Source organism: Sphaeramia orbicularis, chromosome 7 (genome assembly GCF_902148855.1).
Source record: "Sphaeramia orbicularis chromosome 7, fSphaOr1.1, whole genome shotgun sequence".
In the NCBI taxonomy this organism is placed as follows: Eukaryota; Metazoa; Chordata; class Actinopteri; order Kurtiformes; family Apogonidae; genus Sphaeramia; species Sphaeramia orbicularis.
Genome location: NC_043963.1, coordinates 10,038,473 through 10,110,561, shown reverse-complemented (window position 1 = coordinate 10,110,561; position 72,089 = coordinate 10,038,473).

The following is a 72,089-nucleotide window of genomic DNA, read 5'->3' as shown; positions in this document are numbered from 1 at the left end:
ATATGACTGCATAAAATCCCAAATGTAGGCTCAAAATATGAATAAATAAAATATATGAAGTAAATAAAACCCAAAACTTTACGGATATTTACTAAATGTCAAAAAACAAAAGTGCGTAATGTTGGTTTTTCCATTAAATCACAAATGCGATGATTTGTTTATTTATTATCATGAGATGACACAAGAAGTCATTCCATAAACACGGTGATGAACATAAATATCGTGTTGATTTACAGATATTATCATATATTACCCCTCTATCCCGTATTAAATTAAAAAATAATTCGGTTTCTTCGTCTGTCCGTCAACATCCGTTTTTTTTTTTTTTTTTTTTTTAATTCATGTGACTCTAGCTGCGAAAAAAAGTCTTTCCATTGCAGTTTTGCGTGATATACCAATTTCGCTTCCTGAAAACACCTCTTGCCAGCGCAAAAACATTTCATCGAAAAACAGGTTTTGGCGAAATTGTCATTTTTTCATTAGGCAAATTTTTATGCACAAGGTATTGCACAGTTTGAGGATCAGTGGAAAAGCGACTATTGTTTTGTTTGCAATAAAACAATTCTGGTCATAAACATACATAAATGTTGAGTAAAACTAAGGAAAAACCAAATTGAAACATGTAATAAAATTAGATGATGATGTAAACAACATGAACCATATATAAAAACATATTTGTTGCAATCTAAAGTTATATTATGTCAGTTATTGTCATTGTTTTGTTGGCAATAAAACACCTGAATTCAGTTTGTACCAGTAGTTTTGGCCTTTTAGTGCGTTAACATAAACTGAAGCAAAACTGTGTGAAAGAAAGTAAAAATATCCAAAAATATACTTCTTTTTATCAGTAGAGCTGCAGCAGCATGCATATCAGTGCATAAAATCCCAAATGTAGGCTCAAATATATCGAGTAAATAAATCCTTGCCTCCAGTATTAATATTACTGTAAACTGTGCGATTTCCAACACAAACTGCACATCATATTATAAATCATATCGCATTCAATTGGCTTCTGATTATCACATATGTAAAGTGATTATTTATTGTCAGAGTAAAACTGAGCAGAAAACAAACTGAAACATGTTATAAAAGTAGATGACGATGTCAACAAAATGAACCCTATATAGAACATATTTATCACAATATTGAATTACATTATGTCGATTATTGTCATTGTTTCGTGGGTAATAAAACGCATTAATTCAGTTTGTACCAATATTTTTGGACATATACTGCGTTAACATATAAACTGGAGCAAAACTGTATGCAAAAAAGCAAAAAATATACTGCTTTGTATCAGTAGAGCTGCAGCAACATGCATATTGGTGCATGAAATCCCAAATGTAGGCTCAAAATGTGAATAAGTAAAATATTAAGTAAATGAATCCCTTTCTATAGTATTGATATTTCTGTAAACTATGTGATTTCCAACATAAACTGCGTATCATATTATATATCATATTCTATCAGTTTCTTGTTATCGCAGATGTAAAGTGATCATTTATTGTTGGAATGTGGCAAATATTTCACAAATGTAGAACCTTTAATACAATTCAAGAGTAAAAATGAGCAAAAAGCAAAATGAAGCATGTTATAAAAGTAGACGATGATGTAAACAAAATGCCATAAAATCCCAAATGTAGGCTCAAAATATGAATAAATGAAATATAACAAGTAAATGAATCCCATCCTCTAATATCGTTATTACTGTAAACTATGTGACTTCCAACATAAGCTGCACATCATATTATATATCCTATCATATTCCACCGGCCTCTTGTTACCACATGTGTAAAGGGGTCAGGGGTTGTCAGGACAGTCCAGTCAGTTCCAGTTTTCCACCAGTAGGGGGCTCCAGAGTTCACTGAATGCGCTCCGCTCCCATCCTCCTCCAGTCCATCTTCCCCTGCGTCGCCCTGCCCCTGCTCTGCCAGATACACTCCACATATGGAAATGCTTGATTTGATATAGTGTCATTTTACTTTGCAGAAATGAGTGTATGCATGTTCTCCCCCTTTACGCAGCCCACCGCCACCACCGTTAACCCGCCGAGTGTGAAATGTGATCCAGGGTTTACTACCAGCGCTGTTTAAGAGGAACACACTTCTTATTAAGCAATTATCTACGAACACGAGACCATTATGTACAGGAGCGAAGAGAGGATTCCAGGTATTTTTTAATATCGACAATATGTTCCCATCGAACGTGTCACAATCGCAGCTCATATAAGACGGTCCCCTTTTTTTAAAATTTTTTTTTTTTTTTTTTCCTTTCTTGCTAGTTATTGAACAAGCTTTTAGCATAACTGGGAAAAAGTCCTTTTTATAGAGAATTCCTCACATGTAGCTATGACGTTATGGCCTATTTTAGAACAGCTTTGGCCAATACATTTGTAGTTAATGTTTCTGTAATTATGCCGATATTTCATGTATTGTTTTGAACCTTGTGATGGTCATTAAATGTGATAAATATGACATCACAGACTTCGAATGAATGCATTTTTAATTGATGTTTTAGTGCAGAACATAGTCATATCAAATCTACAGTAAGTAATTATCTGCAGTGTAGGATATTTATGTATCAGAGGTAGGTTTTATTAAAAAACTCCATCCTACAGGGGTTTGACTGAAAGGGCTGATGTGCTTTAGTTTGCTCAGACTTTAAGGCTGTGAGCACAATGTGTGTTTGGTCTGAGTCCAGAGGCCGGCACAGTAAAGCACAACCACCAGCCAAGTTCGCTGAAAACCAGAGGAGAAAGCAAGAAGTTCATTGTTATGATGTAAGCCATCAAACCTTCAAAATAACAGTGCCAGTTGTGATTTCCTGAGATTTCCCAGAATTTTTTTTTTTTCTCCTTTTTTTTTTTTTTTTTTTTCTCTCTCTCTCTCTCTTAAACTACTGGTAGTAAACGGTGCTGCTTCGTCAGGAAAAGTATTTTTCCCTTTTTGGGATGTTAGCTGTTGTCAGTGGAAAAAAGGTTCCTGATCCAAGTGGTCAAATAACAGCTTCTGTGTACAGCCCGCCTGCAGAGATGTAAGCAAGAGCCCAGACAAAACCAAACAAAACAACAGAAAACAGGCCGGAGCTGCTCAGAGGCCCATGTGGACCAATGCACTCCTGCTAAATGTGATTCGCCTGCAAAGGAGGAATATTTGGACCAAATGACTTTTACACTTTTACACCCCCAGAGCAAGAAGGAGCCATCAGACTGTACAGCAGTTCTCAGTAACCCCCCCTTCACACTTCACACCATGTGCATGTGCAACCACTGTGTAAATATGTAAATAATATTTCATTTTAAATCTATACTTCTATCTAAATACCACATTTCTTACTTTTTTCTTGATATTTCATTTTTCACTCTTTTGTGGTTTTTTTGACTTGTGTTTTTCTCTGCACTAGCATGTTGTACGTAGCTGTTGTTAACATTGAAATTTTATTATCTTATTTTATCTTATCCTTATCCTATCCTTATCTTACAAATAGGCTTGTTTTCAGTTAAAACTAGAAAAGCACTCGGAAAGCGCAGACCTCCACCAAGGCAGATCAGTCCCCCCTTCCCCCGATCACCACCAAAATTTAATAATTTCTTCCTTGTGCCAGTATCAACATTTCCTGAAATTTTCATCCAAATCCATCCATAAGTTCTTGAGTTGTCTTGCACACAGGCAGACAAACAGACAAACCAGTGCTGGCAAAAACACAACCTCCTTGGCGAAGGTAATAATGTATGATTTTGTTGCTAAGTCTTCTTTTTATTATTATTATTATCATTGTTTTTTATTATAACCTTTATTTAACCAGGAAAAAAGCTCCTTGAGATGAAAATGTCTCTTTGCAAGATTTTCCTGACCAGAACGGCAGCAGACGTTACACAAAAAAGAAATCACAGCCATATATTCACACAAAAAATACACATAAAACACAATAACAGTCAGTTCTAAACCATACACAAAACACCAAAATAAGAACATACATATAAAACACCATTATTTTAAAAGGTGCTAAAAGTATAACAGTAATGTTCCTTAAAAACATCTCAAAGCACAATCTGATTCAATCAATTAGACAAACATCTGCCTCCATTGTATTAGTTCTACAGATACAATATTTAATACTCAGTGGTATTCATTGTGCTTTATTTCTCTCAGACGCCGTTTCCGCCTGCAGCTTCTGCTTTAATTCTATGTGACCACCGCAGAAAGGATTTTCACTGCTGAGATGTCACGGGGGAAAGCAAACAGAACACCTATCTGTTACCTTTTACAAAGAGAACCAGAGTTCCTCCTAACTGAACAAATGGACCTGTCTCGCGCCAAAAGGGAGGACAAAGGCATTCTCACTTTCAACACCCACGCCACCGCCGCCTCGGCCTCGACCGCTGCCTAAAGACCAGTAAAACTGTTCAAATGTTTCCTCCGCCCCAGAGTCGGGGCTAGTTCCCCTTAATCTCGCACTAGTTGAGACCTCAGGAGTCTGTCACCTTTCCTGTCACGCTCGGCTGCCTGCAGCCCATTGGCCGGCAGCAGATTTATTTCTCCCTGTCAGGGCCAATCGTGTGGCGATGTGGCTCAGCCCACTGTTTAGTTACAGTGACAAACATGCTGATTAGAGAGGCCCCTATGATGGATGGCTCCTTGCCGGAGAGCGGCCCGAGTTTTTAGCGGGTCATAATGGGCCTGACACTGCGCAGCCCCTCGCTCCCTTTCTCCCTTTCTTTCTGTCCTCTTCTGCTAGATAGACCCCCCCCCACCACCACCATCGCCACCACTGCCAAGCACCCCCTCCCCCACAGGTCACACTCTAAAGGTCAGGAGTTAACGGGCCAGCCTTTGCGTATTGCCGCCAAATCAAAATGACCCTGTTTGGAGTCATATTTGTAGACACTTCATCATCATCATGGCTACTGCGACACCTCTATTCCCTTCATCCCTGTGGCCTTTTCTCCTGTGACCACAAGCTCCCACTTGGGTAAATAGGAGGGTACACAACCCTTTTGGCTTATTTAAACCACCGAACATTCTTACTCACTTTTCGCCGCAGACACACACACCCACACACACACACACACACATATAAAATCCCTTCCCCTTCCTCTAACTCCGGCTCTCCCATTCTATTGTATTGAATTTATTTCTGCCAATTGGATCGAGCATGTAACTTGCAGAGTGTGTCGGGGAATGTTTAGTATTGAGTCATGCTTGAGAGGCTGTTCTATGTGGAGATGCGGGGCTCCCACTTAATCTACTCAGGTCCGCGGCGCTCAGACCTCTCCGCCGGCTGAAAACGCGCCGGCACTAAAACCTCCGACGAGATGATTTCACGAACGACTACTCGGGCTGACCTTGACTCCCAGGCCAAGTTTCTTTCACTCTCGGCGTATAGATGTAAATAATAGAATCTGTGCCATTTGAGCATGTGCAGTTAAACGGCCGCTACATAGCAGAGGCTTTGTTCTTCAGACGCACGTTTTGGGTAAAGTGGTCATGCAAGCCAGCGAGTTTGTTTGTAACGGGAGTTTGCTGCACAGCTTTGGATTTCAGGGGCCAGATGTTTAACCTGACCGGTGATTTTAAATATGCGGCCAGTCAAATCCAAAGACATGATTCTGGCTTAGGACCGTGGAGTCCAGGTCCTAGGGGCCACCTTTTCCCTGAAAATCATAACGTTATGCCCAGAGGCTAAAAAAGGAGAGAAAGTGTGTGTGTGTGTGTGTGAGGCTGGGAAAGCTCGGCGTAGGACAGCACCTCATTTGTATTCTTTTGGAAACAGATGCTCGGCTGCATTAATGACTTCTAACTAAAACATTCATAAAGTGTTATTGGATTTTTAGCAATAGGGTTAAGAAGTGTGACCTTGGGGGTCTGAAGGTTGCCGTCTCCTCTCTCCCTCCCCCTCCTCACTCCCCCCTTCCCCTCTCCTCTTTCTCCCTGTTTGGACGCTCCGGTGACATCACAGCAGCTCCGCTTCAAATTGGATGCAGAGAGTGAGAAGTTCAGCAGTAGCCCAGGGCAGTGAATATTTTTCCATTTATTTGGGGTGGGGGGGGTGGAGTGGAGGAAGGGAGAATGTGGGGGAAACAGAACATGCAGACCAAAAAAAAAAAAAAAAAAAAAACGGGGCAGAATACATTACAGGTTAAGTAATAAGTAATCAAAATAGTTCCTTCTGTGTGTGTGCATACTCCACTCAATCTCATGGTTAAGTGAACCATAGCTGGGCTGGTAGAATCCCCTTTGGACACCTGGTGGGTTTGATGAATAAACTAGATTAGAGGCAGAAAGAATGTGAAAGTGGTAAAGAGGCGGCGGTAGTTGGCTCAAGTTGGTATCTGGCTCTTTTTTTCCTGTAAGGTGTAGGAGGTGCAGCTGTCGAACTGATGAGGTTTACTGGAGCTGTTGGTGAAATACTGTTCGACAGTATGACTCACAAGGGTTTTAACTAGATTATTGCTTTTTAATAAAGGGGTCATATTTTGCTAAACCCACTTTTATTAGTCTTTGGTACATTTGTGTATTTTGGGACCCTAATAGTTCTAATAGTTGTTTGTAGGGGTGGGAATCTTTTACTATCTCACGATTCGATTCTGATTTTAGGGGCTACGATTCAATTCGAAATCGATTTTCAGTTCAAACTGATTTGATTCATAATGATTTCTGTATAGGTGTGCAAAGGATCCTCATGGCCTACTCAAGTCTGCTTTCCAAGACAGAGTGACAAATGCAGACATCTTCGTCTTCTTCACATTTATTCAGTTTTAAACATTTATCCATGCTTGGCAGGGAATTTGGTGAGGTACAGCAGTGTGTGTTGGTTTGCTGCTGGTGGCTGACTGTGTCACCGTGTCCTTAAGCTGTGGGTGATGCAGCTGACAAACTGATGCCATGAAATCGCGTTGTATGTGACGCCAGTTTATTGCATTTGGTGTGCCATATGTACGCATTTTCATCCTTTAGCGTGTTATTTAATATCATTTGATGGTGTGTCAATCCGCTAGCCTCTAATCGCTAACTGCTAACCCCATTGCTAACCCTACCTCTTCCATTAGTTTCCTCTTTGTTCCGGTGCTTACTGCGCATGCGTATGTTCCAGAACCGGCTGCGTGATGACATCAGGACGTCCCACGTACAAAATGGAGAGAGACTGCCGGCGGATTTTTAAAAAAAAATTTTTAAATTGATTTTGGGACTCTTTAACCCTTTCATGCTCGAATTATGAGAACCTTAATCAAATTTTTTTCCTGAGTGTTTTTATTCCTCTTTAGGCATGAAAAAAACAATGCGATTGAAAAATTTCTTCTGAAAAATAAATAAAATAAAAATAATTTTAAAAATACATTAAAAAAATTCTTATGAACCTATTTATTTATGAAGTTGCAAAAATGTCCACTGAGCAGGACACCACACGTTTAATTTTTGACGCACAGAAACATGTATTTACTGATAAATTGTGTGAAAACTTTGTTGAGAGCTTGTGATTCTAGGGGTTTATGCTCAGGAGAGATCTACATAATGTTACCAGTTCATGTCAGAAAAGATATGTAGTGTCTTGTAACTTTATAAAGATATGTGTAAAAAAAAAAAAAAAAAAAAAAAAACAACGAAAAGAACAACAAAATCCATGAATATGCAATAGAACAGCTGTAGAATAGCTGTCCACTGTAGTGACCACTGTGCATGAAAGGGTTCAATCGATTCTGAATCGTAGTAAATGAGAATTGCGATTTTTTTTTTATTTTTTTTTTATATGAATACATTTTTTGACACAACCCAAGTTCTTTGATTCTAAAAGTTGTTTCTTAATGGTTCTCATCCTGTCTGGTCACTTTGTGGTACTTAGGGCAAATGCCCCCATGGTGTTTTTCCTCAGAATGACTCGCTACTCCCTCTAGTGGTCACATAAATCCCTAGGCTCATCACTGCAAATGAATGCAGAACTGCAGACCCCTTTATTCTAAACACTATAATGATAAATTTATGTCATTTTTAGTATTTGAAAGTAGAAATACTACATACAGCTCCTTTAAACAGACTATGTGAAACTGTTTCATCATCAGCCGCACAAAGAATGAGTGTTAAATAACTTCTCTCATGCAATAACAACACAGAGACTGTCTAATTGTGTGCAGCACTTTTATAACACGCTATAAAATACAATTGAGGTTGAAAGTTTACACACATCCCGGCTAAATGCATTCATCCTAAGTTCTTCCACAACGTTCGAGGTCTCTCAAGGTCAAAAGTTGTAACTGTGTCTTTAAAAACCTTAATTATGAATATGAGGGAGTAATTGTGGTTTTTCCCCCCTCCCTCAGTCCAGTGTAATTTGTTTTTTACCCTGTGGAAATGTAGGAAAATCATCCCAAACCTGAAAAGAAAAAAAAATATAAAAACGCTCATGTTTGTCCTTCAGGAAACAGTTTAAAGATCGTTGAAGTTACCAAATTCATTAGCACAAACAATTATCATTCAGGAAACGGATGCATACAGTCGGGGAACTGGAACAAAATATCTCCTTCCAGAGTAAAAAAAAAAAAAAAAAAAAACTAAACTTAACTGTATCATTATAACCTGAAATGCTGTTCCCTGAGGGGAAAACCACTGCTGTAAAACTACAATAAGAAAGCAAGTTTACAAGTTGTTTTTCCCACCATTTACTTATAATGGGCAAAATTTCACATGTCTGTAGCAAGAAAACTGTTGGTTGAATTCATACCAAATTGGGTTTATAGATTGCCAGTGATTCAGAATAGACGTGGTTACATTTTGGGAAAAGTAGGTCAGAGTTCAATTTTTTTTTATTATCAATTTTTAAATTATTTTTTTTTCTCCCATTTACTTACAGTGGGCGAAATTTCGAATGCCTGTGAAAACATCAATTTTGTTTCAATTTACTTCAAACTTGGCACATATATAGAGGCATTTGATATGATGACATCAACACGTGCATAGACATGATGACATCAGGTGGATCGATGCCAAAATAAGCTACAGTATGTGCGAGGGGTGGGGTTTGTTGTTACATTTAAAATGGCCAAAAGTATTACATAATTGCCTTATTACATTTAAAATATCCAAATTTATTACATTATTGGCTTTATTACGTTTAAAATGTCCAAAATGAATGCATTATTAGCTTTATTAGATTTAAAATTGACAAAATTATTGCAATATTGGCTTTATTAGATTTAAAATGGTCAAACTTATTGCCTTTATTACTTTTAAAATATTTAAAATGGTCAAAATTATTACATTATTGGCTTTATTACATTTAAAATATTCAAATTTATTGCATTATTGCCTTCATTACGTTTAAAATGGCCAAAATGACTGCATTATTGGTTTTATTATATTTAAAATGGCCAAAATTATTGTATTATTGATTTTACTACATGTAAAATTGCCAAAATTATTGCATTATTGGCTTTATTACATTTAAAATGGCCAAAATTATTGCATTATTGGCTTTATTACATTTAGGATGGCCAAAATTATTGCATTATTGGTTTTATTATATTTAAAATGGCCAAAATTATTGTATTATTAGTTTTATTACAATTAAAATTGCCAAAATCATTACATTATTGGCTTTATTACGTTTAAAATGGCCAAAATTATTGCATTATTAGCTTTATTATGTTTACATGGCCAAAATAATTGCATTATTGGCTTTGTTATGTTTAAAATGGCCAAAATTATTGTTATTGGTTTTATTACATTTAAAATGGCCAAAATTATTGCATTTTTGGCTTTATTACATTTTAAATGGCCAAAATTATTACATTATTGGCTTTATTGTGTTTAAAATGACCAAAATTATTGCATTATTGGTTTTATTATATTTAAAATGGCCAAAATTATTGTGTTATTGGTTTTATTACCTTTAAAATGGCCAAAATCATTACATTATTGGCTTTATTACATTTAAAATAGCAATATTATTGCATTATTTGCTTTATGTCATTTAAAATAGCCGAAATTATTACATTCTTGGCTTTATTATGTTTAAAATGGCCAAAATTATTACATTCTTGGCTTTATTACATTTAAAATGGCCAAAATTATTGCATTATTTGCTTTATTACGTTTTAAATGGCCAAAATTATTACATTATTGGCTTTATTATGTTTAAAATGACCAAAATTATTGCATTATTGGTTTTATTACATTTAAAATGGCCAAAATGATTGTGTTATTGGTTTTATTACATTTAAATTGGCCAAAATTATTGCATTATTGGCTTTATTACGTTTAAAATGGCCAAAATCATTACATTATTGGCTTTATTATGTTTAAAATGGCCAAAATTATTGCCTTATTTGCTTTATGTCATTTAAAATGGCTAAAATTATTACATTATTGGCTTTATTATGTTTAAAATGACCAAAATTATTGCATTATTGGTTTTATTACATTTAAAATGGCCAAAATGATTGTGTTATTGGTTTTATTACATTTAAATTGGCCAAAATTATTGCATTATTGGCTTTATTACGTTTAAAATGGCCAAAATCATTACATTATTGGCTTTATTATGTTTAAAATGGCCAAAATTATTGCCTTATTTGCTTTATGTCATTTAAAATGGCTAAAATTATTGCATTATTGGCTTTATTGCATTTAAAATGGCTAAAATGATTACGGTATTGGCCATTATTGCATTACTGGTTGCTAACCACACAAACTGGATTCTACAAACATCTTAACTTTGGAAAGGGTTTCCTTTCAACATCCACCAGATCTCTGCGATATGTTTGGGTTACCAGCAAAAAGTAGATGTTAAGAGGTTAAAAATGTCTTATTTTGCATTCTAAAACACTGTTTACATGTGAAGAGGCCCAAAGGTACCAAAAACTATCTGTTTTTCAAAGTAACCCCAATACTGTGGAAGAGGTCTACTCTGAATTGGACTCAGAAACACTATATTAACACAATGACAGAAACAGGAACAACTACAGACTCTAAAACTGAAATGATATCATTATAAGTCATCTTCACATCTGCTTGAAACTTTAAAAATTCATAAAGTCAGACTCTGGTAACGTCATGACAGAAGTGAAAGGGTCATCATTGTTTCCTTGGAGCTGAACCTGGAGGTTTTCTACCCCTGTCCTCCGATGCCACAGATGCTCGGTATGGTTTTTAAATCCCCGTGACCTTCAGTGTTGATTTTTGGTCAGTGAGAAGCTGAAATAAGTGCCCATCACATTTCTCCCACTTCATTTAATAGACCGGTATGACTCACCTCATTCGTCGGCCTGTCCCTCCGCTGACTGAATCTCAGTATGGTGAGTGTGTGTGTGTGTGTGTGTGTGTGTGTGTGTATGTGTGTGCGCGGTGGAGAAAGAGGCCCGCAGAGAAATCCAGGAAATCCCAGGCTGTGGTTCCACGTCTTATTCTGAACCAGTTTGTCTTTGTGCATGTCTGGTCTGGACTGGGCATGTGTCGGTGGGTTTTAGACTGAAGGACAGGCCTCGTGGAGAACACTTGGACCGTACAGATGGGTGACAAATGGAAGGAAACACCTCATGTTAGAGAGCTTTGGAGGATGATAATGATTTGGTGATTATGAAGATGATGAATTGCACGTTATGTCCTCCAGTCCCGTCTTAACCCAACTGAAAACCTATGGGAGACATTAGAGGATGTCAACCCAACTCAAGCTGATCCACCATGATAACAGCAAGTAGGTTATTTTTAGAATATTGTAGTACTTTTTGGATGTACACTATATGGACAAAAGTATTGGGACACGTTGAATTCAGGTGTTTTTTTTTTTTTCATACATATAAATGTTTGTATTGAAAAATATAACACATCAAAGACAGAAAGTCAACATTTCAGGAAACAAAAATCTGACAAATAAATGTCATAGTTCTTGTTGTGCATCACACAAAAAGATTATTTTTTTTACTAACAAAGTATAAAAGAAGTAGGCAAACCCACGTAAAAAAACATAAAAACATACATAGAAAATAAATATTTAAGTAAAATTAAATATATAAAAAAGAAGAAGAGAAATATAATAAAAATATTGGCAGATTTTTACCTCCGCCACGGAGGTTATGTTTTTGCCTGTCTTTCTGTCCGTGTGCAAGATAACTCAGAAAGTTATGGACGGTTTTGGATGAAATTTTCAGGAAATGTTGATACTGGCACAAGGAACAAATGATTAAATTTTGGTGGTGATCAGGGGGGCACTGATCTGCCTTGGCGGAGGTCTGCGCTCTCCGAGTGCTTTTCTAGTTTTGCTTAATTCAAGCAAAAAAAAAAAAAAAAATCTGCCAGTGGAACAAGTGAAAATTATCTTGGTAAGATTTCTTGAAATAAGATTTTCCAGATCTATTGTCTAAAAATAAGTTCTTATATCTCACTGAAAAGTTACTCTTTAGGTGATCATGTCTTATTTTAAGTGTGATGAGATATTTGGACTAGAAATGAGAAAAATACACTTGGTAAAATTTAGATTTTTTTTTTTTTTTTTTCCAGTGAGAAACCTTCAGAATCGAGTCATTTCCATGATGAGCCTCCACAGAATGTTTAGCCATAGGGTAATTAAAATTCCTAGACTGAATTGGAATACCTATGTTCAGCCACTCTACCTCTATCTCTAAGCCTCCTTTTAGTTAGACCAACATAAGAACACCTACAGGGGCATTCAAGGCGCTACACTGCATGAGTTGTGATTTTTTTTTTTTTTTTGTCTTTTTAAAAATTACATAACTTTGAGATTTAGATGTAAAGATTGGGATCAATTTTAAGGATAATCAAGGACTTAATTTTGGATGATCACATTTAAGACATTTTCAAGGACCCTCTGAATGATGCCAAAGTTCCGTCCAGTTCAGTCCAGTCCAGTTCAGACTCTTGTTGAGCTCTTCTGGTGGCACAGAACTGTACTATATTGTGGTCTTTGTGAATTTCATCAGTCTGTCTGTGCACTCAGAGCCTCACAAATCAAATCATAGTAGAACCAAACAAACCAAGCTGTAGATGGACTCCGACTGTGGTATCTACCATCAGCTCTTATTTGTTCCCCTTTCACAGAATGCCCACAATAATATCTGGCAAAAATGGATTGGTCATTGGATTGGTAAATCAGTACGAAGCGCTGGACCCTTATAACAAAGCAAGTGTAATCTCGTGCGAGGGAAAGTGCTAAGCCACCATGAAATAGAGGTTAGGGTTTGATGCCAGGCCCAGTTTGTCTTGTCACCCTGCCAAACCAGCTGTACAGACCTGAGGGAACTTCAAAACAGTATTAGCCCTGGTCCTGTCGATCTATAACTGAACTTACCCACCAGCAGGAGCTAAATACGAGCTGACCCCGACGCCTGAGCTCACTGTGGAAGGACGTCCTGATCACAATGATTTCACTGCGTTTATCAGGGTTCGTACAGGTGTTTGAAATCCAGGGTCCTCAAAGGTCTTAAAAGTCTTGAATTTACAAATCTGCATTTAATACCTTAAAAAAGTCTTTAAAATGTATTAAATTTGATATGGAAGGTCTTAAATTATGTTGCCGTGAACTTGTTTACTGTATTGTGTTTAAATGTATCTGTTAAATGTCCAAAATGTACAGAAAGTCACGTTAGGCGGCTCAGTTCCACCTGTTCCAACCCGACAATTGTTGTTACAAAAGTGAATTGGACTCTGTGCATGTGTGTGTCTCAGGCATCACACAAAATCCAGAAAGAGCTGACTGCTGCAGTTTGATGGACTTATGTATTTTTGGTCAAGGAACAGACTCGCAAAAACGGCAAGTTGATAGGACCAGTGTTTTGGGAGATATTAGTAATTTTGAAATTCAATCACGTGAACGCTTTGGTAGTGACTGCTGGACATTGGTACATCATACAAGAATTCACAACAAATATCTGTGCTTGGGGACCGGGATGTTGCCCCTGAGGGTTGGGATGTGGATTTGAAAAACACCCGCCCTTTACAATACAATACAACAGCCTTATAATCACATTGCTATGCCCATGACAGTTGACAGGAAGTGCAGTACCACGCTGCATGATGGGAAATGAAGTTAGAAACAGGAACAATGCATTTACTAACTTCAGTTCCTAGATATTGGTATTAATATATTAATTGTTGTTTAAATTTTAAAGAATGACTTACCAAACACTTTTTATATCAGTACTTATATTATAACCTTTATTTAACCAGGAAAAAAGCTAATTGAGATTAAAAATCTTTTTTTCAGGAGTGTCCAGGCCAAGGCAGCAGCAGCAGAAGTATAAAATATAGACTAAAATCTTTTCCCAGAAGTCAGCTCTCCCCAGCATCAAAACTACCACATCCTGAACCTGTGGTTCCCCACGGGTCAATGTGCTAGTTTATATTGAAATTAGGAACCAACTGTCAATAACTTTGCCGCCCCCACTGAGAAATGACACAGAACAGTGGGAATCAAGGCGTTGGAGTAAATAAATAAATTTTCCTAAATTCTACCCTAAATTTTTGCCAGTATGGCTGTGAAAAAGTTGATGAAATAGGCATTAAATTCTTAAAAAGCAGTCTTCAAAAGTCTTAAATTTAACTTGTAGAAACCTGTAGGAACCCTCTAAATCCTTCAAAATGCTTGAATTTCAATGTCTTTTCAAGGTCTGAAAAGTGCTTTAATTTTAGTTTAAGTGCTTGAAAGTGCTTGCAATTATAAACAAAGGTACTTACAGAGAGGTGGTACATTAAAAAAAAAAAAAAACAACTTTGACTCCAGGTAAATTCTGATCTTAATTTTTGTCTCGGTGCAAGTGTGTCTGAAGAACGCAAAGTGGCTTCCCTTTTTTTTTTGGGATAAAACTGTGTTCTCCTTTAATTTCTAAACTTTTTGCTGCTATGAAACATAATTTTAGATGTTTATAGCATAATACAGTGTACATCATTGTGATAAACAGTGAACAAAAATAATCATGAGCATATGTTTTCCTGTAGATTTGTATTTGACCCCAGCGATAAAGTGAAAATGACCCTTAAAAGTGCTTGAATTTGACCTTGAAAAATGTGTAACAACCCTGATTTACGAATGCCTCCGGGTTGCCACAGAGACAAAATATTTTTGACATTACACAGTTGTTGTGCTGCATTTGCCGAGCGGATTCTTTGCTGGAATGGATCTCGGTGATATTTCTCGAGAAATGTAGCCCAGAGACTTCTCATTAAACCGGCCACCCATGTAATAAACATATTAAATAAACCACAGATTAGAAAAGGCTGTCTTTGTTTTACCGACCTCTCAGCGAAGAAGCCGTACTGCCCAGTTGGAGATGGATTGGACGGCTGTTAATGGTGTCTGCCTCTCTTTAATAATGCTCGGTATACAACACTAGACGATGCTTTATTGGTCTGTTTGAGTCCGAGCGCTGAGACCATTAGAAGGGGCCAAAATGGTCCATAAAATTGGGGCCAAGTCTAATTATGTGCTGGTCTTATAATAAGTATTTTGGAATGTATCAACACTGCCTTGTAGTTGATATCTGGCCTACTTGTTGATGCTAATTAATGTAACGGTGTCAATAATTGGTCAGTCGTGTTGAATTTTCTCATTCAGACCTACACTGATGACTGACTCTAGCCCAGTTTTTCATTTCTGTGTTATTTCTGTGCAATACTCACCTTACCTCAGTGAGAAAGCCACAATACATGGACCTTGTTTCCCTAATCTCACCTATATTGCCTGCATATATCCTTATCTGTTGTACATATTTCTCATCAGTAGTATAAAGGTAGCTTTTGTATATTTTAGTAGTTTTTGTAGTACTTTAGTAGCATATCGGCGTGCTTGTGCAAGTCTCTAAAGTAGTGATATTTTGCTTTTTTAAATGGAATTCTTCATTTTCCAACATTTCCCTGTGGTCTACATAAACTGTAAATGCTCTGCTTGGGTCTGAATTCTTCATTAATTCAACTCCACAGGTCCATCTTCAACCCTATTTCTGAGTAATGACACCAGAAAGGTGGGTTTGAGCACTGGCCCTTTAAATGCACATGAGCCACTTCAGGCCCCGCCCCCTCCAGGTTGTTGACTGTGCTGCTCTGTCCCGTTCAACCAACGATTGAACATTTGAGGTAATCCGTTTGAAGTTTGGACATATTTTCAGGTTTTACTACAACCGCTGCTGCTGACAAACAATTATGTCATACTCTGAGAAATGTTCGTCTGAAGTCTTGACCTTATACGTGCTAATGTCGTATAGTAACTAGCTGTAAAACTTAACAAATTAAGAAAGAATTGAAACGGGTTGTAGAAGTCCGAATTATTAGCAAATTATCGATTAATCCATTAATCATTAGTTGGCTGACCTTATCGATCGATTAACAATTAATTGATAGGCGGCGATTTTCGTGAGAACTGGAATTTCTCTTTCGATAGGGTCTATAAGAATAAAAGCTAAATATTGTTTATATACTTCATGAAAAAAGCATGTCTTATTCCTTAATGACAGATTTATTGAACCATTGGATATCTTACAGGTAATGACATTTATGGAGTAGAACTAAAGAAATTCTGCAGATAAATTCAATAAAATAAATGACTCTGAAGAGGGGCAGTTTGGACATGATGGAGCGAGATTTCAGCGGCGATACTCCCCCGCTATTTTCTCGTGACCACTGGATATAATACCTGTGGCCCGGATCAGGAGCCTGGAGGATGTTTTCAACTATAAAAGATAGTCCAGATGACCATGGACTAGACCAGCCTTTAGGGAAAACGTTCCGATCCGATACCGACCCCACATTTGTACGTGTATTTAGGCGGAGGTGTACCGCTCCCACAAACAGGTTTGTGTTTTGCTCCACCATGTCCCTCAAGCGATTCTAACTCATCAACGCCATGATCTGGTTCTATGACCGGCTATCCCAGCCACGGCGTCACAGCGGCAGCCTGTGGACTGGTGTGTAGAGGCGGACAGGGTGAATCCCCCATCATTCAGCTTCAGCAATGAAGCCTAGTTTGGGCAATGGTGCCCACTACTAGAGCTGCACAATATATCGTTTGAGCATCGACATCTCTATGTACGTGATCGCAGTAGTCACATCGCAGGTCATGCAATGTTGGAGGCAAATGAACTCAACATGTTCTCATCTAATTTCAAGGGTACCTGACGCACACTACACACAGCAATCAACCAATCACAATCGTTCTTAGTCAATTTGGAGTGAGTCGCTGGTAACAACATTGAAAAATGAGCAACGAACACAAGAAAATCACCGTAAATGAAGACTTGGTGCCAAAAAGAAAAACGTTAGTTATCTGGAATTATTTCGGCTACAAGAAGGATGATACTGAAACACATGTTCTGTGTCGATACTGTCTTGCACCTGTTGCCACAACTAGAGGAACAACTAATTTGACCATTTACGTTGGCACCACACAGATATTATATCCTCCCGAGTATCTTTTCATATCATAATGTACAGTCAGTCAAAATAATGGATACACACATCAGGAAAAGAAAAACCTGCATAAGTATTTCAATATCAAATTTATTCAGACATCACGTGATTAATTCAAGTTACCTTTGGCCTCTACAATTACAAGAGGTGCTCTAAGTGGTGGCCGTTGGCTTCCAGACATTTATGTGCACGACGAACTTCACAAATCCGTGAAATTGTCAGATGTGTAGGAGGTTCTGAACCAAACTCACGCCTCCATTGTCTTTGGACTTCAACAACATTCTCAAATTTGAAGTACCACTTTAAAATGATCTTACGTTCCTCAATCAACAACCATACCGCCACCAGGTTGTAGACGTCACTTGTTGATGCTACGTTCATGAGAGTAATGCCATCTGTTGGGAAAACATCGTACAACAGTACACAGTGTTATTGTAATTTGATCAAACTTTGGATGAGGTACCTATATATATAGAAGTACTTATGCAAATTAAAAATTTATGCAAGATTTTCTTTTCCTGATGTGTGTATACACTATTTTGGTTGACTGTATATCGCAGGGTTAAAAAAATTGCAGTCAGTTTTTTTCCCAAATTGTGCAGCCCTACCCCCTACTGTCGACATTACTAATCCCGCCGTGGAAAAGGGCAATTAACCGACAATTAATAATTTAATCAATCAAATTCTTATTGACAGTTAATTGATAGTTAGATAGGCAGATTAATTGTTTACATCCCTTATTCTATTCTATTTTATTTTAGGGCTGGGTAAAAAAAATCGATTTTGGATTGATTTCTTTTTAATTTTGCGTACTCAAATCGTGGGGAAAACCCTCTGTGGGAGGTCCTCCTGGCCTCAAATTCGAACCTGCAGTGTGGAGGAACTGGCTGGTGGAGGCGGATCACGGAAGCCAGTCGTTCTTGAACTGTTAACTTGGATCGCCTGTGGCTGAGTACGAAGTTAGAGGAATAGTAAAGCGGAAATCACGAAGCCCCGCCCACCTTCCCCCTCTTGTGAGTTTCTTGTACCAAGGGCCAAACATGATTCTGTTTCAGGGGAACCAAACTGGTGGCAGTGCCCCAGGGTGATAGTAATGTGCCTTAAGGCTGGAAGCACCAGCCATAAAACAGAAAAAAGAGGACGAAGAAGTCTGTTCTGAGCCACTGTAGAAACATGGACATGTTTGTGTCCTGTTCATTATTTCAGAGCAGATTCATCTATTTACTGCTGAAATGTCAGATTTATTTCCTTTCCTTTTTTGATGAAGGGCCTCGGCCTGAAACGTCACTGAATAAATGGTTTGGGAGCTCACAGGTTGTGCGGACCTTCCTTTATTTTTTCATGTTTAACTTTCTGGGATCCTGCACACCTCTTATTTTGGATGTGCGTGTCGTTTACCTTTTTTCAAGATTTATTTCCTTTCTCATATCATATTGATTCTGTGTTGCATGGCTGCAGTAGTCAGATAGTCAAGTTACAACTCAAAATTGTACTTTGGTATCATTAAATGAATCTGACTCAATCAATTAATACTGAATCGAATCGAATTGCAATTAATCGATTCAGAACCTTATTAATAGAAATCGAATCGATTAAGGAAATTGGCCATGATAGCCAGCCCTATTCTATTCTATTCTATTCTATTCTATTCTATTCTGTAATGGCCCAGGCTCTCAGCGCAGGGGCACATTCCTCACCAGTCTCTCATAGTCAAGGTGGTGAACTTTATTTCACATTAGAATTACACGCTCGGATGTGGAATCATTAGCATAATTGTCCCGTGTTCACATATGGCTCGTATCGACACCGGAGGAGCGCCGCATATCAAAGAGGACTCCATAATCACCGTAATTACAATTGACGACGCAATTACTGATATTATTGCCTTATTAGTGTTGATTTTGTTGCGCACACTCGCCGAAGCCGCACAAAGAAAAGAGGGAAAAAAAGGGAAGAGGTTGTTCCGTATGGGAGCGGGGCGTTGCGCTCTCCAAACGGCATGCCCCGGTGGCGTTAATTCTTAACCTTTACTGACACGACTTCCTTGGCTTCTTCCCCAAGGTTAATATATTTAATAAAAGTTAATATGTGGAAAAGCTAACACTCTCCCAGTCCGGTCCCACTAGACGAAATTAGGCTTCTCACTGGACTCGGCCTCTCTCTCTCTCTTTATCATTTTTCTAGGTGACGTGGAAGGAGCTGTAAATTGCTTTCTTATGCCGAGCGTCGGTCGTGCGGGCAAGCCTCGTGTTGTTTGTCTGACCCCCGCTCAGCCTGCGCTCCAGTGAAAAGTACAGTAAGATAATGTGCGCGCGAAAACCCCTCTCATCACCTTTCCGTACCCATCACCTTCGCTTCTTGTCAGCCCCCTTAACGTCTCGCCAGCAAACGTCTCGCCGGAGTTCTGTTTTATTTCTCCTAAATGCCTTCGATTACAGCTCATTTTGGCACTTTAGGCCGATATTTAGACGGTTTTTTTCTCAGGTCTGTTTTACTGTGTGAACGCTCATGGAAATGGCAAATGTGTTCGGCTCGCCATAAATCTGCCTTTACGTATTCTCTTTTATTTGGAGACTTTGAGGTAAGATGGTACGCTGCCACGTTTTGCACCCCATTTCACTTTATTTAGCGCTAGATGCCCCGAGGAGGATGATTCAGTATGGGAGCGTACATGAAAAATACGCGCGTAATATGTAATATGTAATATGTTCTTTGTACGTATGATAAAATGGCACACTTATATGCATGTGGGTGTGCAGAACTTATTAAATTCTCTCCGTATGAGTGTGTGTGTGCAGACAGATGTGCACGGAAGCGTAAAGACAGCATACCTTGCGTGCAGCCACGGTCGAGGCCTCGGGCCGTGTTTGCACTGGGTGACAATAACCCCTTTTATTCTGCTTCTGCCTTCACCAATGTTTTGATTTCTACTTAAAGTTTTATGTCAGTGCCCTCCCTCAAGGGTGCCATTACCTTGTATGCTAATAGAGCTATGCATATTCTATTACTGCTGTCAGGGCAAGATAAGGGACACATTCAGCAAAAGAGCACTTAGGGGCCAATGAACCCAGCGAGGGGTCCTGCTGCTCCTGCATTATCAGTCATCTTCACATCTGAATGGAGCTAGCTTATGGGCCTTCTTCCCCTCCACCCCCCCCTTCCACCTCCACCTCTCTTTCTCTCTTTCTGCAGTAATGACTAAGGACTCTCTTCCGTAATAATCAGTCACTGGGAAACCGCCCGATCCCTATCTTTACACACACCCCAGACATGGACTAAAGCCACGTGCACGCTCGTATATACACACACACACACATATGGCGAAACCACGCGCAGCTTCAGGCTCAATCTGAACCGACCGCAAAGAATGCAAGAGCAGGGCAATAACACTAACACTGTCACACGGAGACAAACATGTCTCATTTGGGGTCAGTTTGGATGGGGCTAAGTAGGTCTTTATTTTCAGACTGACTGAAGTCTTCTCTCCCGCATAATGGTAATGAAGCCATATGGTATGTGGAATTGGATTACTAACAAATGTTCCATACCACCATCTTTCCTCTGGCTCTCTTTCTCTTTTTTTTTTTTTTTTTTTTTTCTTTTCTTCATAACCCCCCCCCTCCCCCTCCTCCTCCTCGTTCACTCTATCTCTCCCACTCTTTCCCCTGTGTCGCTGTCCCCCAATAAAGCAGCCATTTGTAATTGGAACAGCATGTTGTCTAGGAGTGCGCACCTCATTTATAAGATTAAATTAAAAGCCAGCCATGCTCGGATGGCATTTTGCGATGATGAGGAAGAAGGAGGAGGATATGGGAGGGAGGAAACCATTTCAGCTGCACACAATCATCCTCCTGCCGTGTGATTTGCTCGTTCCTGGTGGCGACACCTTCTTCCTGTCACCTGCTATGATGTGTCAAATGCCGCACCTAAGACCTTAAAGCTAATGCATCCACGGTTATGAGCTCTCGGATTCTTTTTTTTTTTTTTTTTTAAACCCATAAAAACCCAGTGCTACTTTTCTGTATTTTTCTGTATATTTAACCATTCTTAAGGGATTTATCACCATTTATTTTAATATTATCCTCTGTGTTTTGCATTTTTTACTCCAATTCATGTATTTTCCCAGATGTAATTTCCTATGCTTAATTTAGATATCATAAAAACTCAAAGGTTATTCTATCAAAACAGAGAAAACTGAAGAAAAAGAAACTTTTTCATCAAAGATATCAATAATTGAATGTAAAAACAAGTGTCTCCATCCAACTCCATGGGTTTTACTGGTGAATCACTGTTGTAGAAGAGGACTGTGTTTCCATGGTGACTATGGAGCCTCTGAATGTCCAAACAGATCATATCTGATGACCATGAAAAGATGACAAACTGTGTTTTACACCAATTATTTACATGAATTAATAGAATTAAATCAGTAGCTGCTTTTGGTCACTAATAGCTCTTTAACTTTAACAGCTACTTTTTTGGTGACTTTCTCTTGAGTTTTTGTCTAAATCTAACCTTTTCCTAAGTGATTAATGACCATTTATTGTACTATCATCCTCTGCGTTTTGTATTTTTCATTGAAAATCAGGCATTTTTACCCCGCCCCCCGAAGGGAAGACAAGGGATATTGTTTTTTGTTCAGTTTGTTTGTTTGGTAACACTTTCGCAGAAAAACTATTAGTTGAATTCGTACCAAATTGGGTTTATAGATTGCCAGTGACCCAGAATAGATGTCATTACATTGTGGGAAGAGTAGGTCCAAGTTCAAATTTTTTCATCATTTCTTTTAAAAAAATCTTCCCATTTACTTATAATGGGCAAAATACATGCAAGGGGCGGGGTCTGGTGTGCGTGGAATCGCTTGTTCGGTTGTTTTTTTTTTTTAACTTGGGTACCATGTAGATGTTCGTTAAAGCTCAGACTAAATTTAGTGGTTATTCAGACTGATCTCATTGAAATTGCGTTGTATGTCACGCCAGTTCTTATGGCATTTGGTGTGCTATATGTACCCATTTTCATCCTTTCACGTGTTATTCAAAGCTATTTGATTGCGTGTCAATGTACTCCAAGATCTCTGGTTTACATATCCGTGACCACTAACCTTAAGCCTAAACCTAACCCTAACTGCTAATCGCTAACCACTTACCCTAACCATTAATTGTGCTAATCGCTAACCACTTACTCTAACCCTAACCGCTAATCGTGCTAATCGCTAAGCACTTACTCTAACCCTAACCGCTAATTGTGCTAATCACTTACCACTTACCCTAACCCTAACCGCTAATCATGCTAATTGCTAACCACTTGTCCTAACCTTAAACCTAACCCTAACTGCTAATCGTGCTATTTGCTAACCACTTACTCTAACCCTAAACCTAACCACTAATTGTGCTAATCACTTACCACTTACCCTAACCCTAAACCTAACCCTAACCACTAATCGTGCTAATCGCTAACCACTTACCCTAACCCTAAACCTAACCCTAACCACTAATTGTGCTAATTGCAAACCACTTACCCTAACCCTAAACCTAACCGCTAATTGTGCTAATCGCTAACCACTTGTCCTAACCCTAAACCTAACTCTAACTGCTAATCGTGCTAATTGCTCAGCACGTACCCTAACCCTAAACCTAACCCTGACCGCGCTAATCACTAAGCACTTACCCTAACCCTAAACCTAACCGCTAATCGTGCTAATCGCTAACCACTTGTCCTAAGCCTAAACCTAACCCTAACTCCTAATCGTGCTATTCGCTAGCTACTTACCCTAACCCTAAATGTAACCCTAACTGCGCTAACCGCTAATCTCATGTTATTTTACGTGGCGTGAACATACACGCAGAAAGCTTATAATGCATACAGATAACACACCACTTTTAATTTTAATTCACAATATCACGTGGGTTATTATATCAAAACAGAGAAAACTGAAGAAAAACTGCATTTTACACCAATTATTTACACGTATTGATAGGATTAGTGAGTGAACAGGTATTAAACATGTTAGACCAGCAGATGCCTTTGGTCGACGGTGGATGTTTGGGTCTTAATGTAAGGAAAGCCTTTTTAATACGTGTTGTAAAGTAGCTAAATATGGGTACAGGTTTGTGCCTTGTCACAGCTGTGGCGATAGATCACACTCTGAGCTAAAAAAGGCCCTTGCAAATTATGCTCTATAAATGGAGGAAAATCTCATTCTGTTCCCTACCTAAAAACAGATGAACTTTTATTGAAAACGTGGAAGCGATTAGTTTAAGGGGCGTCTTTTAGTGTAATTCCCAAATGAAACGAGCAGACCCTGTATTTATGAAGCCCGTAGCACAAAGAAGGGAGCTCTTAATGAGGCAATTAAGCCGAGGGGTCGAGAGACTTTGATCTAGAGCGCCGTGATTTTTACAAAAACATCGCATAGTGATAGATACTCATAACTCAGGGGCCTTAATTGTGCTTAATTTGTTTGGAATAGGAATGTGCTTTCAATTAGAGTGTGGATTTGAGCCTGTGTGTTTAAAGGAGGCTGTCAGGGAAAATTAAGAAGCAGTTTGGTTCCCCCTCCCGTGTTACTGTTTTTTATCACAGAGAGCCAGAGTCAGCAGATAGACGGATGAAGAGACCCAACAGAAGGTAGAGAAGGGGTAATTAGGAAACAGACCCCTGGACGGACAGACAGACAGACAGACGGATGGTTGGGATGGATGGATGGTTGAACAGGAGCAGATGAGGGAGCTAAGGCATGTCTGTGGGCTTCTGCTTCTGCCAGAAATAATGATGATTGTTAAAGCAGCACAGGAAGGAGGAACGCCAGAGCCATGTTTGTGTTTATCGCTCTGAGGACGGTCCAGATCACAGTATTTCATCAACACCCCCCCCCCCCCCCCCCCCCGACCAGTGTTGGACGTAATGCGTTACTGTAATGCACAGGTGTCAAACATACAGCCCGGGGGCCAAAAATGGCCCGGCAAAGGGTCCAATCCAATTAATCTGTAAATGCTAATCGTTAGCGTGTCTATGGATTTTCCCATTCAAGTTAGCATCGAGCTAATCACAATGTAAATAAGTAAAGGTTAGTTCAGAGGGTGGTATATTATACCTAAACACAACCAATGAATGTACATAAACTTAGCGTGAGCCTGCATAAAGAATTTGCAACCCATCTCTGAATGCTAGCATAAACGAATTAGCTTAAACATGTTAATAACACATTGTAATAAACACATGCAAAATAACGTCATAAACGTGTTTCTAACGGCACATTTGCATGTGAAATTATTTAGCAAACTACAGAATAATTGATACATACAGCCGTTGCTTCTGCAGGAGTTAAACAAAGTTTGATTCAGCATTACTCGAAAGTTCGCTCACTTTTCTCCTCTCACACACCGGCACTTGGTTCTGCAGTGCGTGTGGAGCACCAAAATAAAAGCATGAGTTTCAAAATAAGAGTCCGTATGTTTAAATGAACTAAGACTTGCTTGAAAGGCAGAACGGCATTAATAGGAGATAAAAAAAATTGTCGGCGTTATTTAATGAATGCGTTAACACGGTAATAACGCATTAACTTGCCCAGCCCTAGTTTTATAATTAGTTATGTGCACATTTGCACATATAAGGTCCAGACTTCCGACGAACATTTCTCCGAATACGCTGTAATTGTTTGTCAGCAGCAGTGGTTGTAGTAAAAACTGAAAATATGTCCAAACTGCTGATTACCTAAAATGTTCAGTTGTTGGTTGAACGGGGCAGAGCAGCACGGTCAACAACCTGGAGGGGGTGGGGCCTGAAGTGGCTCATTTGCATTTAAAGGGCCAGCGCTCAAAATGACCTTTCTGGTGTCATTACTCAGAAATAGGGTTGAAGATGGACCTGTGGAGTTGAATTAATGAAGAATTCAGACCCAAGCAGAGCATTTACAGTTTATGTAGACCACAGGGAAATGTTTGAAAACGCATAATTCCATTTAAAAAAGCAAAATATAACTCGTTTCATGAAATTAAAAATGTGTGTGTAAAGTTCTATTTCCTGTTGGTGTTCAGCCAATGGGTGAAGACGGCACAAGACAGTCCATTGTCCACATGGACGTATGCTCATTACTGACCCTAACCCTGCTTTACAGAAGCTAGTTAGCATTAGCATGAGCCCTGTGATCAGCAATGACGAGGTAAGCTAATGTTTCCATGGCTAGTTAGAATTCTTTATCGATTATGGATTAATCTGCCGGCGTCTCCCTGTTTCATTATGTAAAATGTTGAAAAAAATGCAAGTGTTCCTGCTCAGATTTGAACATCGTAAACCGTAGCATTACTTACTGACCTAGCCGTCCACATGTACTTCAAGGCACAAATTTATGTCCCAAGGCTCTCCTATCTTTGGTATCCGGGGAAATTACGAATATTTCAATGTAAAATGACAATTTTAATATAGTCAGCACACTTGAAGCATCTTTTTAAATTTCCAGTATAACAAAGGCTTTAAAATTATATTAAAATGTGTGATCTTCTGCAACATTGATTCACATGCATTAGTGATATATTTTGCTGGAAAATAATCTAATTTTTCCTCATTTTTCCCTGTTCTGATGTAATAACCTTTGAATTTCCTCTGAGCTTTTATGAACATCTACATAATCAGTAAATAAAATATGGGAAAGTTCCTGAAAACAAGTTTTACTGAAAAATGCAAAATGTGAAAGATAATTTTACAGTAAATGGTGATAAATCATGTAGGAGAGTTTAAATCTAGAGAAATCATAAAAAAAAGTTCTAGGTTTTTAAGGGTTAATTGGTACGGCCAGTTCATTGACGCAAATGTTGTACAATCCATAATTATTGGCACAACTACTAGCAGATCGCTAATGTTAGGCTTATCCGCTGGAAATACTGGAAAATAACCGAATTAGTGGAAAAATAATAATTAATTTGACCTTGATGTACAGTCTAATAGTAATTTTCCCAATGAAGTGGGCGAGGTGGCTGCTGGATTGGGTTGGATTCTTCTTGAGTATTGCTATTGTATCAGCCTTTAAAAATCCACAATTATTCAAGTATCCAGAGTAGTAATCCTACACATGCATACATCAGCTGCAACAGGAAGTAACAAAACACAGCGGTGTCAATGTTTAATACATTTTATATTACTAATTAATTGAAAAAAATGCTCAAGCTTTTTGCTTTTTTTTATGCTTTTTAGTTAAGTAGTAGTAGTAGCAGTAGTAGTAGTTGTAATGTTCGAAAATGGAAGATGGGTGAGAGACTGAAGAGTTACTGAATATTCTGTCAAATAATTCACTCATTATTTGTTTTAACCTTTATTCTGATTGCACGAATTTCCCCTTGGGTATTAATAAAGTTAATCATCATCTCTGACCCTTTACATATTAATCCACCTGTTTTTAACAAACGTTTGAACTTTAAACTGCAAGAAATATTATGCATCTCCGCTGAAATCTCGCTCCATCATGTCAGTGATGCAAAGTCAGAAATGCCCATTTCTTCTTAACAGCCCCTCTTCAGATCCATTTATTTTGTCATTCCTCTGCAGATTTTATTTACTTCTACTCCATAAATGTCATTGCCTATACTGTATCCAGTGGTACAATAAATCAATCATTAAGGAATATGACATGCTTTTTTCATGAAGTATATAAACAATATTTATTATTCTTTTATTCTTATAGACCCTATTGAAAGAGAAATTCCAGTTCTCAGGAAAATCGTCACTTACCAATTAATCGTTAATTGATCGATAAGGTCAGCCAACTAATGATTAATGGATTAATCGATAATTTGCATCCCTAATTCATACTTCCCCAGGTGCTTCGCACTTGGCTAGCTTGACAACCGTTTACAACAAATGCGGCCGGAAGCTGTCACGAGACTATCTACAGCAGTGTTTTACAACCTTGGGGTCGATACCCCATATGGGGTCACTTGGAATTTCTAGTAATTGATTAAAAAAAACAAAACAAAAACTTAGTAATAAAAAATAGTTTAGAGAAACAGTCACAATCCATAAAAGACATGACAAACTGTGAAGCTGAAACTGAAGCACTGTGGCACTATTTATCTGTCAAATGTTCATTGTGGTCGGTTTCAGATGCTGCAGCTCTTTCATAATTCATAGTTTGAGTTACTGTTTATTCAGTATTAATTGTCAGCCTTGTAAATCCAAGCTGGACTGACTGTACATATCCTGACCAAGGAAAATAAAATTTTCACTTTGTGCAGTAATCTACACCTGTCTTTTCTGCCTCTGTCCATAATAATATACATTTTATAGACTAAATGTCATCTAAAATTAATGTTTATTTGCAACATAGTATAGCAAACTATTACATGATCAAAAACAAATTAATTTTCGGAAAGAAAAAAAAAAGTCTCCGTTTTGAATGTCTGGGCTCGCCAGAAATTTGTGATGTGAAAATGGGGTCACGAACCAAAAAAGGTTGGAAACCACTGATCTACGGTATCCCATAAGTGATAAAACTAAATAAAATAAAAACGTGGCAAGACTTAGTAAAAAAGTTGCATTTAAGAACTACGTGCAGGCCGCACTAACACTAAACTTTGAATGAATGAATGAATGAATGGTTTTTTTTTTTTGGTGTATACAGTAATCACCGCACGCAGTACAACCACAATAAACACAAAAAACAAAAAAAAAGAATAGGCCAGAAGCTTATTTTCCACCTATCCTTTTTACCTGACACCACTTACATTAATCTAAATGTGTACATCAATGAGCATTGTCATTGTAACAAAAGAATCAATAACAAAACAAGAACACATCTACCATCTCCACTTAATATTCCAGAATGATTGTATACTCAAGGTATTTTTAAAATTTTGTCAGAGAAGTGAACAACTTGAATTCATCAAGTCCATTCCATAATTTCTCACCCACAACCAAAATACATCTGAATTTCACATTTGTCCTCACTTTCATACATTCAAAAATATAAAGACCTCTTAAATTATAGTCACTCTCTTAATTTAAAGAACTCTTGAATGGTATTATTTTTTACTTTATAAATCATGTCTAATGTTTTAATATATACAATATCCAGCAATTTTAAGATAAATTTGATGTCAAATAACAGGCCACAAAATATCATCCTGTTGGCCTCAATTGGGTCCTGGGTCACGAGTTTGAGACCCCTGATTATAGAGCATAAATGAGCCCTAAAGCTGTTTGACTTTGACTTAAATCATCACTAAACAAAAACCTCCAGTATTTTTCCTTCTTTTCCCTTCCCTCTTTACTAGGGGTGTAAGAAATTATCGGTTCTGCAATATATCGCAATATTTCAATACTGTAACGATAGTAAAAAGTACTGTATCAATATTTTTAGGTATTTATTCAAATGCAGATATGGCGGAGGTTCATTTTTGTTTTTCTGTTTTTCTTTTTGTTTATATTTCATTTATTACTAGACTGATATCTGGAACCATTTACATGTTCTAAACCAGGGCTGTCAAACTCATTTTAGTTCAGTTCCACATTCAGTTAAATTTGATCTCAAGTGGGCTGAACCAGTAAAATAATCTATCATATATGACAATATAACACAATAATATATAAATAAGGTCAATTCCAAACTTTTCTCTGTGTTTCAGAGCGAAAAAAGTAAACTTTCATTACTAGCGGCACGGTACCCGTCGTGCTATTGTATGATAGCGCCCTCCCGTGGTGCAACAGTGGCATTGCACCCGTACACCCTCCCGTGCTGCAACATCGGGACACGTGTCGGTTGGACACAGAACGTCCATTATAGTAGGATTATTTAACACTCTTTTATTAAATAATGTTAGTGCCTTTGTTGGGATTGCACAAAAATAGTGTTCCATTGTTAGTTCTGAACTAATAGAATATGAACACTTGAACAGGATCTGAAACTGTAATGTCTGTAAAACAATTTCAGTTTGAACACAGGAACATTTTGTGATATAGCATTAGATCCTGTGTTGATCAAATAAAAATGTGTTTAGCATTTGTGCATATCTTTGGTGTAATTCAATTCTTCAAGGAAATAATCATTTAAAAAGGAAACAAACAAAAAATGGCCTTTTTAACAGTATCATGATATATCGTGATATATGGTATCGTGACCCTAGTATTGTGATTTGTATCGTATCGACATATTCTTGCCGATACACACCCCTACTCTTTACCTTAAGTAACCTTCAGCTCCCGTTCTGGAATTGCACTTGAGTGAGCGGTGGCCTATTTCCAACAGGTGTCAGATAGTTAGTGTGTCGGGGATGTGCCTGTTAATGCGTGGGTCCTGACAGGAGCTGAGTGCACTGTTTGGATGTGTGTGTGACTGAATGAGACAGTGAAGGATGGGGAGGGAGTGGGTGTGGAAGACGAGTGGGCCGCCGTGGGCTGACGGGCAGATGGCCTCCCTCGCTGTCTCCCGAGGTCTTCGGCTTCACACCCCATTACCCCCGCCTCCTCCAGTCAGCCGGCTGTCTGTCATTCATCCCTAACATCCCTCTCTCTCTCTCATCCCTCCGTGCTTGTCTGCTCTGTTGGCTGCATGTCAAGTGTCAGGTGCAATCCCAGCTGACTGATCCACTGTGGCATGTGCGTGGGTGGAAAACCAGTAAAGTGATGCCCCCCGCCCCCCAGCCTCCCTTTAACCTGCCTCCCTCCCTCTGTCAGTCCTAGGGGCTGTCTGCATTTGTAAAGCCTCCTGCTTTTCCAGGGGCTGGCGGTTCCTCCACAGTCTCCAAGGAGCTGTTAGGGTGAAATACCCCCAGCAAAGACACTTGGCGGCCATTTACAGCCACCAGGGACAGAACCTCCACTGACCCCCCCTGCCGCAGACGGGTGGTGGGCCCTGTCGGACAGGCGTATCACTGGTTGCAGTACTTTAGTTTAACTATCTTGGCAGTTAATTACTATGTTTTTTGTATGACTGAATTAGTGAAGACAGTGGACAGCCAGTGGTTTAAAATACGGTGTTTGAGGAAGACACTGGACTGAGCTGAGAAGTTATGCATTTAATATTGAAAATGAGTGATTTAGGATTGTGATCTGTCCTTCCATCCATTCATGCACTTGTCCGTCTCTGTCCATCCATCCATCCATCCATCCATCCATCCATGCACTTGTCCCTTGATCCATTCATCTATGCACTTGTCTGTCAATCCATCCATCCATTTGTCAGTCCATCACTCATCCAAGCACTTATCCATCCATCCATCCATCCATCCATGCACTTGTCCCTTGATCCATCCATCTATGCACTTGTCTGTCCACCCATCCATCCATCCATCAGTCCATCACTCATCCATGCACTTATCCATCCGTCCGTCTGTCCGTCTGTCTGTCCGTCCGTCCGTCTGTCCGTCCGTCCATCCATCCATCCATTTGTCTGTCCATCCATTCATACAGTTGTCCCTCCATCCATCCATCCATGCACTTGTCTGTCCATCCATCCATCCATCCATGCACTTGTCCATCCATCCATCTATCCATGCACTTGTCCATCTGTCCCTCCATCAGTTCATCCATGCACTTGTCTCTCCATCCATCCATCCATCCATCCATCCATCCATCCATCCGCTTAATGTAGTACTGTAATTACTAGTCCAATCGGATAAGAGACTGGAGATGTTGGGTTTCAGTTTATCTATTAAACTGTTAAAAATAAGAGGCAACATATGAATGTGTGTACTCTGATTTGAAGAGGCTCTACAAATTCACATAAAATAGAGCTAGTGAGTGTGTAAACCAGCATTATGGATAAAGCATAGTGTAACAGGATCCACAGAGTCCAGTTTAAGTAAAAATGAAGCTTCACTAAATAACATTTGCATTAATCTTCAGATATAAATGAATCCTGAATGACAGGAAAAGATTTTTTAACAGATGTTTTAAACGTAACTGACTCAGGGCTGCTACAAAGTGACTGCACTTAATGTATTATGTCTTATGTCAAGTCCCTTTTTTTGTTTTATGTAATTAAAACCCAGCAATTTGATCAACTCTGAATCATGACTGTGAAATTCCGAATACTCTGAACATATTATATTAAGAGGTTGAATCACAGATAATGGGAGGACCGTGCTTTACAGTCCCTTAAAATGGCTTTTCATTTATTAGATTTTTCAGCGAAGTGCACACGAGGTTATTTAAATTGTTCACCCCCGCCTCGGCCTCCCCCCTAGATCAGCGTATGCTAAAGATTTGCCAGCTAGGCATAATCGCCTCAGCAGTTTCCTGCTTCTTTCTCTGCTGGCTTTGTTGTAGAGGTAAACCTGGCCTCCCAGAAAAAAGAGCCTTTAATTAGCTTGAATAATAGCCATGCATGTGTGGACTTAATCCCTTTGGCCAGTGCTACTCCCTTAATGGTTTCCTTGTCACTCACCGGGCACTGCATAAAAGCCCCCTCTGCCTTTCACTCCCAACACCTTTCTTTTTCTCTGCACGCTCCCTCCTGCCATCGCCCACCACTCCCCGAGCCAAGCATCCTTCCTCCTGCCGGCCACCGCACACTTTTATCCCCCCTCTCCATCCCTTGTCTCTTGATTGAGCCCTTGAATTATGATGAATCTGCCCCTCTTTTTTTTTTTTTTGTTTTTTTTAGAAGGCTGTCCCAATCCTGCCTAACAAGGGAACAAATTACTTGCTGCACTCGTGTTAACTCTAATACTTTGTTTTTATTCTTTCGGTGCCACCGCAAATTCCACAGATTCGCCAAAGAACTGTTGCCTGTCAGGATATGTTTTCAAAGTCAAAACACCGGTGTGGAAAAATGTGGACATAAAACCTGATCTGACTAAATTAACGTCCGTCATCGCTGACACTTTGAATGAATGTACGTTTTATTTCGGATGTTTAAAAAGCACATACACCACTAACAAAAGCAAATTAATAAGATAACCAAAAAATAAACTTATACTATTATACAAAAGGAATAATTAAGATAATTTTAGTGTTTTTTACACATCTGAAAAGTAGTTGGAAGAAGTAAACACTTCCAATTCCAACCCCTTTATTACAATACAACACACAACTATATCAGTTAATCAATACTTATACAATTATACAACATGTACAGTCACAGAAAAAAATATTAGACCATCATAACTCATCAGAAACAATAGTTATGCAATCAGTTACTAACGCGTGTGTATCATGTGACTAAAACAGACAGAAAAGAAAACATGGAATGCCTAAAAGCACTGTTTTTGTCAGCACGATGCCGTAGAAATTGATGTAAGAACTGAAGTGATTTTGGTTGTTATCAAGAAAACATGGAAAATTGATATATATCAGCTCTGAAATTAAACTACTATGAGCTATTTTTGTTGTTATCATTATATTTGTCCAAACAAATGTACCTTTAGTTGTACCAGACATTAAAATGAACAAGAAATTGAAGAAAACAAGGGTGGTCTAACCTTTTTTTCCACAGAATCTTTGAGATGTGATGGAGACGACTGTACACAGAGGTCCCACTCGGTCAGTACAAGACACGGTAAAAAGTTAACACAACTGTGGGCATAAATAAATGTTGTGACACTGCGTAAACGCTGTGTTGCATAAACAACACCAGTGCAGTTGTGTCTGTTATATTTATGTGTGCCAGAAGAAAATGAGGTAGTCTCATAATTTTTTTCTGTAACTGTATATATGTCAATATCAATCAATATAATCGTATATATAACTCTACATCATAATCCACTACATATATGCTAAATGTAAACATATGTAAGTACAATGTATCATTGGTGATCATTTCTAATAACATGTAATTTTCCTTATAATTTATACTATATATGATTAGAGCAGCAGCTATCAATTATTTTTGCAATCGGTTAATCTATAGTTTATTTTCTTGGGTTCAATTGAATGATTATTTGAATAGCTGAAAAAAATGGTAAAGATGTGAAACAGACATGTCTGAAAATGACAAACAAGTTGTCCTTTATTCCAGCTGAAAAAAAACACTAAAAGTACATATAGAACATATCTATATAGAAATAACAATAACAACTGTGTAAGAGTATATATAATTTTTTTATAGCGATATAGAAATACCAATATCAACATTAAAGTATAAGTAAATCTATCCATCTATCTATCTATCTATCTATCTATCTATCTATCTATCTATCTGTCTGTCTGTCTGTCTGTCTGTCTGTCTGTCTGTCTGTCTGTCTGTCTGTCTGTCTGTCTGTCTGTCTGTCTGCCTGTCGCAACAAACTAGTCAAATCACATATACAGACAATATGTGCACTGCAGTCTTCAACAGATTTGTATCCAACTCATCACAATATGTGCCTGTGCGAAACACAATAGTGGAACCAATGTTGAATGGCAGTGAATTTAAGGGAATTTAGCTTTAGTTTAGGAAAATTTTAATCAAATAATGTTTTTAATTGATTAGAAGTCAATCTTTTCCACTTCACATGTGATTATCTCATTTATGTTTGATTCAGAGTATGAACTGACATTTATTAGCATTTTGTAAAGCATTAAGCGTTGGCCTCCTCCTCCTCCTTTTCGTTTCACTGACAGCAGAGGTGAGAGTCGTGGTTGTGTAGAAAGAGCCTGAAGATGTAAATCAATCGGAGACGGAGGAATGCAATACATTTTCATTGCCGAAGCTCTGGCACCGGTGGGAGATGGAGGATTTCACTCACCGGCATCTAACCAGAAGCCATATCGAACGTGGATTGTCCGCCCGGTTCATTTCTCTGTCTCGTGGTCTCTGTGGCTCTCTGTCTTTCTATAGTTTTTACTACTTTCTCTGACGGCCAAGAGGCAAATGGGCTCAGATTTAACATCATAAGACAATAAATAGCCATGGACGAGTCCCTTTTTTTACGGCGGTGAAAGTCTTTCACCCCTGCAGTTCTATGGAGTCACTATAAATCTTTTAAATTATAAATCAATAAATAGTTAATACAATAACAGGAATCTTGATAAATATTTAAGCATTGGGATAGAGACAGAGTGGAGGTGGGGGGTGCTGGGGTGGAGGGGGGGGCTGTATGTGCAACCATGTGCACAAAGTAACAGCCGTGCATTGTGTTTTTATTTGCATTTGAAGCATGAAGATGGAAATTGGAAAAAGACTTCCTCAATTTCACCAAGTTTTATTCTCACTTGAGGTGGTTTTTATGGCTTTTTTGAGAGAAGTTATTGCACTTAATGGGAGGTCCAAGTTAGTCTGAACCGAGTGGTTTACAGAACAAGTAGCAACAGGTATGTGCAGAATAATTAAACCCAATTATTCCTTTGTCTCATCCTTTAAGAGATGTCACAGTTAGAACAGGTGAATATCCTTAAGACAGGGTTCATACAGGTGCTTGAAATCTTTGAAAATGCTTGAATTTTAATGTTTTCAAAGTGTGAAAAGTGCTTGAGTTTTAGTTTAAGTGCTTGTAAGTGCTTGTAATTGTAGCTCTGTGATGTTATTGATTGATTTTACTTTTAATATGAACTCTGCCAGGTTAGGTACTAAGCCAAAGCTGCTTACAGATGTGCAGTACATTTTGAAAAATAAAACTTTATGTCAAAAAAAGAAAATTAGCAGGTGTTCTCACGTTGACTCCAGGTACATTTTGATCTTAATGTTTGTCTTGGTGCAAGTGTGTCTGCAGAATGCCAAGTGGCCTCCTGTTTTTTGTTTGATAAAACTTTGTGTTCGCCTTTCATTTCTAAAGTCTTTGCTATTATGAAACATAATTTTAGATGTTTATAACATAATACAATGTACATCATGTGATAAGAAGTGAAAAAAATAAGAATCCTGAGTGTATGTATTCCTGCAGATATGTATTTAACCCAGACATAAGGTGCTATGCTGGAAAAGTTCGAAAATTACCTGCAAAAGTGCTTGAGTTTGTCCTCGAAAAATGCATACAAACCCTGTTAAGATCATGACGAAACCCAGGAGAGGGAGTTCCTGTTTTATTGTCACATGGTTTCCTCTTGCCCCACCTCTTTAGGAGACTAACAACAGATCTCATCCCATTCATTCCAATGGAAGAATGGAAGGTGATTTATAGCTTTTGACCAATTCTTCCATTCTAAAGTCCATCCATTCATAGGCCTCAATAGGGTTGTGGGGGTCCCGGCGACCAATGGGTGAAGGTTGGCTAGACCCTGGACATGTGACCATTTCATCCCAGGACTGATATTATACAGACGAACAACCATTCACTCTCTATGAGTTAGATTGGATTGACCAACTGTTGAAGTGTATGTCTTTGGGTGGTGGGAGGAAGTACCTGGAGAGAACCCACACAGATGCAGGAAGAACATGCAAACTCTGTCAAACTCCATCAAACCAGGACTTTCTTGTTGTGAGGCGACAGTGCGAACCACGGCACCCCCCTTCAGCCCCTATCTGAAAGTCACCAGAGTAAATAATGGTCCTGTTTTTTTCACAAGCCATACATCTTTTTACATAATCTCACATTAGAACATTTTTTTCAAGTGCATATCTGGAGAAAACCAACTTCAGTCTCAGGAGATAAAGATTAACAGGAAAATGAAATAAAGTCGTATTAGTGCGTTGTTTTATTGGACCTTAATATGGTGCGGCGCGGTAGCATAGTGGCTAGCATTTCCACCTTATCGCAAGAGGGTTCCATGTTCTGTGGAGCCTTTGTGTGTTGAGTTCTCCATGTTCATCTAAGGGTTTTATCTGGGTTCTCCGATCTCTCCCATCATTAAAAACAGGTACATATAAGCCCCTTTTACACAGCACTTTTGTTCCGGGAATATTTCACCTGTATTCCGGAACGACATCTGTGTAAACTAGATGGCGGATCATTTGGTCCTACCTCTTTAACGCCCCTGGAGGTAATAACAGAGCTGTGATAAAGGTGGAATCGTGATTCTGGAACGCTATGTAAAAGGAGTACCTCTCGTTCCGCAACCAAGGTGGGATGTTTTGATGACCTGGGATATTAATCCATTTCCTTCATCTGCTGTTTATTTGACTGTTCTTTGTTTTCATATCCAACTAATTCTGTAAAGCCCTGTGAGGCAACCTTGTTGTGATATAGGGCTCTACAAATAAAATTGAATGACATATTGCGTGTGCGAGCCCCACGCCTGGGTGATTTAAAAATGAGCGCGGTCCGTGTACAGTAAACAAACATTAATGCAACCAGAAAGATGTCGAACTGGGGAGATTCCGAAATCCATGAGCTGTTGTCACTTCGGGTGGGGCACTCTATCCAGGCTAACATTTGTGGAACAGTGAAAGACGAGTCAACTTGTTCTGAGAGCCAACACTGCTATGCTCTGTATATTTCTGACGTGCATTTTATATGTCATACTGTTCACTGTGTAACGTCACCGCCCCTTTGATTCCAGAACTGTGTACAAGTCCAGCCTGTCTCACCTCTGTTACTCCTTTGGCTGTGGAAATTGGTCAGTGGTGGAAAAAAGGTGGGATCACCATCTCACCTTTTTTCCTGGACCTCTGTGTAGAAGTGATTATAGGTTAATACTAGTGTCAGTGCTCCTGAATGTTGTACTGATGAAGTTGGTCCCCAAGCACTTTCCATGGCAACTCACTGCTCCTGATGTGTACTGTGTGCTAATTGTTAATGCTAATGCTAAGTACTGTGTATATTAGGGTGGGTAAAATGCAGACTGAATTAACCCTGTAAATCCTGAACCATTAAATCATCGACAGAAAATTCTAGTTCTTTGAAACTGGAGCCTTTTTGGTCCCTCTGAACAACTCAAAGCATTTTTTTTTCAAATATCAATTTCCATGTATGAGTTTCAGTTTTGTATCATATTTGATACATCGGGTCTCAATGCTCAAATATTATTTTTGAACCAACAAAAACATAATGTAACACAAACATGTCTAAAAAATTTGGTAATTCCTTTTCAAAATTGTCACAGTTCTGCCTCCTTCCTTGTTAATAACAGTCTTGTAGTGTCACTGGAAAGGCCTCTGGTGCATGAACTCCTCCCCCCTGGTGGATTATCTGGGCATTGCATGTATCTAATTGTATACATCAGGTTTTTCAAGAAACAAATATCAAACTGATCATGTAGAGGGCTTCAAAACTCATGTGTCAAATATGATACATTTGGTGTTATAGGGTTAAACTACCTTAAATCACATGGCATCCTCAGCCTTTATGACCATGGCCACTAGGGGGCAGGAATTGAACTGTTTCCTACCGTTGGTTAAACAACTTATCCTTGTATACAGACGATATTTAGACAAGGTCTAGCAGGAATGCTACTACTACTCATATCCTTATCGAACAATTCAGTGAATAACATTGTCAAGATCCGTGCTTTTCATTGTGAAGACCGGTTCATTTGCGTCAGACCAGTTGATGGAAACAAGGCCTACTTTTATTTTTTACGTTTTTTTTTCTAAACTCACTCCACATTTCCTTGACAATAACATGCATATCCGTGCCAAGACACAAGAACACGCAGACAGAAGCAGGCTTTTTTTCCTGCCGTATGCCAGTGTGTATTTCTACGCACATGTTTATCTATGCACAATGACAGCGTAGGGGCCGACTTAAAGTGAAACCGATGAATTGTTTTAACATTTTTGCACATAATGTATATCCGAAATCACATGCAATCAAGTTGGGAGCTGCAGCGCTTTCTGTAAACACAGCGCGCCGTGCTTTGGCGTTCGTACCGGTATAATATAAACAGCGGCCTTGTCTATGGGTGCTAACATGAACCAAATGCATCCACTGATGGAATGGGTTTTAACGCCACGGAGGAAACAGATACGTATCCTCAGCTTCCCCTCGGCCTGTTTATCCTCCTATCCTTCTGTCTCTCCGACGGCCCTACCCTCGCTCGGCCGTCTTCGTCTTCGGGAGTTAATTTGCCGTAACGTTCCCGCTGCGAGCTTTGATCACCCAGTGAATACCCCCATAATTCTCTCTGCTTTTTCCTCTCCCTCTCATCCAGCCGTGGAAATGACACCGAGGGGCTGACAGTTCAATTTAGCCGTAACGGATGGCGGCTATCACGCCAGCCCTTTCCTGTTGACTTTTATTTTTACCTGCCAGCAGAGAGATGCTGCCGGAGTACGTCCCGGCGCTCACCCCCCCCCCCCTCCTCATCATCATCGCTGGTCCTCCGGGGAGAGATGCTGCCACTTGTTTATGTGACCCTGTCAGAACCCCGTACAAATACATGCTTCCCCACCTCGCGTACTTATCAAGCAAATTATTCCCCCATCGCCACCCCCTCCCCTTCTCATCTCCCTGTTCTTCAAAACATAATGGAAGGGTTATTGATCTATATCTTCGGTCATGATGCCTCTCAGCTTGTTGTTGTAACCTCCTCCCCCTCTCCTCCTCCTCAGCATGCCATTGATATACTCCCCCCTCCTCTTCTCTCCCACTAAATGATTTTCTCCTTCCTCTCGCCTCTTTCCCATTATCCGGCGCCGCTTTACATAAATTCACCTGGTCATTAGATCCATCAAATACTAATGATCATCATCTTTTTTCCTTCACTCCTGTCTCTTTTTTCAGATTCGCCCCATGGCTCACTTTTACCGTCAGATACATTGTTAGTGTGCGCACTGCATGCTGTGTATGAGCGTACGTAGATGCATGTTTATTATACTGGGGAGGATGTGATGAACTGCAGTAAATCTAAGAAAATAAGATTTATATTGATAATTATCATGAGAAATGTCAAATTACCATAAGCATAAAAGATAGATTGAATTACATTGGACTGGAAATATCATTGTAGGTAGGGTGGTGATTTTTTTTTATTGACTGTATTGCAATAAACAAACAATATTTAACAAATATCAGAGCTTTTATTTGTTCAGGTAGTTCATTGGCCTCTATTTCACCTGGTCTACACACTTGAGTCATGTGACCACATATTGGACAAGCTTTATTGCCAAAATTAAGACAGATTGAGTTAAATTTTGGTTTTTATGCTTGCGTAAAAATGTTATTGAGTCATTGGAAAACTCTAATGGATCAAAATAGGTTCCTGTATTGAAGGAAAAAGAAGACAATAATCATTAGTTTTACCGTTAGTATATATTTGTTGCAGTATCGTCAACAAAAATTGCAACCCAACCTAAAATGTATTGTTAATACTGATTTTAATACTGACCATACGTCTTCTATTAGTTTATAAGACACCTGTGATAGCTCTTCAGTTTTCATTCACTTTCTAACCACAGGCCTAGATATGAATGTTTACTCTAAGTTTCTCAATTCCGCATGTTTTGTTAGCTACTTTGTCCCTAACGATACCACAAGATACAGCGTAACCCAACTCCCTAAAACTTCCCAGGACAACTCCATGGTCTTGCATTCTGTCTGTTTGTATCTTATTTTCTTTCTTCTGCTTAGCAACAGCGTCATACATCATATTAACCAATCACATTTAAGATTAGCGCAGGTGACTTCTGAAAGAGGGTGAAGCTTCATTTGTCAGTTTCTCACTTGTGCACAATGAAGGAAGGCCTGACTGACAACCAATCCATTCTCCACAAATTTCTTGGTTGTTTACGCCTCCACAACAGTATTTTCCTGCACGATCTGGAGAAAAGATCCTAAAATGAGGTAAATTCGGGAATCTGAATTGCAATTTTCTCACCTCTTATGTTGCCTTCACATGCTATCAGGAAGATGGTCCTTTCCACTTGTGAATTCAAAATTACAAGTGCGGTGTGTTCAAGTGCTTTTGTTGTCGTAGCGATATGAAAAATGGCTGACGCAATTTATTGTGACCTTTTACTAGTGTTGCTTTTGTCAGCCTGTTTTAATTTCAGTCTTAGTCTAGTCTTTGAGCCAAACTCTCATTTCAGTCTTTATTAGTTTTAATCACGTCCATAGTTTTTTCATCTAGTAAAGTTTTAGTTGACTAAAACTCTGAGCATTTGTCATATTTTGGTCAGAATAATTTCTACAGACTAGACTATTTTTGTCTAGTTTTAGTGGACGAAAACTGATGACTTTTAGTCTTGTTTTAGTCAGTGGTGCACACGCACGGTTCCGGGGGGGGGGGGGTTCAATGCCGTGGGCACAATGCCATGGCGCAGTGCCATAGCAAATCCTTACCAGCATAAACGCTGACATGGATCTGCGAGCCGGGGCCGGTGTCTGAAGAACGGGGCTTGGACTTTTGAATTGTGTATTTTCAACAAGAGCCATCCTTCAGTTTGATCCAAAGGCCGCAGACTGGAAACAACCACAAGGCAAGCCCTGCACCTGATGGCTCGACGTCATTGCAGGCGACCTCCAACAACATGGAGTTACCATTGAGGACGCAGAGCAGCTGGCACAAGACACTCCAGCGATGGAAAACACTGGTTCACCTGGTCGGCTCAATGCACTGGGACGGGACACCCACCCCATCGCAGGAGCCCTAGTAGTAGTAGTAGTAGTAGTAGTAGTAGTAGTAGTAGCAGTAGTATTTTCAAAATGTAGCTTGCTCGAACTGTTTTCCAAGATGTCCTACCCCACCTTTAAATTTAGCTTGTAGAAACCTGTAGGAACCCTGTGTAAGAATCAGCACTTATAAACAATTATATAGCGTCAGTTGACTTTTTTACACCTCCTCTGTGCCGTTGTTCCTCCCTCATTCATTTCTTTCTCGCTACTTTGGTCAGACTTTAAGCTGTGTCAAAGCCACCGGTTGCATCCCGAGAGAGTGAAATGAGACGCACTTTTGGATGTTAGCAGGTCGTCAGGTGTCGCCTCACCTCTGCGCTTTAAAATGAGGTTGTCCGTCTCTTTGGCGAAGTATGAAAATCATAGAATCAGAGGGCGTAATGTAATGTACAGGCCTGAGTAATTGTCCATGGCTTCAGGGTCAGTCCTGCTCTTCACGACCAATTTTCGAGTCCTTAACCAGTATTTACCGTAATTCTCATAGCATGTGAAGGCAGCATCAGTTACAAGTTTTCCCTACACGACTGCGCTACAGCAAAAAATAATTTGTTACTGTAATGCCTTACTTTTGTAATGCGCTACTTCCTACATTGGAAATGGGCATTAAATTCTGTTGTAAAAAGTCTTAAAAAGATGTTAAAAAGGTCTTAAATTTAACTTTAAACCTGTTAGAATCAGCACTTATAAACAATTATAAAGCTAGGGCTGTGTATTGGCAAGAATCTGGCGATACCATACAACTCACAATACTAGGATCACGATACGATATATATCATGATACTGTTAATACGGCAATTATGTATTGGTTTTGTTTCTTTTTTTTTTTAAATGATTGTTTCCTTGAAGAATTGAATTACACCAGAAGTATATACAAATACTAAACACATTTTTATTTGATCCCAAAAGGATCTAATGTTATATCACAAAATGTTCCTGTGTTCAAACTGAAATTACGTTTCACAGACATTACAGTTTAAGATCCTGTTCAAACGTTCATATTCTATTAGTTCAGAACTAACATCAAAACATTATTTTATTTCCATCCCAACAAAGAAACCAACATTATTTAATAAAACGGTGTTAAATAATAATAAATAAAAGAAAAGCAAAAAACAAAAGTGAACCTCCACAATATCTGCATTTGAATAAATAGCTAAAAATATCAATACAGCACTTTTTAATACCAATACAGTATTTTGAAAGGAAATATTGCGATATATTGCAGAACCAGTATTTTTGTACACCCCTATATAAAGCATCATTTTACTTTTTTACACCTCCTCCATGCGGTCGTTCTTCCCTTGTTCATTTCTTTCTTGCTACTTTGGTCAGACTTTAAGCTGTGTCAAAGCCACCGGTTGCATCCCGACAGAGTGAAATGAGACGCATTTTTGGATGTTAGCAGGTCGTCAGGTGTCGCCTCACCTCTGCGCTTTAAAATGAGGTTGTCCGTCTCTTTGGCGAAGTATGAAAATCATGGAATCAGAGGGTGTAATGTAATGTACAGGCCTGAGTAATTGTCCATGGCTTCAGAGTCAGTCCTACTCTTCACGACCAATTTTCGAGTCCTTAACCAGTATTTACCGTAATTCTCATAGCATGTGAAGACAGCATTAGTTGCAAGTTTTCCTTACACGACTGCGTCAAGGTTATTATCATTAACGAAATGATGAAAACTAGAATTGTAAAAACATTTTCGTTAACTGAAATAAATAAAAACTATAACTGAAAGGAAAAAACGATAACTAACTGAAGCTGTATTGTGTGTTTACAAAACAAACTAAAACATATAAAAATTATGGATAAAATTCCCTTCGTTTTCGTCTTTGTCAACGTCGGATTGATATGAAATCGATTTATTTCCCTCAAGCAATTTTAGCTGCTGGCACCGTATGATATTTAACAGTTGACGATAACTAACACTTGTGTTCACTTGTGGTTTCCAGTCGTCTTCTGGTCCCTACTCTACCTGGAAACATGGAGACTTAAGTTGGGAGAAAGCAACAGAGTCCTGTTTGGGATTTATGTGAATACGACGGAGAAGAAGAGAAAAGATAAAGAAACTAAAACTAAACTAAAACTAAGCATTTAGAAAATAACAAAAACTAATAAAAACTAGCAAACCTGCTCTATAAATGAATTAAATCTAACTGAATTCGAGAAAAAAAAGTCAAAACTAAATAAAACTAAACTATAATGAAAAATCCAAAACTATTAGAACCTTGGACTGCGTTACAGCAAAAAATAATTTGTTACTGTAATGCCTTACTTTTGTAATGCGCTACTTCCTACACTGGAAATGGGCATTAAATTCTGTTCTAAGAAGTCTTAAAAAGGTCTTAAATTTCACTTTAAACCAGTTAGAATCATCACTTATAAACAATTATAAAGCGTCAGTTGACTTTTTTACACCTCCTCCATGCGGTCGTTCTTCCCTCGTTCATTTCTTTCTTGCTACGTTGGTCAGACTTTAAGCTGTGTCAAAGCCACCGGTTGCATCCCGACAGAGTGAAATGAGACGCATTTTTGGATGTTAGCAGGTCGTCAGGTGTCGCCTCACCTCTGCGCTTTAAAATGAGGTTGTCCGTCTCTTTGGCGAAGTATGAAAATCATGGAATCAGAGGGCGTAATGTAATGTACAGGCCTGAGTAATTGTCCATGGCTTCAGGGTCAGTCCTGCTCTTCACGACCAGCTGGGATCAAATTGGTGGCAAAGTCAGCAGGATCTGCCTCCTGACACCCACAGTCAGAGCTTCTCTGTTCGTGGCGGGCAGACACACAATCCCATACGCTTCGATACGATAGATATTATTGTATAATCAAAGACGGGGCTTCCTGCCTGCACAGTCCAATTTAACTGCTGGCACTGAGGCCGTACGGCGGTGGGCACACAGGGGATCGCACGTCTCTCACTGCAATTTGATCTAATCAGAGGCTGATTCGCATTCAGTCCGGACACTATGTGAGAAAAGCTCGGAGCTTTCCAATCAGCGGACATCCAGCGCTTCAGGAGGAGACCCGTGGCTTGTATAATCACTGAAGCAGAATAGGAACTTTTGGGATAACAAGGCCTTTCTTCTGGGCCCCTGCAGGGTGGTCTCGACACTTTTAAGGTCTACCTCAGTCAAGTGATTTGGGAAATAACACAGTTTTCCAGTGCCGGAGATATTTTTGGCTGTATTTGGCTTTAGTCAAATAGAGGATTTCTGACACCAACGGGCATTTAAAACTAAAAATATCCCAGATTTACAGTGAGGTAAGGTACAGAGAGTATGTTTTAACTCTTTGTGCTCAAATAAATGCCTCTTAAATCCCTCAAAAATAATAAAGTCCTGCCTCAACAAGCATTCTTTGTTTTTTTTTAGGTGTATCGGTCCAATTGAAATGTCTTCTAAATTTACTTTCTGCTTAGTTTGCAAACAGTATTTCATTTTTTTTAGGGATTAATTTCCAGGATTTCATGTATAAGTGCAACTAAACTGACACATGATCACAAATACAAGAGGAATAAAAGCAAAAATATTAAGTTATATATTTGGTTTGACACTTGAACTGAAATTAAAGTAGCAACATTCTGCTGTTATGTTGATATTTACTTAATACACATAGAATTTAGTCAACTACAATTATCCAAATAAATCAGACACTTACAAATTTAGCAGTAAAATGCAAATAAAAAAGTCAAATACCCTTAGGAATATGTGTCCACAATGTCCAGTCCAATGTCCAATGGCAGTATTGACCTGTATTCAGTCAAAGTCAGTCATCCAAAGCAATCATCCAAGTATAGTATACACTTATTATGTATATATTTTGTAGTAAAATACCAAAAAATTAAAATGCCATTAAGAATCTGTCCAAAATTATATTTTAAAATGGGAAAATATCAAATATTGACTTTATTAACATACAAAACTCTGTATTATAAACATTATTACTGTCATTTTTGGGTCTATAGTTGATATTACACAGTACACTGGTTCAGACGTAGCGTGAATATACTGTTTTTCCATGTTTGTGAGGTTTTTATCAATCATCCAAAGCAGTCATCCAAGTATAGTATACACTTATTATGAATATATTTAGTAGTGAAATACCAAAAAAGTAAAATAACATATGAATCTTTGTCCACAATGTCCAAAATTCATTTTAAACTGGAAAAATGTCAAATCTTGACTTTATTAACACACAAAGGTCTGTATTATAAACATTATTATCATCATTTTTGAGCTTATAGTTGATATTACACAGTACACTGGTTCAGACAAAATGTGCATATACTATTATTTGTTTCTTGTGCTGTTTTTATCAGCCTGAATATGGAAGAAGTATCCACTCAGCATCATAACACAGCCTTAAACTATAGTCACAGCGCAGTATTGACCTGAATTCAGCCAAAATCAGTCATCCAAAGCAATCATTCAAGAATAGTATATACTTATTATGAATATATTTAGTAGTAAAATACCATAAAAGTAGAATACCATTATGAATCTGTCCAAAATTGTATTTTAAACTGAAAAAATGTCATATTTATGAAATTAACACAAAAATACTGTATTATAAACAGTATTATTGTCATTTTTGAGATTATAGATGATAATATACAGTACACTGGTTCAGATGTAGTGTGGATATACTGATTTTCCATGTTTGTGAGGTTTTTATCAATCATCCAAAGCAGTCATCCAAGTATAGTATACACTTATTATGAATATATTTAGTAGTAAAATACCAACAAATTTAATTAACATTATGAATCTGTGTCCACAATGTCCAAAATTCATTTTAAACTGGAAAAATGTCAAATATTGACTTTATTAACATACAAAAGTCTGTATTATAAACATTATTTTCATCATTTTTGAGCCTATAGTTGATATTATACTGTACACTGGTTCAGACAAAATGTGCATATACTATTTGTTTCTTGTGCTGTTTTTATCAGCCTGAATGTGGAAGAAGTACCCACTCAGCATCATAACACAGCCTTAAACTATAGTCACACCGCAGTATTGACCTGAATTCAGTCAAAATCAGTCATCCAAAGCAATCATCCAAGTATCGTATACTCTTTTTATGAATATATTTAGTAGTAAAATACCCCAAAAATTAAAATACCGTTATAAATCTGTGTCCAAAATTATGTTTTAAACTGGAAAAATGTCAAATGTTTATTTTATAAACACACAAAATGCTGTATTATAAGCATTATTATTGTCATTTTTGAGATTTTAGTCGGTAACATACAGTACACGGGTTCAGATGTAGTGTGAATATACTGTTTTTCCATGTTTGTGTCTTTTATGAGGTTTTTATCAATCATCCAAAGCAGTCATCCAAGTATAGTATACACTTATTATGAATATATTTAGTAGTAAAATACCAAAAAAGTAAAATAACATATGAATCTGTGTTCAAAATGTCCAAGAGTATACTGTAAACTGGAAAAATGTCAAATATTGACTTTATTAACATACAAAATACTGTATTACAAACATTGTTATCATCATTTTTGTGTCTGTAGTCGATATTATACAGTACACTGGTTCAGACATAACGTGTATATACTACTGTTTGTTTCTTGTTCTGTTTTTATCAGCCTGAATGGAGGAAGTATCCACTCAGCATCATAACACAGCCTTAAACTATAGTCACAGCGCAGTTTTGACCTGAATTCAGTCAAAATCAGTCATCCAAAGCAATCATCCAAGTATAGTATACACTTATTATGAATATATTTAGTAGTAAAATACCCCAAAAAGTAAAATAACATATGAATCTGTCCAAAATGTCCAAGATTATACTGTAAACTGGAAAAATGTCAAATTTTGACTTTATTAACACACAAAAATCTGTATTATAAACATTGTTATCATCATTTTTGAGCCTATAGTTGATAATATACAGTACACTGGTTCAGACAGAACGTGCACATACTATTGTTTGTTTCTTGTTCTGTTTTTATCAGCCTGAATATAGAAGAAGTACCCACTCAGCATCATAACACAGCCTTAAACTATAGTCACAAAACAGTATTGACCTGAAAAAAGAAAAAAAAGGGATTTTCAGCAGATTTTAGGCAAAAACCTTGTGCCAACATGTACATTATGGTCTGCCTGTCCCGTCCTGCAGGCCCTTTGGATCCTTAAGCAGCAGATGAAATGCATCCCCAACAAAGCCATGGTTAATGTTTAAAGAGAAAATAATGGAAATACAATGTCAGGATCACACCAGCGACTTTTATTTCAGGGGGAACGTGACTAAATAATATATTAGATGTGCATGTTTTACATCATTGTGAATATTGAAACACGACTGAATGCATGGGAAGTATACAAGGTGGTGAACAAGTAAACAAACAAGCAAATAAGATGGAATGGATGTTTGATAATGGACGGGAGCGGGCATACACATGGGTTTCTGGACAAAAGGACTGTGACAGTTTTGCTCGCTTGTACTTTTTTTTTACTGATGATGTTTCAATAATCTTAATGCATTTGTGAAACTGGCATTTCCGTGCTCTCACAGGCTGAGGAACAAATGTATATACTGCTTTCTAAAGTGAAGCCATTTTTCCACCAGTAATAACCATTGCATTTTTATTAACCCATAAAGACCCAGAGCTACTTCTGTGGCCATTCAAAAATGTATTTTTTTCCTCTATATTTGACTTTTCTTGAGTGATTTACCACCATTTATGAGACTATTTTCCTCTGTATTTTGCATTTTTTCAGTGAAAATCAAGTATTTTCTTATAATTTATTCACTGATCATGTAGATGTGCATAAAATCTTAGAGTTAAGTTGAGGGTTATTATATTAGAAACAGAGAAAACTGAAGAAAAAGTGAATTTTTCAGTAAAATATATCAGTGACTGAACATAAACCAAGTGTTTCCATCCACTGTCATTTATCAAACTCCATGGGTTTTACTGGTGAATCAATAGTCGCTTTTCCATTGGACATAAGAACAAAACTTTACCGATATTTACTAAAGGTTGAAAAAACAGAAGCGCATAATGTCAGTTTTTCCATTAAATCACAAAGGCAATGATTTGTTTCTTTATTATCGCACGATGACACGGGGAGCCTTTCCATAAACATGGTGACAAATGTAAATTTCACCTTGATTTACAGATACATTCATTATTATTATATATCACACCACTACCTCGTACTAAATTTAAAAAAATGATTCCGTTTCCTGGTGTGTCCACACATACCGCGCCATGTTTATTTTAAAACTCTTCTTCACTTGTAGGGATGTAACGATTACCAGTATAATGATAAACCGCGGTAAAATTGCAGACGGTTAGTATTACCGTTTAAATTCTAATTATCATGATAACCGTGTTTGATTACCGCACTTCAAGGGAAAAAACGCCCATGTAAAGATATGCTTTTATGTCAAATATATGAGTATAGTTTTAATTCATTGCAATTTTGATTTTATATACGTAATATTTGAACCAGTATTCACTTTTAAAGTCTTTGAAAAGGTTTGTTAAACATCTTTGTGTTATTTATGCAATAAATTATGTACATTTTTCAAATCGGATTTCATATTTTCTTGTGTTTCTGGCCTTTTATATTTTTATAGTAGGTTAAAGTGAAAAAAATAATAGGCAGATAAGATTGATGAAGTTGTGCTGAAAAAAAAAAGATACCAAACATGGGTATAGTAAACATTTCTGTATATAGTATATAAAGACAAAATCAAAAGTACTGAAAAACGGCCCAAATAGGCTCAGACCACTAAGGGTTAATGCTTGAAATTTATGCCAACAGAAAGTGCATTGTGCCAATTTAATTTTATTTTATTTTATTTTTCAAAATACAACTTGGTTAAATTATTTCAGTGTGTGCATTAGTACTTTTTGAACATTTTGAGCAGAATTTCAATAATACCGCAAAAATAATGATAATCGTGATAATTTTGGTCACAATAACCGTGATATGAAGTTTTCTTATTGTTACATCCCTATTCCCTTGTTGTAACGTTGGTTAACACTTTTTTTTTTTTTAACCCTTTCATGCACAGTGGTCACTATAGTAGACAGTTCTTCTCCAGCTGTTCTCTTGTATATTCATGGGTTTTGTTGTTTTAGTTCCATATCAGCCAACACAGTGGACACTTATGCACCATCCCATAATAATACACTGACATTCAGACCATTACTGCAACTGTACTGTTCCAGATAAACCTGATCTGCACTAACATATTTGAGTGGAAATCAATTGTTAATCTTTTAGAAAAAAAAGTTTTTTTTTTGTTTTTTTTGCATATTATCTCCATGAAAAGAGTAATAACTAGCATTAGAATATGTTAAAATGTGAGAAAACATCGGATTTTTTTTTATTTCATTGTTTTCATATCACTTTCTGATATTGGGTTTTAAACATGTATCTTTATTTCAAAAATTAAATGCATGGACATTTTTGTAACTCCATGAAAAAAAACAACAACTTGATCACATTGTTTTTTTCATGCCTATGGAGGAATAAAAACACTCAAGAAAAAAATCTTAACTTAGGTTCTCATAATTAATGCATGAAAGGGTTAATTATGTGATTCTAGTTGCGGAAAAAGGTTTTTCCATTGCAGTTTTGCATGATATACTATTTGCACTATGCCTGAAAACCCACCTCTTGCCAGCGCAAAAACTTTTACTCGAAAAATGAGAGTTTTGACAAAGTTGTCGTTTTTCCAGTAGGTAGCTACATTTTTATGCACAAGTTGCATTCGCGCAATTTGAGTGTAATTGTACAGTTTATGTCCTTTATTTCAATTTAACTGTTTACATTACTCGCGTGAAGGGAAGTCGCAAAGTCAGACTTTGATTGCTGAGTACTGTTGTGTATATGACAATAAACTTCTTGAATCTTGAACCTTCAGGAGTTTCAGGCTAAATTTAAGGTAAAATTATGCAGAATTTAAGTCTAAATGTTCACTCTGCATCTCTCGCTCCTCCAAAAGTAGTGAAATAACGACATATTGTGACCAAACAGAACTTGAAGGACGTGGCCTGAGTGATCCCAAAGCAGACTCTCTTATTCAGGTCATACTTGACTGGTGTGTGAGTATTACGGCGTCCAGACACTAAAATAAGCTTGAGTGACTTTAGTGTTGTCCTCGGGGCAGCTCAAGTGATCTGACCTTCCTTCACACACCTCCCAGACACTGCTGCCCAACAGTTTGAGGGCATGTTTGTTAAAGTTCAGTTCTGCTTGGGTAGAAACGGACACGAGATGATGTGGAAAATAAGACTAAAGGTCACGAGGAGTTTAACCCATGAAGACCCAAACATACTGATCTAAACTGTTTAATACCTGTTGATCCACTAATCCTATCAATACATGTACATAACTGGTGTAAAATACAGTTTGTCGTCTTTTCACGGTCATCAGATATGACCCATTTGGACGTTCAGAGGCTCTGTAGTTACCGTGGAAACACCGTCATCTTCTACAACATTGATTCACCAGCAAAACCCATGGAGTTGGATCAATGACAGTGGATGGAGACACTTGATTTTACATTCAGTTGTTGATGTTTTTGCTGAAAAAGTCACTAGTTCTTCAGTTTTCTGCGTTTCTAATAAAATAAACCTTAACTTTAATTAGAGCTTTTATGAACATGTACATGATCAGTGAATTAAATATAGGAAAATACATAATTTACACTAAAAAAACTCAAACTAAAGAGAATAATGTAATAATAAAAGGTGATAAATCACTGAAGAAAGGTTTAATATAGAAGCACATTTAAAAGTTGCACTGGGTCTTTATGGGTTAAACGTATTCGGGTCTTTCCATGAAATCATCAGATATGAACCATTTGGACATTCAGAGGCTCCGTAGTTACCATGGAAACACCGGCATCTTCTACAACATTGATTCACCAGCAAAACCCATGGAGTTGGATCAATGACAGTGGATGGAAATGATTATTTGTATATATATGAAATTAAAAAAAGAATAAAATATTTACAAAACCTTAGGAAAAAATAGGCAAAATTTACCAAAATTAAGTTAGAAAAAAAAGAAAAAAATGCATAACATGAACAAAATAAGCCACAAACTGAAGAAAACTGAAGAAAACCTAATAAGCCCATGGAGTTAGATCAATGACAGTGGATGGAGACACTGGGTTTATGTTCAATTAATGATAGATTTTGCTGAAAAAGTTGATTTCTCTAATGATTTATATGTATTTGACCTGGAAGTGAAGTCCTATTCTTATATAGAAAAGTGGTTTAGTGGCTTTTGCAGAATCTATCGAAGTAAAATCACATCCTCCTTCCGTATAGTTTTTTTCTTTTGTATTTTTTGGGGTTTTTTTAGTGGAAAAAGAGCGTTACTGTCTTGATATTGTGCTGTACAAAAGCACCTGCACCAACTGTAAATTTAGTAGCATTGTTGTTGATTTAACCCTCGAAAACCTTAACATCCTCCAGCGACCAAAACTATCTACTGATCTAAACTGTTTAATACCTGTTGGTCCACTAATTCTATCAATACATGTAAATAATTGGTGTAAAATACAGTTTGTCGTCTTTTCATGGTCATCAGATATGACCCATTTGGACGTTCAGAGGCTCCATAGTTACCATGGAAACACTGTCATCTTCTACAACATTGTTTCACCAGTAAAAACCCATGGAGTTGAATCAGTGACAGTGGATGGAGACACTTGTTTACATGTTCAGCTGAAGATAAATTTTACAGAAACAGTAGCCTTTTCTTCAGTTTTCTTCATTTTGATGTACGTTTCTCAATGTTGTGCCATGTGTATTCGATTTTAATAGTCACTGCAAAGTCATTTTTACCTCAAAGACCTAAACAGTATTTGGTGACCTAAAACATCTACTTATCTAATCCTATCAATACATGTAAATAATTGGTGTAAAATGCAGTTTTTCATCTTTTCATGGTCATCAGATATGACCCGTTTGGACGTTCAGAGGCTCTGTAGTTACCATGGAAACACTGTCATCTTCAACAACACAGATTCACCAGTAAAACCCATGGAGTTTGACAAATGACAGTAGTTGTAGGCGCTTGTATTTACATTCAGTTAATGACTTACAGTACCGTGCTGTAGTTTGAGGCCATAAGTTGGTTTGTTGTTTTAGCAAGAGTATAATGATGTATTAGAATGTACATGTGTGCCTCAATCCCAGTAACAAGTTACAACTGAAATATAAGACAGTTAAAAACAAGAATTTCAAAAAAAAAAAAAAACAACACAGATTGAAGTATCCAGTATTTAGTGAGATCCTTTTTACTTACTCTACTCTCCTGATCCAATTTTTTACTGTTTTACAACAGGTTTCATTCAACATTTGTCCAATGTTTCTTATTATTTAAGCTACTTTTTATCAAATGGACAAAAATGACACTAAAACCTGACTTTTACCTCCACGTAGTTTATATTTACTGAGTTTTAATGCTTTGCACAATATTTCTCTCTGTGTCCTCATCATATTTTAGTAAAAAGACTGAGAAATAGATATTTCAGCCATGTAAAAACAATATAGTTAAGTGTGGCCTTAGACTTCTGCACAGTACTGTGGTGTATTTGACTGTAAAAGTCACTTTTCCCTCAGGTTTCTTTGTTTTGATATAATAACCTTTGCATTTACTCTGAGCTTTTGTGAACTTTCCCACCTTTTTTGGCTCGTGACTCCATTTTAACATCACAAATTTCTGGCGACCCCAGACATTCAAAACAGAGACTTTTCTTTTTGCTAAAATTAATTTTTGATCTGGTAATAGTTTGCTATACTATGTTGCAAATAAAAGTTAATTTTAGATGACATTTAGGGTATATAATGTATTATATACATCCATATACTCTGTTCGGTCTGGTTTTCTTCTTTTTTTTTTCTTGAACACGCCTCCACCCCTCTTCGGAGGACAATTTTATTTTTAATTACAGCTCGTGTTTAAGCAACAATCTCCAATTTCATATTCACGTTATATATACATATACATAAAAGGAGGACTCGCACAGATGACAGTGTGCAGGGACAGGACGAGACAAGACAAGACAGATATAAGACACGACAGTGGGATAAGCCAGCTAAGTGGTTACTGTTGAAAACATAAAACCTGTGAGATGTGAGAATCCGGTTTTCTGACTGTGACTGTGTCCGGGCAGGTTGAAGCGTAGTAATGTACATGGTCACATGATCAGGTAAATCAGGATATTCCCTCTTAAATATTATATCCTGCATTTTATTTGAACTTGATTTCTATGAGGAAAAGTGTGTGGTGTTTTAATTACAAAGAAATACGTATTGAATCATTTAAAAATATTTTTATTCGTAAATTTTTTTTTATCAATTACTAGAAATTTCAGGCGACCCCAAGGTTGAAAAACACAGATCTACATGTTCAGTGAATTAAATATAGGACAATACCTGATTATGACTAAAAAAAATGCAAAATGCAAAGGATAATTTAGAATATATGGATGGCAGAAACCTACTAATTAAAGTAAAGCCTACTAATTAAAGTTTTTTTTGTGACAATCTGCTGAATTTATGACATTCTTGTGGTTCAAACACGTTCTATACATGAAATCAGCTGGTATTACAAAAATGTCTTCATTAAAATTAAGTTAAATCACATAGGAAAAAGCTAAGATTCATTATAAACTCTCCGCAAAAATAGTTTTAGGTCTTTCAGGGTAAAATAGTGTTATTATATTTTATGTAGAAATGCAAGACGCACATATAAAGTCAGATTTAGATCAATCTGCCTGAATTTCTAACCCCAGACACTAGGGGGAGCAAGTCTATTAGAAGTCCTACCTGCAGAACATGACTGTAATGGGAACTATTGAACAGGACCAGGATGGAGGACTTTCCTGCATTTGCACCGGTTTCTATGGTGAATTCATGACAATATAATATGCCATTAATTCTCAGTTTACCTCCAGGTCAGTATCAAGATGTAGAGCCGATTATTTGTGTAAAATGTGAGAGAAGTAGACAGAAGTATTAATTTAGGTTTTAGTCAAAGCAGCTGTGGTGTCTTAACACTCCAACCAAAAAGCAGGAAAAAAAAAAAAAGAAACCTGCAGGACGTTAAACGCTGACCCAGGGAGAAAACAGACGTTCACTTTGGCTGTCGGTAACTCTCACCAGTCAGGGCTAAAAATAATCGGCGCTCTCCAAGAACATGGAAAGAAAGGGAGGCGCAAGAAACGAAGGCAACTACAAAATGGTGTCATTAGTTTTTATAGTTTGCTAAGGAAACACTAATAAGCTGTAGCTGGTAAACCATACCTGTAATTAGATGAGAGCTGAGGTGGGGCATGCCACTTATTTGTTGGCCATGTAATGCCAGGTTGTGGCTTTGGGTTCCCACACCTTCAGCTGGGACGCTCCAGGTTGTACGAGTGGTTTTATACCTGGGCCAGGATGCACTTTCTGCCCTTCGGTGGTTTGAACCTGCCAGCTGCACAGTAAATTACAAGACCATTTTACCACTTTTTACCTCTAAATGTTCGCGTTTGTCATTTTTGGTTATTGCAGCTGCAGAGATAACATATTAGCTCCATTCATCACAGATTCCTTACATGTAAAAATAAGAGTTTGTTATATTTAGAGGTTCTCAGCTCTGAACAGAAGCCTAAAATAGCACAGATGGTGATGCAAAAAGAGGATGTTTTTACCTCTGTTGTCATTTTTGGTTAATACAGGTGCAGAGTTAAGATGTTAGCTTCATGCTGTGCAGATTTTTTGCTCAAAAATTAAGAATTTGTTTTATTTAGGGCTTCTTTAAACCAAGAACAGAAGCCTAGAACATCACAGATGGTGATGCAAAAAAGATGGCATTTTTACCTTAAATATGAGCGTTGTCATTTTCAGTTAATGCAAAAAGTGCAGAGTTAAGATTTTAGCTTCACTCTGCACAGGTTCTTTGCACAAAAAAATACTAATTTGTCATATTTAGGGCTTTTCTAACCCTGAACACAAGCCTAAAACAGCACAGATGGTGATGCAACAAGAGGATGTTTTTACCTCTACATACAAGTGTTGTCATTTTTGGTTAATACAGGTGCAGAGTTGAGATGTTAGCTTCATGCTGTGCAGAATTTTTGCACAAAAATTAAGAATTTGTTATATTTAGGGCTTCTTTAAAGAATATAAGGCTAAAACATCACAGGTGGCAGTGCAAAAAAGATGATGTTTTTACCTTTAAGTTGCAGAGTTAAGATGTTAGCTTCATGCTGCACAGATTTTTGCACTTAAAAATAACAATTTGTTATATTTAGAGGTTCTTAACACTGAACAGAAGCCTAAAACAGCCCAGATGGTGATGCAAAAAGTGGATGTTTTTACTTCTAAATATAGGTGTTGTCATTTTTGGTTAATACAGGTGCAGAGTTGAGATGTTAGCTTCATGCTGTGCAGATTTTTTGCACAAAAAATTAAGAATTTGTTATATTTAGGGCTTCTTTAGATGCAGAACAGAAGTCTAAAATATCACAGATGGCACTGCAAAAAAGATGATGTTTTTATCTCTAAATATGAGCGTTGTCATTTTCATTTAATACAGGTGCAGCTTTCAGATGTTAGCTTCATGCTGCACAGGTTCTTTGCACAAAAAAATACTAATATGTCATATTTAGGGCTTTTCTAACCCTGAACACAAGCCTAAAACAGCACAGATGGTGATGCAACAAGAGGATGTTTTTACCTCTAAATATGAGTGTTGTCATTTTTGGTTAATACAGGTGCAGAGTTAAGATGTTAGCTTCATGCTGTTAAGATTTTTTGCACAAAAATTAAGAATTTGTAATATATTTAGGGCTTCTTTAGATGCAGAACAGAAGGCTAAAACATCAAAGATGATGCTTTTACCTCTAAGGTGCAGAGTTAAGACGTTAGCTTCATGCTGCACAGATTTTTTCACTTAGAAATAACAAGTTGTTATATTTCGGGCTTTTCTAACTCAGAACAGCTCTTTTCCCCCTGGGTTTTTTGGAGTTTTTTCTTGCCAAGAAGGAGGGTCTAAGGAGGGGGGATGCCCGGGACATTAATCCATTCGCTTCATTGACAGTTTACCAAACTAATTATTTGACTGTTTGCTTATTTTCATATTCAACAAATTCTGTGACGCCCTGTGAGGCAACCTTGTTGTGATATTGGTCACTACAAATAAAACTGAACAGCACAGCTGATGATGCCAAAATCTGACTCTGTTTAAAAAAAAACAAAAAAACTCAATATCTTTATTGGACGTTTACATATTAAACATTCAGTATTCACTTGTGCTTATTTTGAAAGAAAATACCAAAATGATGATATTTTTATCTTTTAAGTACAAGTGTTGTCATTTTTGGTTAAAGCAGCTGCACAGATAAGATGTTAGCTTCATGTTGTACATGTTCGTTGCACAAAAAATTAAGAGTTTGTTATATTTAGGGCTTTTTTAGACCTAGAATAGAGGCCTAAAACATGACAGATGATGATGCAAAAAGAGGATGTTTTACCTCTAAATATGACTGTTGTCATTTTTGGTTAAAACAGGGGCAGAGTTGAAATGTTAGCTTCACGCTGTGCAGAATTTTGCATGTAAAAATAAGAATTTACTATGTTTAGGACTTTTCTAACCCAGAACAGAAGCCTAAAATGGTACAGATGATGATGCCAAAAGATGACATTTTCACCTGTAAATATCAGTGTTGTCATTTTTGGTTAATACAGCTGCTCAGATAAGATATTAGCTTAATTTTGCACAGATTTTTGCATGTAAAAATATGAATTTACTGTTTATGGCTTCTCTAGACCCAGACCAGAGGGCTAAAACAACACAGATGGTGATGCAAAAAGATGACAAACACCAAAAATAAGACTCAACGATGGAATATGATATTATAGACGTTATTATAAAAATGTTTGCCAGAAACTGAGACGTAGTCAAACCCTAGGAAGCAGGTGAAAGTGAAAGACAAGATCTTTATTGGACTTATACAAATTAAACATTCAGTATTGAGTTGTACAGTGTTTTGAATTTTACCTCTAAAAATGAGAGTTGCTGTTTTTGGTTAATGCAGCTGCTCAGATAAGATGTTAGCTTCATGTTACACAGGTTCTTTGTATAAAAAAAAAGAATTTGTCATATTTCAGTTTTGTTTTTTGTTTTTTAAAACTCAAAACACACGCCTAAAACAACACAGATGATGAAGCAAAAAGATGACATTTTCACCAGTAAATATGAATGTTGTCATTTTTGGTTAATACAGGTGCAGAGTTACGATGTTAGCTTCATGGTGCACAGATTTTTTGCACATGAAAATATGAATTTACTGTGTTTAGGGCTTCTCTAGATCCAGAACAGAGGGCTAAAACATCACAGATGGTGTTGCAAAAAGATGACAAACACTAAAAATACGACTCAACTATGGAATATGATAATTATAGTCGTTAATATAAAAATGTTTGCCAGAAATTGAGACGTAGTCGGACCCTAGGAAGTGAGGTGAATACGAAAGAATGTGTATTTTTGGAGGGGCTTCCCATGTGCTTCTCCTCAGCATGTGGTAGTGATTACAGAGGGAAGTGAAGGTGAGCCTCAGGTGGACCGTCTGTAGATTATTCTCTTTTCGGTTACTCTTTTTCTCTTGCCCACTTGTTAACCCCCCCACAGCCCCTCTCACATGCCCTCGAGGCCCATTATGTAGAATTACCCGGCGTTATAGAGCCGAGGATGTCACCGGGTGCGCACGCTCGAGTGCTTCGCATGTGGCTTTCGGTCAAATTCAGCTAATTGATGAGCATCCAGAGTACGGACGTGTTGCCAAACATGTTTTCGTCAGATGCCCTGGCACCCAGTCCCACTTTGCCTGTTTTCTCTGCTTCCTTTCTCTATTAGCGTCATTAGCACCGTGACCCAAACATGAGCCGAGTTTCCAGAAGGTCACGACCTTTTGTAAACTTTTGCACAGTGCGTGTAAGACTCATATTGTTTTTCGGTCGCCTCCCTCGTGGGTGTCTTTATTTGACCCTGTTTGTCCCTCGCCTTGGTTGTACATTTATTTACCCAGTGACTGATCAGGTTCAATGGAGCATCCAAGAACGTGTCAGGAGCTTGAACAGGAGCCAGTATCAGCGGCACTTCAAAGCCACCGGCTACCTTCACCCCCCGAGGAGACAGTGGCTTCAAGGAAACAGTGTTATTGACTCCAGTAGTTGGGTTTATCCAGTCGCCGCCTTCCACTTCAACGTCTCCTTCAGATCTTGGCGAGATTGAGAAGATATGAGAACAGAAAGATTTAGTTAAGAGCGAGTATCTTGCATGCGCGGTTGATTTCTGCTCGGCGGTTTCTGCCTATTGTTCGGCGTTTGCTGTTGTTTAAAGATGCAGATACGCTGATTGAGTTACACATCTTTGTCTTGGATTGGGTTCCAAAACGTCTGCATTGAGGAGCCGTTCCAGAGACAGCACTGATTTTCAGGAATTATATAGTGAGATGTTTTATATGCACAGCTTTGGTTTTAATTAGATTTTATTTTCTTGGTTTCGTATGAAGCTATGCAGATGTGTGGACGTCTGTATCCAAATAACAGGTTACTAAGGCAACCACAGACACAACAAAGGGACATGCATCCATCAAAGCTCATGTTAGCGCTAGCAAGATGTGTAATTTATAGAGATACATTACGTTAGCCTCATAGCATAATCGTCTAAGTCAGTGGTTCTCGACCTTTTTTGAACACACGCCCCTTAACCTCATTATTATCCTCCTGGTCACATCCATCCCCCCTCCTAAACAAGTTGTTGAGCGGGGGAGGGAGGGGCTTAGGGAGCTTATACATGTAGCATAAGTAGCGCCCCCCTTGCAACCGGGGGTAGGGGGACACAACGGATGTTACCACCAAAGACCGGGAGAAGTAGTGGGTCTGAGGGAGCTTATATACGTAGCATAAGTAGCGCCCCCCTCGCGGTCTAAGGTGGGGGGACGCAATGGACATTACCACCGAAGACCGTCGTGGGGGGGGTTAGTGGGCCTGAGGGAGCTTATATACATAGCATAATTAGCGCCCCCCTCGCGGTCTGGGTTGGGGGGATGCAATGGACATTACCACCGAAGACGCGGGGTGGGGGCTCAATAAGTGCTGCGACGTACCTTATTGTGCCTAACGCCCCCCATTTCAGTTTCAGCACCTCCCTCTCAGCTTTCTCGTGCCAAACGCCCCCTTGACGGTGCCCCAACGCCCCTTTGAAGGGTGGTACTGCCCCCCTTAAGAAACACTGGTATAAGTCATATTTTTGGCCAAATTGTGATATCTACATAACTTTACTCTCCTAACGCTCATAATTCATTTGATGCAGGTATGACAATTTGGCCAGAAATATTACAATTATGCTATGAGGCTATGCATCTCTATGAACTACACATCTTGATAGTTTTAACAGTATTCATTAGCCTTGAGGGATGCATGTCCCTTTGTTGTGCCTGTGGTTGCCTTGATAGAAATAATTTGTATAACTTTTTTGTTTTTTTTTAACTACAGGAGCATTTGTGTTTCTATTTGTGTATCTGTTTTTAAATGCTGGTAGAATTCCAACCAAATATTTATGAACAATAATTATTTCTGCATATAAAATCAAAAGAGGTACTTCCATACTACACACTCAATATGGCATAAAATGCTGTTTTCTTCCACTAATGGGTTTGCAGATATCCAGCAAAAAGCACACACACATTGTAATTCAGACCACAGGGGCCTTATAGATCTGATCTGGTATTGACGCTTCCTATGTTGGAATTTACATTAAAAGAAAAGAAAAAAATCTAAGAAGTAAATACAAAAAATACAAGAAAACCACATGTAAGGTGAAAGGAGCATGTATTATAAAACATTAGAACATGATTTTTATAACATTATGTAGAAAATCAAGGTCGAAGAAGTTACCATATTTGGTTCCTTAACCGTAAAAATAAAAATAAAAAATTCCATGAAGTAAATATTAAAAAAATACAAGAAAAACACACATAAGGTGAAATGAACATGTATTTTCGAACAATAGACCAACATGCTTGCTGATCCAGACCCCTGTCCACATCCACATGATCCCTTTGAACATCATTCCTTACATTAGTACCATTACTTCATGGTACCAAACAAAGCAGGTCCACTCACTGTTCATGCAGAGGTGGACCTTACAGACCCTGGAGTCCACATTGGACCTGAGATTGTTGCCTCACTGTAACTGTTGCCGTCACTGTCTTGTACCAAATTGCCAAAAATAGTCACTTGCCCGATAAAGGGTTAAGTGTCCTGTATCTGAAATCCACATCAGATGTCATGTTTTTTCATTAAAGGTGCAGAGCAGCTCATTTTCAAGCCAAAACCTCTAAAAAAAATCTGTCAGGGCAAACAGTTGGGGCAGTCTAGACGAACACCGACAGATGACATATCTCCCCCCAAGTTAGGTTTGTGTTAATGGGAGACCCTCGCAGGTGGAGGTCTCCTCTTACACAAACAACAGCCAGTGATTGCCTCCACTTAGGACCAGTAAAAGTAATAAATGATGACCGATCGGGTCACACTGTAAATCCTGTCCAGCCGGTCTGATGGATGGCCAGGTCTAGGTGTGGTCTGAGCCAGGCCTGGTAGGTTTAATGAGAGCCTGGTTTCCTCCCATGAGCTTGTGTCTGTCTGAAAACCATTCCAACGGGAAGTCACAGTGGAACATTTCTCCTCAGAGAAGAATCACATATTTTATGATACATCATACATTTTCCCTGACTCAATCTTCCTCATCCGGTGCACCCTACTGTAATGTAAATACGTTTCACCGGGATGTGGTTCTGGATTTTCCCAGATAGTTTGACAAAAACTAAATCTTCATTGTGCATTAGTCAAGGTACAGATTGTGTTTATTTACACGCTCCTTCTGGCTCGTGATGTTTTGGCTTTAGACGGTGATCTGGAAAAAGTCAAAGAAAGGAGACGAAGATTTTACCAGTAATTTGGGAATTTATTCTAATAATCACCACAGTTCGTAGCTTGACAGGTTAAACAAATGCACATATTAGCACTGACTGTACAGGGTGGGGAAGCAAAATTTACAATGAACATTTAGTTGTTTTTTTCTCAGCAGGCACTACGTCAATTGTTTTGAAACCAAACATATATTGATGTCATAATCATACCTAACACTATTATCCATACCTTTTCAGAAACTTTTGCCCATATGAGTAATCAGGAAAACAAACGTCAAAGAGTGTGTGATTTGCTGAATGCACTCGTCACACCAAAGGAGATTTCAAAAATAGTTGGAGTGTCCATAAAGACTGTTTATAATGGAAAGAAGAGAATGACTATGAGCAAAACTATTACGAGAAAGTCTGGAAGATACTATTAAAGAAGAATGGGAGAAGTTGTCACCCCAATATTTGAGGAACACTTGCACAAGTTTCAGGAAGCGTGTGAAGGCAGTTATTGAGAAAGAAGGAGGACACATAGAATACAAACATTTTCTATTATGTAAATTTTCTTGTGGCAAATAAATTCTCATGACTTTCAATAAACTAATTGGTCATACACTGTCTTTCAATCCCTGCCTCAAAATATTGTAAATTTTGCTTCCCCACCCTGTATATGAAGTAGAGCCTATGACACAATATTCCTTTTATTGTCTTTGTATACACAGAGTATACGCAACAAAATTCCGATGCGCTTTTAAAATTGGTACTTCTTGAGGAAAAAAAAGGAAACATACAATGCAAAAAATATATATATATACATATAGGAAAAAGCAGCAAAAACAGTCAAAAAAAAGACACACACTCCGCCCCTCTCCCATTCTGTCAAATCACACATTCACACATCCAACAGAGGATTTATTGAATTTTAATGAATGAATAATGGATCCAATGAACATGCTTTGAATATGTGTTAATAGAAAAGCGCTATATAAAACTAATCTGTTATTATTTATTATTTTGTACATATAGATTAACCCTTTAGGTGAGTTTTATTTTTTATATTTAATTTTGATATCAAGATTTCCAACATTTGTACCTTGGAAGTGGTTAGAGATAAAGTCATACTGTAAATGAGAAAAACATTGGGTATGACCCAAAGTTTATGATGGGAGTTGTGGAGTGATGTGGTGTTATATGTGTGGGCTACTATGTCACAGTTAGATGACTTCATCAGTGAGCGACAGGTGTGACTGAAGGACAGTAGAAACATGTACATGACAAGTGGCAATGATGTTTAGCAGAGCAGTTAATAAGTGTTGGCACGAGCAAGAACTTTACCGTGTGATAATTCGCATGACAGCAATAAATGTACTCATCTAATTAGCGTATTGTGATGTCACAGGGCGGCGGCCATGTTGGATTGCGTAACGTTTAGTAAAATTAATCGTTGAACATACTTAAATGGAAGTTTTATTTGTTTTTTTGGTGTTTAGTCCAATGGCCCGAAGGGTCTGATGGACTAATGGTATCAGTTGTCGTCCGTCTGTCGGCAAACAACATTTTAAGAATCATCTTCTCCGAAATCGTCAGTTGAGTTCGCAACTAGTATTTACCATAATTTCCATAGCACGTGAAGGCAGCGTTAGTTACAAGTTTTCATTTAGTTTTCTGTCTTTGGCTTTTGTTGTTATGATTTGACTGGTTGTGACAATAATAGCAAAATGTGTAAAAAAAAAAAAAAAAAAAAAAAAGAAAATTTGTTGATAAAGTGTTATTCATTTCCATATGTTTTTGGACAAAACTGCATGGAGCCACTTGAAAAAGACACAAGAGCTAAATGTGGCCCACAGGTGTCCCACCCCTGGTTTAACCCATAAAGACCCAAACATCCACTGGTGACCAAAATCATGTACTGATATAAAAAGTTTATTACCTGTTGATCCACTAATCCTATCAATTCTTGTAGACAATTGGTGTAAAATACAGTTTGTCATCTTTTCATGGTCATCAGATATGACCCATTTGGACGTTCAGAGGCTCCGTAGTTACCATGGAAACGCCGTCATCTTCTACAACATTGATTTACCAGTAAATGCCATGGAGTATGATTTATGTTTTTGTTTTTATTTTTAGTTAATGATATATTTTACTTTAAAAGTCCCTTTCTCTTCCATTTTCTCTGTTTTATTAATCTAATAACCCTCAACTTTAATTTCAGCTTTTATGAACATGTTTATAATCAGTAAATTAAATACAGGAAAATATATAATTCTCACTTAAGAATGCAAAATACCCCCTTGATTTCTATATACAGTTCCGTATATGTTGTTAAGTTTTTAATTGAGTTGTATCAGTGTTGTTTAAGTGAGTATATGAGCCCCATCTGACTATGTTTATTCTGGGCAAACTAGATCGTCCTTTGGAGGATAATGTACATGCATTGTTGTTACCTGAGTGCAATCGTTGTTAAATTTAAGATATTGAAGGAGAATGGTCACTACGAGGATGAACAAACTTTATTCCACGATTCGAGGCTTTTTATTTTTGGGACTCGTTTGTCTTATGGGCTGGTGAAGTGCATCTCCTGAACTCAAAAAAAAAACTGGAATGACATTTGTCTTTTTTTTACCAATGTTGATCTGCTGATGAATTTACCTGTTCATTCCAAATAAAGATACAATTTAAAAAAAAAAAAAAAAAAAAAAAGTAAAATTCTAGAGGTGTAAAAAAATACCGATTCTGCAATATATCGTGATATTTCATTTCATAATACTGTATCGATATTAAAAAGTACTGTATCGATTTTTTTTTTAGGTATTTATTCAAATGCAGATATTGTGGAAGTTAATTTTTGTTTTTCTTTTTTCATATTTTATTTATTATTATTTAACACTCTTTTTTTAAAAAATAATGCTAGTTCCTTTATTGGGATTGCACAAAAATAATGTTGTGATGTTAGTTCTGAACTAATAGAATATGAACATTTGAACAGGATCTTAAACTGTAATGTCTGTAAAACATCATTTAAGTTTGAGCACAGGAACATTTTGTGATATAGCATTAGATCCTGTTGTGATCAAATAAAAATGGCTTTAGTATTTGTGCATATTTCCGGTGTAATTCAATTCTTGAAGGAAATAATTTTAAAATAAAAGAAACAAACAAAAAGTGCCTTTTTAACAGTATCATGATATATCGCGATATATCGTATTGTGATCCTAGTGTTGTGATTTTTTTTATCGTTTCGACAGATTCTTACCCCTACAAAATACTGAGCATAATATTAGAAGAAATGGGGATAAATCGCTTAAGAAAAGTTAAAAATGGAGAAAAAATAGTGATTTGGGAACTGCCACAAAAGTAGCGCTGGATCTTTATGGGTTAAAGATTACAACATCTACCAACTGACACGCATTAAATCACATACTGTATATCTGAAGTCAGAGAGAAACCCAATCACATCCGCTCATCCCTTTCGGGCTCCGTCTCTGTATCTGTGTGGCCCAGAGGGTGGACATATTGGTAAATATCAGCGCTGTTGTTTGACTTGGCCGCGACACATCCTGTGGGGATTGCGTTGAATCCTTTTTTCCCCGTGGCTCTGTGGTAATCTTGGTTTTACATGTAAAATCTCTAACACATTGCAGCGTTCTTGGTGTTTTCGTTGAGGTCCGTGCAGGATGGACTTAACACTTGAGAGAACGAGAGCTTAGTCTAAAATGATACAGCTCATGCGTGAATATTGCTTTGTGATGTGTGAAATGGGTCACGTCCAAATATGTCTTTTACAAGTGGGATGGCTTTGATTAATAGTGAATTTAGATTTCTCAAAAAAAAACAACAAAAAAAACCATTCAGACCTAGAATAAACTACTCTCTACTGCCATTTTTTATCGACTGCTTAAGCAAGAATGGAAATTAAAATGGGCTATCAGGGCTGTTGGGGAACTGCAGTTTAAGTCAGCACAAAGTAAATCATTTTTGTGGCCACAATTAAAAAAAATCCCCCCTCTGCTGTAAAACCCCGGCAATATTATGTTCGTTTCTGCAGCGTTGTGATATAAATCCACGCTGTCTGCCACAATTCACTACGCCACATTAAATTCTTTTAGATCAATTAAACTTCCCAGCTCACTTTACAAGCCACCAGTCCTAATGTTGGCTCCCCTTTACCCTTTGAGCAGGGGAATACTCTTACAGGCCAGGCAGCGCTGGGTGCTCTGCAGAATTTATTGAGCTGTTGCCAAGTGGACTGGCATGGTCGGGAGTGGGTGGGGTGGGGGTGGGGAGTGGGTGAATTAGTCATATTCAGCATTTTATGCATAGGGAAAGCTCAATTACTTTGATTTTGTGTATGTGGGTGCATGTTATGTCTGCAACAGTGCATTAGAAGCTGCTGCAGAACTATAAATGGCTGCTCCAAAAGTGGCCAAAATAATAGAAATACATGTTACTGGTGCTACTTTGGAGCTATTTGATACATATAGCACAAGTAAGAGTGTGTATTTCTATTATTTTGGCCACTTTTGGAGCAGTCATTTAAATTTGTGTCCATGTTACATCTGCAAGATTGTGCTGGAAGCGACTGCAGAACAACAAATGACTGCTCCAAAAGTGGCCAAAATAATAGAAATACACTCTTACTGGCGCTACTTCAGTGCTTTTTGATACATGTAGCACTGAGTAGCACCAGTAAGAGCGTGTATTTCTATTATTTTGGCCATTTTTGGAGCAGTCATTTATATTTGTGTGCATGTTATGTCTGCAACATTGCATTAGAAGCTGCTGCAGAACTATAAATGGCTGTTCCAAAAGTGGCCAAAATAATAGAAATACATGTTACTGGTGCTACTTCGAAGCTATCTGATACATATAGCACAAGTAAGAGTGTGTATTTCTATTATTTTGGCCACTTTTGGAGCAGTCATTTATATTTTTTGTCCATGTAACATCTGCAACATTGCACTGGAAACTGCTGCAGAACTACAAATGACTGCTCCAAAAGTGGCCAAAATAATAGAAATACACGTTACTGGTGCTACTTCAGTGCTTTTTGATACATATATCACTGAAGTAGCACCAGCAAGAGCATGTATTTCTATTATTTTGGCCACTTTTGGAGCAGTCATTTATATTTGTGTGCATGTTACATCTGCAACATTGCACTGGAAACTGCTGCAGAACTACAAATGATTGCTCCAGAAGTGGCCAAAATAATAGAAATACACATTACCTCAGTGTTATTTGATAGATGTAGCACTGAAGTAGCACGAGCAAGAGCATATATGTCTATTATTTTGGCCATTTTTGGAGTAGTTGTTTATATTTGTGTGCTTGTTATATCTGCAGCAGTGCACTGTAAGCTGCTGCAAAATATAAACAACTGCTCAAAAAGTGGCCAAAATAATAGAAATACACAATCTTACTGGTGCTACTTCAGTGGTATTTGATACATGTAGCAAAAGTGGCCAAAATAATAGAAATACATGCTATTATCGGTGGTAATTCAGTGCTTTTTGATACATATAGCACTTAAGTATCACCAGTAAGAGCATGTATTTCTATTATTTTGGCCACTTTTAGAGCAGTCTTTTATATTTGTGTGCATGCACTGGAAGTAGCTGCAGAATTACAAACTGCTCCAAAAGTGGCCAAAATAATAGAAATACACATTCTTACTGGTGTTACTTCAGTGCAATTTGGTACATATAGCAAAAGTGGCCAAAATAGTAGAAATACACGCTGTTACTGGTGCTACTTCAGTGCTATATGTATCAAATAGCACTGAAGTAGCACCAGTAAGAGTGTGTATTTCTATTATTTTGGCCACTTTTTGAGCAGTCATTTATATTTGTGCATGTTACGTCTGCAACATTGCACTGGAAGCTGCAGTAGAACTATAAACGACTGCTCCAAAAGTGGCCAAAATAATAGAAATACACACTCTTTCTCGTGCTACTTCAGTGCTATTTGATACATATAGCATAATTTGGGACTTGCACAGTCATGGCTGCTTAACGGAAGTATGGAAGCACATTACAGCGTGGATATACCTTGGTTGCTGTTTACGACTGAGCCTTGTCTGGATTCCTGTCTTTGTATTTTTAGTGGAGGGATGATCTGGGGCTGAACAGGTGGACGGGGGCTCCGTCACCAGCCAGCAGACACACGCTCTGCTCGGTTGTCTGTGAATGTGTAACACGCAGTTAGACGGAATAAAGTGTTGTAACTGGTGGATATGTTCGTCCTGTGTGTGTGTGTTTTTTTTTTTTTTTAAGCTCATGGCCTATCGGGCTATTGTGAAGGGGCGTCGTCTTCGTTAGCAATTTTGTGTGTCATGAAACTACTGGTCAGATTCTTGTAAAATTTTATATGTAGCTTCCTTGGGACAATGCCGGCAAAGTTTGTTCACAGTTTTGAGAAATTTAGATTTTTTAATTTTTGAATTATTATTAATGTGCCTTTACTTCTAATGGTCCATAACATGTAAATAGTTATAGATATCAATATAGTTACTACTGATCACTGACAGGAAGTCATATATGGACTTTCATTTGGGTCCATGACCTTTGGCCTTGAGTGACCACGAAGGGTCAAACTAAGGTCACCAATGGATAGATTTCAACAATTTTCTTCTCTGAAACTGCAGGTTGGATTAGTTAAAAAAAAAAAAAAGTAGCTTCCTTGGGACAATGTTTACAAATGGGGTTCACAGTTTTTAGAAAATTTGAATTGTGTTTTTTGAAGAATTTTTGAAAAATTATAAATTTGCCTTTACTTATAACGGTCCATATTTTGATGGTTTATAACATGTAAATGGTTACAGGTATCAATATAGTTGCTATTGATCACTGATAGGAAGTCATGTATGGACTTTCATTTGGGTCCATGACCTTTGACCTTGAGTGACCATGAAGGGTCAAACTAAGGTCACCAATGCCTAGATTTCAACAATTTTCTTCTCTGAAACTACAGGTTGGATTAATAAAGGAAAAAAAAAAAGTAGCTTTCTTGGGACATTGTCTACAAATGGTGCTCACAGTTTTTACAAACTTTGAATTTTGATTTTTTCCCCCCCTTTTTTTTGCAATGAATTTTGATTTTTGAAGAATCCTTGAAAAATTTAATTTACTTTTATGGCCCATATTTTAATGGTTTATAACATGCAAATGGTTACAGATATCAATATAGTTATTATTGATCACTGATAGAAGTCATATGTGGACTTTGACTGAATTAACTGAGTTCTCCTTCAGTGAAAGTAATGCCCACTTCTATTGGGAGATTGACAGGACTCTAGCTTAGAACAGAACCTGACAAGCTCTACAAACTCAACTTGGTATTGATTCTTGATAGAACATACCAGTGAGATACAGTCATTGGTCCTTCTTTTTTTTTTTTTTTTTTTACTGCAGCAGATGAATTTTACAGTCCCGCTCCGTAATCCCGTGTCACATCCTGTTCGTGTTACATGTTTGTGTGTACATGCTACAGTCTGCTGTGCTATTTGTGTGTACTGTAAAGGTCATTCTCACTCTCTTAGTTTTCACCCATAGTTATTATTCACATTCACAGACCATTAAACCTTTTAACAAGCTGAATGCTTAGCTGAATATCACTTATTTTTAATATGCAATACAAAGAAGGCATATTGAAGGGCTATTGTTGATAAAGTCAATGGGACCAGGTGTGGACCCCGATCACGTCAGCTTACATTGCACATTTCAAGGACCACTTTAGGAATTAATTGCTGTAATTTTGCCCAACGCCTCCGCCCCCACCCAGCCGCCCCCCTACTGAGACTTAAAGAGTTAAGGTGCGTGCTGAAGTCGAGCTAAGTAAATTCACTTTATGACACTGCTGTGACATGTGCATCTGTGATTTCACACGCTTAATGTAAAATTTACAGTTGCGGTATTGAATGTCGCGCGGGCTGTGGGGAGAGCTGGGGGTAACTGGAGCCCCCAGAGAACAAAGCGGGTGTTTGGGCCCTGTCCCCCCTTGCGCATGCCTCCCCGGCTGCCACCCTCCCCTCCACCCTCACCCCCTCCTCGCCGCTCTTTACAGCTGTGGAGGTGTGATCCGAGCACGACGGTTGGCCTTATAACCGTTAAGCAAGCACCGCGGCGCTTCTAATGGCCAGAAACCCTAATGACCAAAACACCTGGAACTCTGGGAGCCCGCAGAGACGGTTCTCAGGGCGCCGGGGAGACGCTCGAGGGAAGAGGTGGACGCCGACCCCCAGCCTGGTTCGGTCCTATCTCATGTGGTCATCTGGGTGACCGTGACTCAACGCCAGCTTTTGTTTGTTTTATGATTCTATTTAAACTTTTTCAGTCCACAGAACCAAGACATATACTCTTAATGAGAGTACAAACATAAAAAGCAACAATCACAAAATCAGCTTGAGACAAACGAGCAAAAAAGATGGCAACCCCCCCCCCCCCAGAAAAAAAAAAAAAAAAAATTAAATTAAATAAATAAATACATACATACATACATACATACATACTGTATCTCTCCACATTAACAATACAAATTAACCTCCACCCACAGACATGCTCAACCTCAACATTCTTGTATGGGCTTTTTTTCCCTTTTACATTATCATTTTTTCTAACACTTTTTCCCCATTTAATTTCAATTATAAATTAATATGAATTATAAATTCAAATTTGCAATAACTTGTTTTTACCTTCCTGTACTTTTATTATTATTATTATTATTATTATTATTATTATTTTTTTTTTTTTTCCTGATCATTACTCTATATTTTACAAGTGTGTATTTGTGTTTGTCTGTGAAATAACTGTTTTTATACGTTTTAGCTGTGTTTGTTTTGTTTTTGTTCGTCTTTTTTTTCTTTGGATTCCGTGACTTGGGGAAAAACACAAGAATTCCAATGTACCTATACTGAGATGTATCTATTCTATTCTATTCTATTCTATTCTATTCTATTCTATTCTATTCTATTCTATAATTTCAAACTGGATTTATTTGTTCTTTTCCGTGGCGTTTGATTTATCACTTTGTGTATTTCAAGATGCGTTACAAGATATAGTGAAGTATCCCTATCCATACGCACTCTTTCTTCGTTGGGGTTTCCTTTCATGTGCATCTGTTGTAAACTGCTCATGTATAATATATTTTCTTGCTCTGTGAATACAAAATATCTAAATCTGAATCCACATAGGTGGATTATATATATTTTTTAACTGTATTGAAAAATCTGATACTTGAGCTCTGGAAATCGACCTACGCACCCCTTATTGTCACACTGGAAACGAGAGTTGAGTTATTATTCGAACTCTCCAGCAGCTTTTTGGAGGCATCTTTCCGAGTGGAGAGTTCATGTTAAGAGAGACGCCCACGCTTACTTAAAGTTCAAACATAGATTAGACACGCTTGTCCATTGGTGTCATGTTCAATGGCCGAACCTCCCCCCCGGGAATTGATCCTCCACACATAAAACCCAGTATCAATTTAGTTCTCTATAGATTATCAACTTATATCCTGCAATGAAGCTACGAGTCTGCAAGCGTAGATATGAAAAGGCTTTTAACACTTAAAGCTTTGTGAGTCATTCCTGTTATTTGAGCTCTATTGCCATTAAGGAGATTAATATGATGACTTTGTGTGTTCACTTTTGTGCACTGCTTCACACAGGGGTCATGTTCACATGGCTTAGAATCTGGTGTTATGATTAGTTTTTATTGCCAATTTTATTCTAAAAACCTAAAATATGCACAAAATACACCTCCTAAATTACTTCTTATTTATTATACAGACACTTAGCTAAACACAACTTTTCCATTTAATTCCTTTATTACAGAATTAACATAGACATTGTATATTCTGGTGTTATTAGTTTTTATAGCCAATTTTACTCCAAAAACCTGAAATATGCAAAAATACACCTCCTAAATTACTACTTATTTGTCATACTGGCACTTAGTTAAACATCACTTTTCCATTTAATTGCTTTATTTCAGAATTAACATAGACATTGTGTATTCTTACAGTCCTGTGTAAAGGTCCTAGTCCATTATGTTTGTTGGTTTAGTGAAGTTCTAATGACCACACATGCATTTGTCTCTGTATTTAGATCCAATCTGATATATGTGAAGTAAAAACAGCAGGAAAAATGCAAGTTTCAGGAAAAAAACCCAAAACAAAACAGCGGTAGTATTTAGTGTGACCTCCCTTTGCACTTAACGCTTTTGTTCAGACAGTTTGAGATTTATGGCATTCATTTTCTGATGTTTTTATACCGGGTTTCATTCAACACATGTCTTGTGCTGCTTCTTGTCATGGGGTCAAAGGTCACACTAAATAGTATAATGTTTAAAATGTTTAATGTTTAAAAGGATCCCCATTAGCTGGCACCAAGGGGACAAGCTAATCTTCCTGGGGTCCACACAATAGTGACTTTAACCTTTACATTCATATATACATGTCAGTTTGTGTGTGTTTTTTAAGGTTGTGCACATATTTCCTGTATTTTCTTGCTGTTTCTGAAGAACAGAGAATAAAAAAATAAATATGTATGATCATCTCCACCCTGCAAAAACAACAAAGATAATGGTGGAATAAGACTTTTGCACAGAACTGTGTAATACAAGGATATTACTCACAAACACTTACATCTACTTAAACTATTTTAACATAGCTTAATTCTTGTGTTGTAGACGGTGATGGAATACAAGTGCTTTCACAATTTAAATTTTTCTTTTAAATTTTTTGCAATTTCATACTGTATCTGATATATCGTCATGCTTTTTCTGTCTATCTTTATTTTATGTACCTGTTTCTTATTGTAATAAGTGGGAGGTCGCGAGTGACATTGGTATACGTGCGTGCAGGTGCATTAGTGTCATCACGTCCACCCCCCCGAGATTTGTTTTCAGGTGGGGGCAGCAGGTAGTCAATGATAAGGTGAGGGGAGTTCACTTTCACTTTCTCATAGCTTTATCTACAGAGCTAAATAACCCACCACGTCCTCCACATACAGGTCCGTCGTGTTACTTTTAGAATTACGTACCACCGCCACATGGTCCCACAACTTTTTTCAGCCATGGGTGGGGGTGCCATTAGGCTCATGATGCTGTTAGTGGGGTGTGGTTCAAAAAAGGTAAATAAAATACTAATCTTCATGATGAGTCATTTTTACCTTTGAGCCTTTGAGGCCCATTTTGCTGATAATACTTGTCAAAATGAATGCGCTAATATGGATTAATCCATCATCATGATTAATCTGATTAAAAATTTTAATGCAGTTAACCCATTTGCAACACAGATTGACTCTGAACATCTCTGGAAACGCATTTCGGGCAGT